The following is a 72,089-nucleotide window of genomic DNA, read 5'->3' as shown; positions in this document are numbered from 1 at the left end:
ACATTTGGAGAAATTTTTATGTTGTCATTAATGTAAAACCTATTGGTAAGATAGAATGTCAAACCTAATAGAGAGAAATTTATTAAAATTGTAGAGTGCTATATCATTTTATTGATGAAGAGAATATGAAAAGAAGAGATAGAAAGGTGAGCTAGTGAGTGTTGTTGAGTCTTAATATATTAAGAATCATGGAAATACAATTGGAACTTGATAAGTTAGTCCTTGACAAGATAATATGTTGTTCAATAAAAATATGAAGTAAAGAAGATAGTTAGATGAAGCTTAGAGCTGAAATAATTCAAATGATAAAGAGCTGAAATAATTCAAATGATAAGCTTGACTGAGTAACGTTATTGGTTGGTCAATGAAGGAGCTAAAGAAGATTAAGGAACCTAAGTAAAAACCAAAAACATAGTTCAAGCTGAGTGTTAGTTATTTACGAAAAAGTATATGAAGCTATGTTAGTAGTGACTAAGCATAGTAATGGTTGAGTGATAATGTTGATGTTGAGTGAGATAGTATAGTGTATGTCATGCTACTAGTGATGATCAAACATAAGAATATAGTGATTGCCAAGTGACAATAAAAGTTATAGTTTGAGAAAGAATCAAATTTGAAGCTAACACACTTAGAATTTTGAATTATTCAAAGTGAATGGAAAATAAGGATTGATGAGCTGACATATTTAATGCATGAGGAGATTTCATTACATGATCCAAGGTAAGGGTTTTCTCAGAAGTTTCAAGAAGGAGGAGAACAAAAAGATGTAATGATTTGATGAGTCTAACCTAACCCTAAGATAAAATATGATGTTTAAGTGGAAAAAGATCAAAATTACCTATTTAAGAAGATATAGGAGATGTTTTCTAAGTTTGGTTCATTGTTGATTGGGGATCTTAAGATGAAGCTATGAAGAATAGAACAACAAAAGTGAAGTGTGAAGAGTGATTGCTTTAGGAGGCACAAAGAAAATCAATTATGGAGATGTCAATAGAGGCTAGTTAATAAACCAATATATGAGTGAATGGGAGATATGAATTTGCAAAGTGATTTTTACTTTACAGATCAAACCTACTGTTACATTCTAGCCATTGTATGCATCAAAATCCTTTAATCAAGGTTAATCTAATGATCATTTTGTAAATCCTTTAATCAAGGTGACATCCTAATGGAATGATCCCAAGTCCTCAAACAAGGAAGCTCCTAATAGGGTGATTAAATCCTTTAACAAGGTCACATTTAATTATGTGTTGCATAACCATTAACAGGGTTGGCTCTTAATTGAGCTCATTTGAGAAAAGTGAAAAATAGGTAGTATGTTACTTGGTGGTTTTTCCCAAATCCGATTTCCATGTTAAATCCTAGTGTCAAAAATGTTACTTTCATGTGTGTATGTTATTGTTATGCATGCTATATTTTATAGTAGTTTATTTACTGATAGCCGACACATATAGGAAATAGAGAGTTAAAAAATTGCATGAATTGTTAATTTTCTTATGATATTCTATATAGATTGAGTGGGTATTTGAGATCTATTAAGTTGTTTGAAGTTAGTAAAAGTTCAATTGGTAAATCTAGATCTAAGGATAATTGATTCGCTCCCATTCTTAGTTACTCTAAATCATTATAACAATGGTAGGTGAATTGTATGTCATTCCACCTAGAGTTTTACTGGTCAATGGCATTAATTTATATCATCATTGCAAGGCTGGAGAGATTTGTGATTATGAGCTAAGGGAAGAATATGAGTAATAATGTGATGACGAGAATTTGAAGGATGAATTCAAATACCTAGAGACCAATGGTATCACTCATGCCCTTCACTTCACATAGATTTTTAGAGCAGATTGGATTTTTATTGTGCTAAGCCGAGTATATGACATGAAGATGTGGCTAGATGAATCAATTCAAATTACTTGTGATGTTATTCAAATGGTTATTGGATATTTGATAATAGATAAGGTCAAAATATTCCTTACTTCCTCCAAGGATGAAATAAAGAGGAACACAAAGGCTTAATGGGGTAATCGAGGTTTAAAGGTTTCGACAATTGAAGACCCTAATTCAAAATTCATAGTTTATTTTTGCCATACAAAATCTTCCAATAAAGTAGGTCCAACAACATACCTTTCATATAAATGGACATGGCATATAAAATAGTGAATAAGTGTTACGAGTATGTTCTTTTTGAGTTATAGCTACATCAATTAACTAACAACATGAATATAATTCAGGTTGCTAGGTCTAACACATGTAAGTTCAAATTGTTCCTAGTTTGTATTTTCTTCTATATGCAAAATTATTTTCCCTCAATTGGACTTTTGAATTGGAAGATGAATACCCCTATGATATATCAAATAAATAAGTTTGTTAGAACTCTAGAAAATAATTTTGATAATGTAATGACTGAGTGTTTTGAGAATTTGAAGGAAAGGATGAACTAGAGATAACAAATTCCTCCATATTTAGTGAAAAATATCACGATGACAGTTGTATGGCTTGCACTCATGGAATATGAAAGTTTCTATTACTAGGGTTGTATGGCTTGCACCCATGGGTTATGAAATAAATATTGATTAGACCACTGTGACCATGGAAGCCTTAATAAATGAACCAGTTAATATAAGTGCCCTGAGTTTGGAACATATGAAAAGGACAAGGAAAATATTACTATGGACATTGTAATTCATAAAATTGGAAGGAAAGATAAGAAATAATTAATAAACTAGAAGATGCACTTAGTGTAAGTAAGAATGATCAACCCCTACAGATAATTGAAGGAAAAGGTGAAGATGATGTTAGTATTGAAGACAAGGGAAAAAATATAATTATTACATATCTATAGGTGAAAAAGGGAAGAAGAGAACTTTGGGAAAACCTATTATTCCAAAGAATACTAGTTTAAGGACTTGTGCTACTCAAACAATGAAACTTGTATTGAAGAAAAATACAGTTTGAGTGACTAAGCCTACACAAGCAGAAGTTAAAATATATCAAAAGAGAAAAGAGGCACTTAGCTCATCAAAAAAATCTATCACCAAACCCACTAAAAGGAGAAAAAGGTAACTTCTCAAGGATGATGATGATGATATTGTTGTTGAAGATAGCAAGAGGAAAAATTCAAAAGAGGTAGGTCATTTTTGTGTAGATGTAAATGTTAAACCCATTTATGTAGATTACATGGAAAATTATTTGTGAGAACATGGAGGGTTAGTTTCATTCCAATATTTAAAGTATGAAAAAATGAATGAGGATGATCAAAGGAAGATAGAAGATGATGTAATATATATGGTGGTTAAGTTTAAGAACACTCCAATAGAGATTGGAAACATGGTTCACAAAGATCTATTTAGAAAAATTGAACATAGATGGAAACATGCAATGATTATCGAGAGATAGATGAGGGAAAAATCATTAGCCACAATAATATCCAACATATTTCAGAAATAGATGAAGCAACAAAAAAGAACAATCAAAGATTTGTGACCAAACATAAAGTTTTGAAACTTCTAATTGGTAAGATGCAAGATGTTAATGTCAAGGGACATATAATATGGAGGTAGGTCTTTAAAGTTAATGAACTAGTGAAACTACCACTATTGAAGAAACTAAGCACCAATACAATGTGAAATTATATAACCAAGAATATGATTTTGGTCACAATATTATACTTGAGGAACATGATATGATTACCATTGTTGTTATAAGACATGTTATAATAACTATAGAAGTTACACCTAAAGAGGACCTTGCTAATAATTTGAAGAGAGATGAGGATATTTTGGATGAAACTAAGAAGAAGGATGAAGGTTCAATAGCCACCAAGCTAGAATTTTCTCATATAATAGGGAATATACCAAGAATTGAAGAAATCAAACCATAACCTACCACTGAGAAAAATGAGGAACCACATAAGGAGAAAGGTATATGTATTGGTTTGTGCATACTCTAGTTGAGAGTATAACCAATACGTAATCTATGATTACCAATGTAGAGGAAAATGTAACCAAACATAAAGTGTTGAAACTTCTAATTAGTAAGATGCAATATTTTGATGCCAAAGGACAAATAATATGGAGGTAGGTCTTTAAAGTTAATAAACTAGTGAAACTACCACTATGGAAGAAACCAAGCACCATCACAATGTGAAATTATATAACTAAGAAGATGATTTTGGTCACAATATTATACTTGAGGAACATGATATAATAACTATAGAAGTTGCACCTAATGAGGATTCTGTTGATAATTTGAAGAGAGATGAGGATTTTTTCAATGGAACTAAGAAGGAGGATGAAGGTTCAATAGCCACCAAGCTAGAATTTTCTCATATACTAGGGCATGCACCAAGAATTGAAAAAATCAAACCATAACCTACCACTAAGAAAAATGAAGAACCATATAAGGAGAAAGATATATGTATTGGTTTGTGCATACTCTAGTCAAGAGTATAACCAAAACATATATCTATGATTACTAGTGTAGAGGAAAAGGATACAAATACTAAGCACCAAGATCAAACTACACAAGGGGATTTTGAACCAAAAAAAATACATTAAAATGAAGGATGAAGATGAAATTTATTACAATGCACAAATACAATAAGATTCTATTGATTCTCAAGAAGACAAGTACACTACAATTGAAGAATTGCTAACCCATAGACCTCTAAGTGAGGGAATTATTGGGAAAGACCACTAAATAATTGCTAAGGTGAGAAAAGTGAATATTTATCATTTATATTCCTATGTAGCTAGTTATGTATTCAATTCAATATTGTTATTTCCATTCTCTTCACATCAAATAGAAGAGAAGAGGAAAATAGAGGAACAAAATGTTAATTATTGAGATAATTTGAGGAGAATCCTCAAAAGTCACCCATGTCAATTATCACTATAAAGAATCTTGAGAAAGATGAACATAAACAAGAGAAGAAGGAAGATTAAACCAAGCTATACGCAAGAGACAAATGAATGATTCAAAACTCTACAACTCTAGTGACATTGCAAGTCTCCTCGAGTACTATTCACATTAAAACAAAAGGGATAAAAATGAAGAAAAATAAGAAGTGTAAGAAGTAAGGTCTAACATATTACATTAGATGAAGTAATTTTTGTACCATATTGGGATCCTAATGCCTTGGATGATGAGAAAATGTATACCCATACCAAGCTTTGTGAAAGAAAATAAAATGAGTAAACAAGGTAAACAGAGGAACAAAAGAAGAAAAGGTCCTACATGATGTTAAAGAAATCCTATTTGAAGCAATGCCTAATGTTATAGTAAATGAAACTACCCCTATATTGGATCAACTTGTCTAGATAGTTGATAAAATAAATGACCTAGATATTGACACCTTGTCTAAATTAATGCAAAGAGAAAAAAAGAAGTTTGAGGATAAAGTATTGGAAAAGGTCTCTACTATAATTGCACTTCAACATGTAGCTTTATCTATTGTTTTTACTAAGCTCGAGATAAATATGCAAAAATTTATTTCTTTGTTGTAGAAATTATGCAACATTCCATCATCGACAAGAGGTATTAAAGAAAAGATGCAAAGGGTAAATGAATATTTGTAAACTAGTGTTGCTACACTAACAACTGATCTAAGTATCACTTTTGTAAATTACTCTCAAGTGAGATTCCTAATTGGATTTCAATATGGATTGATAGAAGGAGAAAATAAATTAAGAACAAAAAAATTAAATTAAATTCAAGGGTTATTGATACCTCATATTGAGGTCATGCAACATCACATTAAGGTTGCTAAATAATTAATTGATGCACCAAGTTTTTTAATAGCAGATCACATGACTACTCTAGCCACCCAATTACATATTGAGAATAAATCACTTGAGTTGATATAGAAAAAATGGGCTAAAACCATTACAATCATTCTCAAGCAACATAAGGAGTTTATTGATCACTTTGGACTACATCCAAAGCAAGTTCTTATTTTTGTGGGTGATAAACACTTTTTGACATTAATCTAAAAATAGAAAGATAAGGTATATTGTTATGATCATATGTTTTTTTGCATTATAATTATACAAAGATATAAGGAGATGGTGTTGCAAACAAAAACACTCTTGAAAAATATATTGAAAATGATTCATTACCCAAGGAAGCATATGCATAGGGGAGTTTGTATATAATTTTCAAGTTATCGGAAGCATAGAGTTTTTACCACTAATGTAAAAGGGGGTGAATTTTAGTTCCATAAATAATATGTTGCTAGTTAGTGTCAAAATATGAAAAAGAAGTTGTGTTAATGAAAATTAGTATACATAGTTATCGATTTATGCAATGAATGAGCATACATGAAGAAAAGGTCAAGCATATAGTTGTTAGAAGGCATATTTATTAATGCGTGGTTTTATACTCACTAGGCACAAGTACTTGTTGGAATTCTTTAGAATAAATTAGAGGTGGGGGGAGGGGGTTGTAAATCAGTTATCCAAGGTCAAAATGTATAATTAAAACTTTTCATAGCTTAGTAAACCAATATCCATAGAGCATTTTCATCATGCATGCATCCATTAGATTATGCAATCACTTAAACTTTTAGGTTACTATTAAATCAACTTTGCAGAAATGTAAACATGAAACATAAAAAATTCAATAATACATTTGAAGAAATGATTTAATGTGGAAAGCCAATTTGGAAAAAACCACTGGTAACATGCTACTCATTCTTAATCTTCTGAAGTGATGCTTTGTAAAAGGTCAACCCTGTTAAAGGTTACAATGCACACAGTTAAAATGTGAACCAATTAAAGGATTTCAATCACCCTATTAGGAGTGAGCCTTGTTAAAGGACTTTAGATCATTCATTTGGAATGTCACCCAGTTAAAGGATTTACAAATGTTTGTTAGGTCAATCTTAATCCAAAAGATTTTCCCTAGATTGATACAATGATTAGAGAGTAACAATAAGGCTTGATATGATAGCAACTTACAACTCTATTTGTAGATTATAGATCTCTATTTTAGTCCTTCACTTTACTTGGTTTTTACACTCTTCAGCTCTGATAGCTTGTTCACTTTTCAAGAATCCATATTCTTAAGCCTTCTTGCTTTGCTTGCCAATGTAGTACATTCTCTTCGGTTACTAAATGAAGCAATAACCTAGACTCCTTGTCTTCCTTAGGTTCTCGCACATGAAAACCCTTTCTTCTAAATAGCCATCTCTATAAATAGAGAATTAAGATATTTTTCCATTCATCCTCCATTATCCATTTTAGGGTTATGTCAGATTAGGTAGGATTCAATGAATCTACCCCTAATTTCATTTCATTCCCTTCAAAAAACTTCTCCTTCTATCCTCTTTTAATTCTATTCACCATGAATTTTTTGCCACCAACTCATCAATCTTATCTTCCACATGGTTTAGACAATCCAAGAAATTAAACTTGTCAGCTTAGATTCATCAAATTCTCATTCTTTCTCATAATGCTAACACTCGACATTAATTGGCTTCTGATGCTCAACATAAACTGTGTTTCTCAACATTCATTATCAAAACACTTGGCATGAACTAAAGTTTACTGGTGCTCAACATAAACCAAACTTTACCCAGCTTACACTATTTCACTTGGCTTACATTGAAATTAACTTTTCCTGGCTCCAACTGATTTTTTGCTTGACTTGCACTATCTTTATTCAACACCTATTGTGTAGAATGTTAATATTAGTAGAAAAACTTTGTTTAACTTGTTCTTCTAAACTTAATCAGTGTAACCAACTTTCACAACCTTAAGTAGATTATCAATGCACTATAATATCACTATCTTAACTAATTCTTGTACTCCTTTTCATATCATTACTCAACTTTTACTCTAGATGCTGTTGTTACCTCATTTGATCAATTCCTCTTCATCAATCAAATAAATGATAGTAGTCAAATCATATAAGCAATTGTCTTACCAGCAAGTAGCAGGTTTGACACCAGTGACAAAACAATGATTCAAACACATTTATCATACTTGTATCAATCTATTTTCAACAATCTCCCTCTTTGAAATTGATGGAAAACCAAACTGACCAGACTTAATTAGTAATACGAACAAAATACCAAAAAGAAAATAGTTCCTTGTATTGAAATCTCTACCTCTATTAAAAAATTCGAACTTTTGAATAGTTTGCAAAATTCTATTTTGACCAATAGACAATAAATCAACTCATCCTTATAACTCCCTCTTTCTTATATCTCTTGCAACATTATCTCCCTCTTACTAGGTAGATGTAATCAGTAGGTGTACTTTTTACACTTTCTCTGTCAATAGTCATCTCTTAGTACACTTTCTCCCTCTTTGACAATAATGCCAAAGACTTGTTAGCTTCATATGCAAATATGAATATTTTTAATTTCTCCCTCTATCACCTTTCTTGTGATTGATTTGTAGCTTCAAATATTTGATTACTTTAGGTAGATCCTAAAGTATGATCCACTGCATCAATGTTTAACATATGTCAATCAACTTGTTTGATGTAGGGCACTCCTCATGCTTCTTAGATAGCCTTTGATAGGGGTATCACCCCTAGTTTACCTCTTAAATACTCATGAGCATCCTTAGGTAAAGCTTTTATAAAGATTTTAGATATTTTTCTCTTTTGTGTTAACATATTCCATCTTCACCTCACTAGTAAATTTAGCCCTAAATTTTAACGAGGAGAGGTCAAAATTTCAATGAGAAAAGGTCGAATAGACAACTAAAATTGTCATCGATCTTTTTTCATCACAATAATTTTGCATCAAAATTTCAACTTTAAAAAGGTCGACTTACCGACGAGAGGTTCATTAATTTTCTTAGTCTAGCATGAACTCTTATTTCCTTATTTGCATCCATTGTTGGTCGAAATTTTGACCAATTATGGTAAATTTTTTTTTTTAAAATAAAAAAATAAAAAATAAATATATTGGTAAAAATTATGTGTTTTAGATCTTTGTAATATCCAATGAATTCAATTTTCACCCAATACAATTCTTTATTTTAACTTTTTTTAATACCAAATAAATTCAATTTTCACCTAATGAACTAGGAGTTATGACCGCACAAATTTGGGGTACCAATATTAAATAATTTCCAGCTTTTCTTTTTACTATTGTAACTAATCCTTCCTAATCCTATTGTCCATTTAAACTTCCAAGGAGGCAACATGTGGAAACTCTTTGGATTCTGACAAGAACCATAGTTTAGAAGTTCACTAAGTTTTTCTAGTAATGTACATACAAAATTTGAATCAATGAGCCAAAGTTGAAGACATGCATCTCTTCCACAAGGTTTGTCAATTTTTATCTTAAAACTATATCCTTGTAGTTACATGAGTCTTAAGACAATCCAAATATCAAAATAATAAAAAAGTAATCATAAAACATATGATGCTAACTTGTAAGACATCACATTGTCCAATAGTTGCATAAATTTGATGTGACTCCCTAATAACAAAGGGAAAATGAAATTGAATATACTTACTATAGAAATGTGCATGTATTCTGTCAAATTGATGCTTTAATTCAACTACCCATAGCCTACATCAACTCCATAAACAAAAGATGTGCCATGCTAAAGCAAGCAATCTACGAAGCCACCTGTGGATAGACTAGAGTCTAATGCAACTTTTCCAGAAACATCAATATTTAATTGCTCGAGTGCTCCCTCCAACTTGTATCCTGCTTTTCCAATGGTTTTCTTATTACAAGGGTGTTTGATGTGAAGAGAAAATCCCATGGAATATACAATGAAAATATGTTGTTAGCTACTACTAAAGTCAAGAGTATTAAGGATAATCACCCACATACGTATTTTGGAACTTCAGTAGTGATTTCAATGGAAGCCTTCTCTGAAAAGACATCCCAGCCTTGCTTGCCACTTGCCCATCAACTAAAAACTTGCTTGCAAAAGATAGAATCCCAACATAAATTAGGCAACTTGGACATGAACATGGATTAGATCAAATATGAATTACACATTCAGAAATAGTTAGAGTACAACATAAACCTAAGCTTCAACAGTGATAAGAGATCAAACATTAAAGATACAATCCTAGAATTAATAAATTGCATCCTAATGGCATTTAACATAACTGTGCTTCACATAGGCCTCAAGGTCTTTGATAGCTTCCAAAGAAAGCTACCAAATCTCTTTTGAAAATTCCAAGTATGAGTGCAAAGCACTAGAAAATATAAAGAGTGTAACCTACAACAAATATAGCTCCTTGACAAACAAGTATATAGTAAGAAGTTTACCTTAAACATAAGCATCACTAGAATAAAAAATTAAAAGAAATGCTTAGTGGATGTTGTAAAGTTCCTTAATATTTTACTTGCTGTAAACTTTTACGTGCATTGTTTTTCAAATATTTGATATAAGAGCATTTTATCTTCCCAGTATATTGATCTCTGTCCTTGAATATTATCCACTCTCAGAATCTAACATGTTAGATATTAAGTTTTTACCTCTAAAATGTCAAATCATAGGTAAGGCATGTGAACTGTTTTATAGAATGCCTCAAAGAAATGTCATAAATTGGTCATATAGAGCTTAAACCTAAAACAAGGCAATACAAAGATCAAGCTTTGCATGGTGATAGTAAAATATTGCATAGCTTGATACCTTCCATATAAGCACATGTCTTGGTTGGATCTAGAGAGATAGCCACTGGTTATAGAGGCAGATCCTTCTTGTCGATTGACGCTATTGTGATCATAACCCATTATTGGAAGAATAGGTTGTATACAAGTTGCACTTGTGTTTCCTTCCTGTATATTGATACAACTAGATGAGCTAACTAAAATCATTGAGAGTCATGACCCCCGTAGAGTCATGCCTCTTCGGTGGCATGGCCAACTATCCATCAGTTAAGACAAAGTAATTATAAGTAATGAGCCTGATCTCAATACAAGTAATGAGCCCAATAACAATACAAGTAATGAGCCTGATAACATTAATATGCTAATACAAATACCAATTGCCTTACTACTTTAATATGCAGTTGATCATACTGCCGATAGGAAACGTGTTGCAAACATATATATTATTCCAAACACACATAGAACCAACCATTTCTATTGAAGGCAAATTAGAATTAGATGGCTTTTCCAAGCCATTCTCAGTTTCTTCCTGTGGAGTATGTTTCTAAGAAGTTCTATGAAAAATCCTTAGAGAAGACATTTCGTGCAACATGCTATTTTTCACCCACAAAATCATCCATTTTAGCTAGTAATATAAAGCACTCTTTCAAGATTGGATAATGAAATCTAAATCGTTCTACAGTTCTTGAGCAAAGAAAACACCAAGGAAACAAGATAGATAATACTTCTGAAAGGGTACAACAACCTCTATAATTTTTCAAAACCTAGAATGATGAACTTAAGGGAACCTTTAAAAACTAGAACATCATGCAATATCACACTCATATGCTGTTTTTCAAACCAAAGGTTATAGACAAGAAAAAAAAAAGAATTTTACATCTTGCACAATTTTTTTATGGGAAATAAATTAATCTAATACTCAAGCCAAAGTAAGAAGGAACATTTAGGACATGCGAAGAGGTCTAGTAATGATAAGCTGGTCAAAAGAACCACAATTACAAGACCAATCAAAACTGACAAAAAAGTAATGCCTTGTATGAACCTTAGTAGTGGCTGGAAGTTCACAGATGCTTTTTGGCTAAATGTGAAAACCTGGATGAAAAATACAATTTAATTAAACTCTACTCTATCTGCATATCCACTACAAACAAAGCTTTTCTAAAATAGATGTAGTTGAAGTCTTAATGAGAAAAATATTAGCCTCTTTAGAGTGCCAAAGTTACACTACAAACCTTAAATAGTATTATCAACCCAACCAGGACAATCCATGATAGACCATAAACTTACCAAGAAATTTATTAAAACATTTTAGATAGCATGGATCGTCTAAATGTGATAACGCTCATGTTATAGCAGTACCTAACACAAAATTCTACGCTAAATGAGGGTATGAAAACATAACACATAAGTATTTACCATTGTGTTCACCACAGTTAAAACTACTGTTGGAATCAAGGAGAACAAAAATTAAGCAAGACCATGGAGCCAGGGAGGATTTAAATATAGCTGTAATGAATGTTGTTTGTTGCAAATAATAGCTAAGCATTGTAATAAGGAAAATCAACTTGGTATAAATACAGAAAGGAACAAAGAGTAAAAAGAGTAATGACTGTAAAATGATGCCCAGTTATTTCTGAGTGCTGATATGGATTCTAGACAAAGGAAATGATTGAAAAAAAAAATGCAAATGAAATACCGACAAAACTGCATGCTTATAAACTATAATTTTTTTTTTAAAATACTCAGATAAAGAGGCAAAAATTAGTTAACAAGTACTTACTATAAGAGAAGTATCCTTTCCTGTGGTGTGTAACTTGTAAACAATGCCATACTAAAAGATTAAAAATCATAGGCTTGGTATAGTCTCAAATATTCTTCCCGTCAAGGACGGGATATGTACCTGTAAAAAGCACATTCTTTATATCACACAACGTGCCAATATGAAATGTGTAACAATTATTTTGCGATTGCTATTTTGACTTCACTCATAGATTGTACAATGTTGGGATTCAAGGAATATGGCTGACACTTTTGAAAAGTCATCTTCCTTTAACATGTAGTCCCTCATAGAGTTGCCTCCCTTGGCAACTAAAGTGACACAATTAGATGCTAAAGACGTGGAACTAAATATCAACTATTTTAGACCAGAAAAAAGAGTAGATGGAGAAAGGATATGCAACACAAATATATGTGAAGGATTGGCACATATTAATGAGGCTGAGTGGATCTATTTAAGGAAAAATGCAATTATTCAATACTTGAGGACAAGAGGAAGTAAGCAGATCTAAATATGAAAAATGCGGCATATTAATGAAGAGTTGGTAGCAGGTTTGTGAGAAAGAATTAACGCAGATGTAAAATGATTTGTAAATAAGTTTGAGCAAGTTTATATTCAGGCCTAAAAGAGGGATATGAGTAGATCTAAAGGAAATTTGTAGTAGATCTTCAAACAAGTGATGGACAGATTTAAGGATTTTTACATTAAATTTATGGAGAAATTTAAATGTAGAGTTTTAAGAGAAGTGCAAAGAGACTGCATCAAATATGTATGGTCAGATTTTATGAAGGCAAAGAAAGTGTTTATCATCAATTGAAAAGAAAATATTTTGAGGAGAAGAATACTTATTTGGAAGTTAGTGCTTCTACATGCCAAGCTATCTTACTCATGCATTTCTTTAAATGAACAAAATCCATTGCTACAATATATAAAATTTTAAATCATAAATGTCATGTAATATACTACATATTGTAAGTAGCCACAGTTAATAAAAGACACAGACAAGTCTCTACCTGCTCCTATGCATCGACCATGTCCTTCTTTTTCACTTGGAATTTAATGTAAAGTGGAACAAAGATTAGTCAAGACCTTAAACAATGAAACCCTAAAATCTAATTTAAATTAAAATCTTTGAAATTAGTCTGGTAATGGACTTATGACATCAAACTAGATAGAGCTAAAAATTACCTTTTTATTGGTGGCTACATCTTTAGCATGCTTAACTTAAATGATGTTCCCTCACTAGTTACATGCTACAAAAAAGAGTTACATAATAAGAAACCAAACCACAATGAAATCAAAGAGATTTTCTTTCATCTCCAGAAAAATTTTGTGAATTTGGAACTGAACGGCTTAGCAGATTTCCAATTAATATTTATACCTGCTTGAAAATTCGAGCCACAGGTTCCAATCCTTTAGGTATCCTACAAAATAATCTATACATCCTTGAAAGATCATCCACTTGCACCAAAAGTCAGAAATAGTAGAAGATTGTAAGCAATAAAAATACTAAAAAGCATGGTCGCAACTCCCATACAAGTAGCAATATTAAAACTCATAGACCAAAATAATACCTTGTCATCTCTTAGCAATGCATGGCAACTTGAATGTTCCTTCTCCAATAGTTGACTCTCATACTGAGATAGTAATTCATTTTGTACTTTTTGTAGAAAAGAACACAAAAATGAAACTTTTTTCATCTGATTTTGAATTTTGGCTTCAGAAAACTATTAATGCGAGCCCTAGACATTCCTGAAAGCCCTGGGAAGTACAATATCAAAACTTGAACATCTAAATTCTAAAACAAGCAAGTCAATTTTCATGTCTATTTATTAGCAACATTTTTATGGTTGGCTGAATCCAGTGATTCTCATAGAAATAATGTGCATTTTATAAAGACTTCTATAAAATTCTTGTTCACTACTAGAATGTAGATAATGGGAAACTCTCTCTTTTTCTTGCTTCAAACTTTCCTCAGCCTGCAATACAATATTGATATGCATTAAATTTTAGTTAAAAATCCTTTTCATAATAGAAGGCAAAATTGTCAAATCATGTTTCCTTTCCTAACTCCCCCTTCAGTGCTGACTTTGAGCATATAATCTGGACAAGAATCCTCTAGAATCCACGAGGAAGCCTTTTGAGAATAGTAAGAAGCAATGTCTTCCAACATGGGTACTTCAAAATCTTTTTCATAGAACTCTATGCTACCCATTCCAATCTCTAAAAAGATGCCAAGAATATTTTTCAACAAAGCCCGATCAATTTGTTCTCCTTCACATTCCTTATCAATGTGAGATAACATTTGTGGATAAGAACATATTTAGTAAATAAATAAAATTATTAAAAAGTCTAAAGAACTGTTGACAAATTATCAACATTTTTAGAAATATACTAGATTTATCACTACATCCTTTACATTATTCCTAATTTCTTGGTAGACCTGCAAAAGGGAAATCATTGTTCCAAAATTACTAATGTTATTTAACATATTTCATCTACTCATAAATATCAATCCTACTACCATATATATGATAAATAGGTGAAAAACAATATGAAGATACAGAATAGAGCAACAATAGTGGATATTTATAGTTATACTGACCAATTCATGAAAGCATCAAAACCAATCAACGACAAGATATGTTGAGGAAGCATATTATCTGTATGAATGCCTTAAAAATATTCATAAGAAAATCAATCTAGGGTGAGAAATATTTATTCCACAACATAGCTTTTAAACAAACAAATGTGAACCTCACAAAGCCTAACATTAGAGAGAGACATGAAGAGAAGATAAAAGGTGCTGATAAACAATTTAAATGAGGACTTGAAACATGCCATTAGGCATGTTAACATAACAGAAAATCTCGCAGAAAGTAGAATACATTATCTTAAGAAAATAATAAAATATGCTTGATCCTGGAAGAAAAGAAATAATGACTATGAGCTTCATATTAAAGTCCTCAGCTATTCCAACTATATGCAAAAAAAGGTTCCATGCAAGTTTCTAGTAGGAAATGTCTACAGTTCATCATCCTCATATAGAAATCTCCTTGATACAATTGAAAACATGGTTAGAGATTTAGGTTCTTGTCAACTCACGTGAAGCAAGCAGTTCACCAATCTGGCCTTATTTGTATGGCTAACTAGAGATCTATAACCTTGATACCCATCTCTTTGTAGACTTGCACACAAGCTTCAGAATATTGATGACACAATTCATTTGTCTGTACTATTGGAGCAAAAATACTACTATAGAATCCATAAAAGTTAGGCCAAATTCGTAAATTACAGAATCATGAAATTGTGAACCATTACACACACACAAGAAGAACAGTACCTTGAAGCACTACTAATCAAATCTTCATTAACATGTGGGCAACTTCAAAAAATCAAGTGTGTCGACTCTGAGAGGTCCTGATTTGTTTACCCCAAACTCAAATTAGATAATTGTCATCATAAAAATTAAAATATATGTATCTTTCGAATGAAATTGAAGAAATTCAAACATAGAATACTGACAAAAATTGTACCTGGAGATAGGTTGCCATTCTCTTAATGTTCTCAATGTATTCAGGAAGTGGTACATGAGGACCTGATCCTAAGGGGTGAGGACCCACAGAATCATTTCCATCAAAATATACAATGATTAAAGCAGGCTGTTGAACTGCATCCTGGGTGAGCCAAAGTAATAAATATATTAGACTGAGAATATCCAACATTTGCATATAGAGAAGTTACAACACCAACTTCCATATCAAACACATGAATAAACTATTGAAATGCTAAAAAGTATATGACCTCATCTCTATGGTAATCATATTCTAATTTTGTTGCTTTTTGAACAAGCAAGCCATGACATTGAGATATAATTTACAATTATCTGTAGAAACAAAGCAAGATGAACAGAAAAGATGGAAAAGTATAAACTTCCAAACATAATTTTTTTGCTTAACTAGTGTTTCCTGGATCAAAATCATTGGAAACACCACCTATTAGAAGATATATGACATACAATACATAATTACAATACAAACCAACTAAAGTCACTAAAAGTAGCATGATGAATGGGATACTAAACCTATTCTTGAAGTCCCTCAAGCTTTTAATCTGTCTTTTTTATTGAAATCACATTAAACTCAACAAAGGTTTATTTCCATAGTACTTAGCATTTTTAACAAATGAACATCTAACATGACACCATCTCCACACATAGGAATGCTAAATGTATTGCTAGTCAAGAAAAATTTAGATGCTGTTAATTTAGAATTCAATTATAAAGAGAAAACCACCTTCTGCCAAGGCTTGTTCCACCAACATGTTGAAACTTGTTTGGAGAATCCACTCTCAAGATGCTAACACCAGATCCAATATTTACCTGCCATTAAAATTATAATTAAGAACAAGGTTAATAATCAATGGATAGATTGAGTATAAATACATGATGTGGAATACAAAAAAAATAGTTCTCAAATATTTTCAAGTTTATCTACATCATTATTCCAGCAAGGAAAAATGGTCTACCATAAGATATTTTGGCTTCCATTTAAGAGTGCACTGTTGCCATCTCTTTTAGGATGAGGGCTATCTGAGATAGCTGTATTCCTTGGATTCTCTTCATCATCACACTTTCCAATGGCATCCTCATTTGAATGAAGTTTCATACTATTGTCAACCCCACCATGTTGCCTTCCTTTTTGCCTAAGATGACAATCATTCTCATCATCATCACTGCTATTTTCATGTGACTTCCAAGGACGTTGTATACACCCTACTTTATATGAGCCTGCAACACATTTTGACTATTATATTTCTTGTTAAGAATTATGCCCAAATTTTAGATAATTCCAAGTTTGACCAGGGTAAACTAGGTTAATGGAGAAAATTTGGGAAAGAAAGCAATTCGAAGAATTTATCACAATCATATTTATGTCAGCTTGAATATATGTAAAATTGATAGGTTATTTTAGAGAAATGCTATACTGATTGTAAGTCTTTTCATGACATTGACATGCCATTCAGATCACTAGGATTGTAATTCCTCTAGCCCATTAGAATCCAATCTAATATCATTGTTAGGAAAAAATTTGAATTGTAAAATCAACTTTAGTCTAGCTTTTCTCCTAGATTATCAACATAGTTGGAAGTAAATGCAACACTGTAAACTCTCATACAAGAGCTCAATATGCAAAATTAGTTTAAATTCTTATATTTTCATTAAATCCACTACAATGTATTATTTTAATAAAATGTAATATATTTTTTATTTTTACTGTAGCCTTCAAATCACTCTCTAATCAATGTGACTGATGTATTTTTTCTCGAATGGTGTTATTTAAACTTCTTTGTGCATAGTTGGACTCATGTTATCATTGATATGATAGTGCAAAATTTGGAATATATGTCTTTCTATGGTGATTTCTAAGTCATGTCTTTGTTTTGTAGTCACGCCTTTTGAAGGAAGCATGTAAAATCTCATAGTTTCATGCTTTAGAACTATTACAGATTTGAAGACATCATAATGATAATCATTTCTTCTTTGCATCACTAATTTTTTGGAGTGTAAGGGTCAAATTTGTTTACTGATTTCTAATATTCGACTATGTATATTTTGGCTAGGTATTCCTTTTACCCAGTTTAGGGTAGTTTTAGATTAGGCTCTTCTCTTTTAGTGATCAGTCCTTCCTTTTCTAGTTCTACTCTCTGCTAATTTCTTTTGCCTCTGTGGCATTTTCTGTAAAATCTTATTTTAATATTAATATATATAGGCATTAGCCTTTTGTTTTAAAATTAAAATTGGCACAAACTTGCCTCATCTTACTTTTGTATAGTACAGATCGAATGGAAATCTATCAGCAATAATGGATAAAAAAATATATGCAAAAAAGATCAACAAAAAATTAATTATGGTTTGTTTGCAAATGTATCTTTCTAGCTAGAAATTTATGGCACATTACCATCAAGTCCTCATTGATTGTGAGTTCTACCCATATCTCTACAATCAACATAAGTTCCTTAACTTATTACTGATACTCTATCATTGCGTATTAGATTTCAAGATATTCTTTATAGTTATAATAGACAATTTGTGAAACTAAGGGAACATTAATATTTCAAAGAAAATGAGGTTGTAAGGATTCAATAGCTAGTTCGTGCAAGGAGCATTCCATAATTCAAACCATATCAATGAATAAAGCAAAGAAAATTCAAAGGAAGTGGAAGGTCATACCATGGATATGACTTGCTAGATTTTTTGCACTCATATAACCTAATAAAATAAGTTTTTCATGTTCCCTTTGTCCCCAATAATAACCCCTCAAAGAAACTAGATTTGGATGCCTTATGTTTGCAAACTTCTTTGCTTCCTTGGAAAATTCCTTTTTCTTCTTAGCCAAGCCCTCCTTCAACCACTTCACTCTCAAAACATGTCCATTGTCTAGAGTGGCTTTATAAGAGGTACCATGATTGCTTCTCCCCAAAACCTCAACACATGCATGAGATAGCTCCTCAGCTGTGAATGATAATGTATTATCTAGAAAGAAGAGATCCCCAGCCAACCGATCAAGTGATTGAACATTAAAGATAATAGGTTTCTCCAAGGAAGAAGAAATATCTATGCTACTAGTCTTCACAAATTCAATACCCTTGGCTTTAACATTTGAAGTTTCTTGTACCGCAACCACACTAGTGAGTCCTTTGGGTTTAGCAACTATAAGCCTCTTATCATGAGCTAGCAAATTATTAGCTAAAAATTTCAAGGGAATTGGAGGTGAAGGATCCACATCTTTATGAAATTAATAAGACCCAACATTAGATGGTTGTCCTATGTTTCTATGTTTTGTATTAACTTTCTCGCGAAAGTCAACATATCTACTTAAGTGTTGTGTGGAAGAGTTTTTTCTGTAGTACAGAAACAGAGCAATACCAACAAGTAGGGTAGATCTAGCAGTACATACTCCAATTATTATTTCTTTAATATCTGCTCCAAGACCCTTCTCATGTCTCCCCCTGCCATTGGTTTTAGGTCTGTCACCAGGTAAGCTAGAAACCAAAGGAAAAAACAAATGAACATTGCCTGGAAAAAATGAGGAATAAGGGAACTTTCTCAGTTTTGTGAAACATAACCTAACAAGTCATTATAAGATAGATTCAATGCTTTTAGATTGGCAGATATCTTGTTTGGTATTTTCCCTGTTAACTAGTTGCAACAAAGGTTAATATTCGTCAAAGCATAAAGCTTACTAACTTCACTTGGTATCATACCAAAAAATTGATTTCCTGCCAAATTCAATGACCTGAGACTGTCAATGACACCAATTTCTTGGGGAATGAAACCATTTAGTTGGTTGTATGATAGATCCAATGATTCCAAGGGTGAATATTGATTCACTACCCGTAATGTGGCAGGACTAATTGGTTGAATATCCTGTAGAGGGATTCTCCCTGTAAAGTTATTTCTAGACAAGTGTAAATGTGCCAAGGTTGGTGAAGTAAAAAGGTTTGTCAAAAGAGGCCCATTTATTAGGTTGAAGCCAAGGTCAATAGTTCTAATCCTAGAATATGTCCCTAGCACAAGAGGAAGAGGACCCACTAAAGCATTGTGTGATAAATTCAGATGGATCAATCTTAAAAATGGAGAAGTGTCATTAGGCAAGGACCGTATAAATGAATTCTAACTCAGATCAATCATTTCCAAATCATTCCCCCATGTTAGAGACAAACTCCTAGATAAACTATTATCGCTCAAATCCACAACTGCACAGCTACCAAATTTTTGTGGCAATACACCAGATAGTAGATTTGAGGAAAGATTGTGAATGCTAAGGGATTTTGATGTGACCATGCTCATGGAACCTACAATATTAACAAATCATAATGAATTAGGAAGCTACAGGAAAAATAATTAGCAATATAAGACATCTGAAATCTCCTTTGTCTATCATATTAGTTAACCTAAAAATTAATATAACATATACAGTTCTAAAAAAGTCTAGCCATTGATCACATAAGAACTTTGCAATGTCAATAACAAAGAAAATTGCTTTCCAATGTTTCCATTCACAAATTCCTTTGAGATTGGATTTATATAAAGGCATCAATAATACAAACCACACAATAAGAGAAATCACATCAGAAGCCTAAGTGTCTTATCACTATGATCAATATCAACGAGTAATCAACAATACTCTAACCAAGAACCCAAGTGCTACTGGGTTTAACTCAACTCCCTATAAAAACAAGAAGAATTACACACTTACCTAGATATTGTGAATTTGCACACTATGTATGAAACTGAAACTAAAACTAAAAATACAACTAAATTTGAAATGTAGGTACTCTAAGATGGCATTTAGTGAAATGTTTGAAAAGGCTTTCACTAATTGCTAAATTAAGGATTATGCCTTGATTTATTGGCAGTTCCACTATCAATGCCCTCCAATTATGCATAGGCTATGACCAACACAAACAACAACTATATGTTGTCCTTAATGCATGAATTAGGGTTGGTATTCAGTAATCAAGAGAATCAAACTGTTGATTAGAGAGAATAATTCACGAAGCAATAACCAAAAACTGTACCATTTAGCAAGCATGACTGTCAGATATAGAAACAAAAATGGAAAACAACATGTTTTGAAAATTTAAAACAAATAGAGCTAATTGCTTTTAATCATTTTTACCTGCATGCTTATTTTCAATGAAAATTATACAGTAGTAACACTACTCACATGAATAATAAGACAATATGGAATAAAGAAATGATAGGAAAGTAAAGCTCCTAGTGATGAAGGCTTCTAGTGAAGACATTATGGAATAAAGAAATGAAGGCATGGGTTCATTGGCATTGAACAATTCACCATTTGCATTTTCACTCAAGCTATGCGTTTATATGTAATTTGACTTCAAGAAAATTAAAGAAAAGCATGTAGAGAGGAATATCTTGCACATGAACAGACTCACAAAAGACATGCTGCTAAACTTACAAAGAATACAAGAAGCTACGTGGATGAATAAGAACAATCTCCAAACAAAAAAAGATATAGGATGGTCTCTAACAGTATCAAGGCAACTGCAGTTCTATGGAAGACCAAACCTCTAGTTACCCACATCAAACATCCTAGTCATCTTTGCTTTACAATATAGACTCTATTTGACAAACTTTAATGCTAACTATGGTTTCCATGCTACTTTGCATCAAATTTAGTTATGCAATTCTATGCATAAGTGATATTATTTTCTAAAATTTATTACAACATTACAATCACAAAAACTCCCAAACTTGGCAGAAATACAACATATCCTATTCTTTTCTGCAAACATTACACTACAATACAAATAAGTCTTGATTAATCAAATAAAAAGATTAGGTAACAAATTTTGTAGTTCAAATTGTTTCATTCCCTCAAAATGCTTCCAAATAAATATATTAAAGATGTAGGTTGGTGTATTTAAAACTGTGAAGCAACCCTTAGACTAACTAGGAAAAAATCCTCCATACACTGAGCAATAAATTAATTGGACCTACCGGAAAGGCTATTGTGGCTGAGATCCAGTTCCTTTAAAGCCAAAGTATCCTCTACAAAAAGTGCATCCAGCAAATTACCATTTGTTTTACCTAATGTTGTTAGATCTAATAGAGAAAAAAAAATGTTGATAAGCCTAATGCATTCCTAATAGATGATCTTGGTGGCCATAAACTATAGGGTGGTTGATTCTTACCTCCTTTCTCCTCTCCTGTTGACCCTGCACCAAACTCCTGCCCCCTACAATCGCACGCGCGAAAATAAAATGAACACTACCTTGCCCTTTTTTATTATCTGTGTTAAACATAACAATGAAAGAGGAAATTTCCCTTTTTTATTTTAACATTGTAAGCTCATGTTGGTCAAAATTTTGACCAAAATGGGCATGGATTTAAAAAAAAGATATTTTTCCTTCCATATTTTGACCAATCTAAAAAAATTTAATAGATGGTCAAAAATTTTGGTTGAAAATTGAGGTCAAATGTACTAGTGCCTCTTTATCTTGAACTAATTCTCTCAAGTAATGATACTTGATTGCAATGTTCTTAGTCTTTGCATGTATTATAGGATTATTTTATATATTTATAACACTTGTATTATCACAATAAAGTATCATAGGTTCAGTGATTTCCTCCTTCATACCTTTGAGTAGTTGTTTGATCGATACCATTTTTGTATAGTTTACTGCAACAACGACATATTCAACTTCAATAGTAGATTGAGAAATGCAATTTTGTTTCTTGCTATTCCATGTAACCAACCTTTTTCCTAAGAAAAATGCTCCTCCACTAGTGCTCTTTTTGTCATCAATATTTCTAGCCCAATTAGCATCACTGTAGGCCTTCAATTCAAATTTCTCATTTTTTTAAAGTATATACCATAGTCTTTTGTTCCTTTTAGATATCTCATTATTCTCTTTACTGCCATCAAGTGATTCTCCCTGGGATTAGTAGAGAATCTTTTAACTATCCCTACAGATAATGCAATATCAGGTCTACTATGTACTACATATCATAATTTGCCGATCATAGACCTCTATAATGTTTGATTCTCCTTAGTTGAATCACCATCCAAAAGTTTTCAAATCTCCTTTACATACTTTAATTGAGAGATGTATATACCATATTTCATCTAATGTACTTACAAACCCACAAGGAACTTGATCTCTCCATACATAAAAATCTCAAATTCTTTCTTCATTTCATTTGCAAAAGCATTATAGAAAGTATCTTGACCTCCAAATATGATATCATCACCAAAAATTTCAAATAACAAAATATCTTTTCCTTTCTCTGTCTTCAAGTATAGATTTTTGTTATCACCAGTCCTTTCAAATTCAATCTTCACAAGATAATTATGAAGCCTCTCATATCATCCTCTTGGTGCTTTCTTCAAACCATATAGAGCTTTGTGTAGTCTACATACCATGTTTTTTTTGTTAGCATCAACAAATCCTTCTAATTGTTCTATATAAGCCTCTTCCTCTAATATACCATTCATAAATGCAGACTTAACATCCATTTGATAAACTTTGAAACCTTTGTATGTAGAGCAAGGAAGCAGAGTTCTTACTCCTTCCAACCTTGCAACAGGAGTGAATGCCTCTCCATAATCTATCCCTTCTTCTTGTGCATATCCTTTACAGACTAATATTTCCTTGTTCCTTGTGACTTCACCATTTTCATCTAACTTGTTTCTATATACCCACTTCATACCAATCACATTTTTGTCCTTTGGTCTAGGAACTAGAGTCCATGTCTTATTTTTCTCAATTTGTTCAATCTCTTCTTTCATGGCTTTTCTCTAGTCCACATCTTCTAAAGTATCTTTAACTGTTTTGGGTTCTTTCATGCTCAAAAAACATGTATCATTTCACAACTTGTTCCTTTTCATTGGTATAACATCTTTATCTCCAATGATTTGTGCAATAGGGTGATGTCTCTTGACATACTTAGACAATCTTAGTTCAACTCTGGCTTCTACATTTGGTCTCTTAATTTTTGAATCACTATGTACATCTTTGTTAGGTAGTTCAACATCTTTTTCATGTACACTAATCTCATAATAAAAATGTGCCTCAACTTTATTCTATAACTCGACACTTGAATGTAGCTTGGTTCCTAAATGCAACTCGACATTCATAGTATGTGACTCAATAGTCACTGAAAGTTACTGTTGGTTTGGAACTTTATTTACAACATCTTCATCAGCCAAAATACCTTCATAAAAGTATAGAAATGATTTGTATTCTTTTGGTTCCTTCATAGGTTCAGCCTCATATACTTCTATGTATTCATCAAATTTCACATTTTCACTTTCCACAACTTTGTTAGTGTTAGCATTTCAACACTTGTAAGCTTTACTTCTTGTGGAATAAACAAGGAATATATCTTCTTCAATTTTTGCATCTAGTTTACCATTCCTAAAATCTTTGAGAATATAGCATTTTCTTCCAAATACCTTAAAATATTTTACATTGGGTGAATATCCATACCATAGTTCAAAAGGTGTTGAATGAGTACCTTTCTTGACTTATACACGGTTCAAGGCATAAACAACTGTACTTACAACTTCTCTCTAGTATTTCAAAGTAATATTTTTCTCCATCATCACTGTCCTAGCATAGTCCATTACAAATTTGTTCCTCCTTTCAACAATTCCATATTGTGGATGGGTTCTAGGAGAATATGTTTTTCTTTTGATTCCTCTGTCATTACAAAACATTTCAAACTCATTTGATGTAAATTATCCTCCTCTATCAAATCTCAAATATTTCAGACTTTTACCTATTTCCTTCTCAACTTTTGCTAAGTACCACCTAAACATTTGGAAAGTATCAGATTTCTATTTTAGAAACAAAACTGTCATCATTCTAGAATAATCATCAGCAAGTAGCATAATGTGCTTATCTCCTTTATAGATTTGCACTTCAATTGGTCTACACAAGTTAGTATGAACAATCTCTAATATTCCTTTAGAGGTATGAGTCTTACTCTTAAAACTTGACTTTGTCATTTTGCCTAACTAACATTGTTTGCAAATTATATTTTTAGGCTTCTTCAACTTAGGCAAACCTCTTACTCTTTTCATGTTACTAACTAACTAATTTATTGAAATTAACATGATAGAACCTCTTGTACCATAGCCACACATTATCAAATTCTACAACTAAACATGTATCATCCTCTATATAAATGTAGAATAGATTACCTCTAGCTTGATTACCTTTTTCAATAAATTTTCTATTAGTATCATAAATTGTCTAAGCAATCTTGTTTTCAAAATCAACCTTACATCCTAAATTATTCAGTTGTAACACACGAGCAACAAATTATTGTTAAGTCCTTCAACATAGTAAGCATTGCCACATAAAATATTTTTTGTGAGCTTGATAGAACCTTTTCTTTTTATCAAACATGGTGCATCATTACCAAACCTTACACTATTTCCATCATAACAATTCAAGGTAATGAACTTACTTTTATCTCCAGTCATGTGATGTGAATACCCAATGTCAATGATCCATCTGTCATTCTTGTTCACATAAGACATTAGGTGCAATTTGCTCATATTCATCAAATTCATCCTTCATTGCAACATACACTACTTCATCATCATGATCATTAGATCCATATTTTGTTTCCTCTTTAGCAATGTAGCTAGACTTCTAGCCTTTGTCTTTATAATATTTGTTGTCTTCATCTCTTCTACTTTTTTATTCATCACCACTTCTATAATTCTTCTTCTCTAGACATCTAGCAGCAATCTGACCAACCTCATTGCAATTGAAAAAAATGATAGATAACTCTCCTTTAAACTTGCCTTTATCTTTGTGAGATCTCCTTGCCAGTAGTGCTTCAAGTTGATCTACATCTTCCTCATCTGTATCACTATCACTAGACACATATTTTGTCTTTCTTTTCTTCTTTTCATTAGGTTCCTTCTGTAGACACCTAAAAATCCTTTAAAAAATAAAGTATTTTTATTTTTTGAAAAAATCTTTGATGACATCATCATTTATTAATTAATTAATTAATTTTTATGCCATTAAATCCCTTTATCTTAATTAAAAATATTTAATTAAGGAATCCCTCCCAAAAATGTTTAAATCTTATTTAAACGTTATTTCCTTATTTATTAATTATTTAATTAATAAATTGACCAAAAATCCTAAAATAAATAAAAAATTATTATTTTTTGCCCAAAACTTGGCCAATTTCCTTATGACCAATAACCTCTTCCAAAATTTTCTAATCCTTCTTTAATTTCGATTAAAGGCTAATCCTATCATTTCCTACCCCTAATCCCAACTCAAAATATTTAATTAAGATTAAATATTAATCCTCATGTTTATTAAAAAAGTTTTAATAAATATCTCCTCAACCCAAACCCTTGAAATAAATAAAAACTTATTTATTTCTTAAAAATCTAATTTATCCTCATCCTAGGAAATTCTAGACTATTCTAGAAAGTCTTTATCCTCATCCAAAGTCTAGACTCTTCTAGAAGATGTCTTTAAACCTAATCCTAATCCCCTCCTAACCTTGTCACATTCCCTAAACATGGGTTAAAACATACTAACCCAAGCCAAAGTTAACAAATATCTCCTCCTTCACCTACCCTCATTAAATGCCATCCACTTGCCTATCCCTAAGCTAATCCTAAACCATCCTAATCCATCCTCTAATCATTTGCACAAGCCTAAACAAGCTTAAAACCTTCCTAATCAAGTCCAAGTCAAAATTTCTCTCATCACCCTCAAAATATCTCAACCATAAAACTTTATGAAGTCCACTAGGTCATAAATGACTCTTACAAGCCCTTTTATTGCTCTTACAAGTCATTATGAGAGTCTTTATGAAGATTTTATCCCTTGAGCCTCCTTTGTTGACTCATCCTTTCCCTTTCCTGCATCCTCTCACCATGTGACATGTGTCACTCCTTGATTGGCTATAAGGAAGCACAATCCATGTGCTCTCCTCTCATGCAATCTAAGCCCTCCATAAGCTTTTTCCCATCCTTGCATCTTAGCCCTCAATCCCTCAAGCCTCTTGCCTATAAATTGGATCCTTCCCCTTTTCAAAATAACACAATCCATGAAGTAAAGTCATAATGCCATTTTGAGAAGTCATTTTACATCAAAACCATACACTCACACCCAAATTCCAACTCCATTTGAAGCCCTTTTTGAAGAATAAGCTTGAACATACATCCTATCTATTTAGACAAAGCTACTCAACAAGAGAGCTTCTCATTGAGAGAGCCCATTAATGGCTCATATTCTCAATTGAGAGCTCATCTTAGTCTATCTTGAAGTTTATGAATTTTTTTTAGTTTGTAGAAGCTTTATTTAAATTTGGTTTCTATTAGCATACTAACATTGCTCATATACATTTTGGCACGCCCGGTGGGACCTCGCATGGGTCATCTTCATTAGCTTTTTTAGTCAAGTTTTGTATGTCATTTTCTGATTTTGGCTAATTTTTCTTGTTTTTGTGATTGGTAGGATTGTATAAATTGGTTTTGTAGGTCCACATGAGCATGAAGAAGACAAAGGAACTCATAATCTATCTCATAGTGTTTGCAGATTTTTCAAGCTTATAGGTGGACAAAGAACTTGAAATTCTTCTTCCTCTTCTTGTCTATATTCTTCTTATTCCATCTACTTCTTCTTCTTCTTCTTGTGGGAGATCTTGGCCATTTTTTTTTTAAGGAAGCAAAATCATACACACTTCTTTTTAGTGCTTAAAATGAACCCCCAAATCAAACTTAAATCCATTGAAAAATTAAAAATTTGCAAAAAAGAAAAAATCTTTTAACAAGTGAAACTAAACCAATCTAATCATTTTCATCCTTGCAACATCAAGGTTTTAGATGCATTCATGCAAAATTAGGAACACTTCATTTTTGGGAATTTAAAAAGAACTTCAAGTTTCCATTTCAAAAGGTTCAAAATCAACACTAAGTGCACACTAAAGTTCTTTTTAAAAAAATCTCATGAAAACTAAGAGTCCTAAATAGTTGCCAAAAATTGTCCTAAAAGCTTTGTTATTTGTTCCAAACAAATGTCTTATTGAAAAATCTTGAATGTTTCTTAGGTTTTTCATGCATCAAAACAATCTAGGAATATCATTTTTGGGCTTAAAATATGCAAACTAGAACACAAAATCTTGAATGAAAACCAAAGTCCAAAGAGTCATTTTCACTTTTGAGTCCAAAACAATCTTGAATGATCTAAGGTTAAAACAAATCACTTCAAAGTTCTTAAAACAACACACAAAATCTCAATCTTGAATGCTCAAAAGAAAACACTTGAATGTTTAACCACTTGTCTTTGAATGCATGTTGCTAAAATCACTCTTGAATGCCATGGATTAAAATCAAATTTTCCTTGAATGCATGATTAAAACAACAAATCCAATCTTGAATTCTAAGGATCAATTAACCATTGCAATATCAAACACTTCATTTGGAGCTTCTAAAAATTGAAAAAAACAAATCTCTTTTCCACATGCAATCTAGGTAAAGTTTGATTTTTGGACATTTAAGAAACCTTGTTAAGTTAAAATACAAATTTGCAAAAATCAATTTGAGTAGTTCCTTGGACTCACCTCTTTTCTAATCACCCATCAAATATTAACCATTGGTTGCAATCTCATCGCCATTTATGGGGATGGGTCTACTTGAAAAAGGTGTTAAATGTTCCACAATCTAACTCACTCACTTGGTCTTTGAATGTTTGCTTTAACTTTATCAAAATTTTTAAATGATAAAAACTCTAGATTAAATCGATCACACTTCAAGTTTGGGCACTAAAATTGAAAAACAACTGACGTGGAGAGCCTCCGGGCGCGCGCTTGAAATCGAATCTCACACACTTTTGTTTTGGGCTTAAAACAAACTCACACTCAATCTTGAATGCCTTAAAGAAAATTAATCGATACTTGACGTGGAGGGCCTCTGGGCGCGCGAGTTTGCTTTTGTTGACCCTAATTCTTCTTATTGTTTGCATTCTTCGATCGATTTACTTTTGTTGGTGCTTCAAGTTGGAATTGAACATTGTCTCTTAAACATGAGTGTTTGCAAAGTCTAGATTAGCACACATAAGAGTCAGTTGGTAAAAGAGCAAGCATGTTTTTTAGCCCAAGGTCATCCAAGTATCCTCTCCCCTTGTTGTCTTTCGAGGCCATCTTGGGTGCATAAGATTAGGATCCAAAACCTTGTTTCTTTTTAGGAGGCCTGCTTGGGGATTTCATCACCCCTTGGACGACCTCAACTCCAGTGTTCTGGCAGAGTATAAGAATCGGGAGGTGAATCGAAAGACACCTCTCTTGGGATCAAGATTTTGTCACTCGGGCTAAGCCTCAAGGAACTTTATACCCTTGAGAAGTGAAAGAGGAGAAGTGGGTTACCGCTCCTCTCGGCTGTGTGACATCTTTTTGGTCTCATCTACGGATTTGGGCCTCACGTACCTTGGGTATATCGATGACTCCTTAGCTAAACCAACTGTTAGCCTTGTAGACAACCATCTAGGACGTTAATGTGTTTGAGGTGACTGATCGAAACATTTGTAGAACATACACACTCCTTGGCGCAAGTATCACTTTTTGAGAATCAAAAACTTCTATCTGGTTGTTTCTATCTATTGCTTGATCTTTTATTTGTTGAATGAATGTTTGCCAAACTTGGTCAATCCTAGCTTAGGGCATACTTAGCGTAGTCACTGCCTATTCCAAAAGTTGAACGAGTTGAAGCAAAACAACCAAGATCTCTCAAAGCCAAGCAGATTCAGAAATTGATGTCAGAGCAACCCAAACCCAAACAGAAGTTCCACAAAGTTAAACTCAAACCATCTCTAGCATACCAAGAACTTTCAGCCAAGAGAAAAGAAATAACACCAAGCCCACGAATTGCCAAACTCCACAAAGCAAAGGACAAAGCTACCGATGAAGCACTTCAAGAGGCTTGGTTAGAGCGCACCATCAAATTTAGCCAACATCCAGGAGTTAATCCTGCCTATGCCTTACCAACTAGGCATGATTTCTATGATTAGACACCCTTGTTTCTCCACATATTCTTGGATAAGCTTCACTTTAGAGTCATCTTTGTAGAAAAGCCAGCCATCTTAGGTTATCCCCTTAAGTATTATTAGCTCATCCATCTCATTTAGAATCAAACCATCTAGCCAGCAATCAAAACCTCACATCCAAGCCTTCAAAGTTGTTGTCACTTTTTCCAAAAGTTTGCCACTCCTAAAATCTTCCAAATCCATCAATCTCACCAAGGTTATCCCTTTGACAGAGCTTTTTCTAGGGTAATCTAGCTTTGTCACTTGTTATCCCTCATCACCTTGAGCTAAAGGTTGGGATCCATAAGTGGTCAATCTTGTGTTCTTCCTAAAGGATCATCAGTCTATCCTTAAGTTGACACAATCACCACCAAGCTTGCACATAGGAAAGCAGACCTTTCGTGCTTTGGCAACATATCTTTGAAGTTAGAATCTCCAACCCAATCCTCCTTAGGTTTTGTCATATAGCTTTGCCTTAACCTAGGAAATCATTTGCATAGAGAAGCCTTCCCCCTTTTGCATCCATCAGCATTATTGCATCTCATCCCTAGGAGCATTTTTCATGCCACCCGTCACTCGCTTAGCCAAGAAGAAAGAAACAATGGAGCCCTATCATTTGGATCGAACAGCCTCACCCCCCTTGAGCACTCAGCCATCCTTTAGCCCAGAGAAAGCTATGCCATCATGTACTGACATTGAAGCTTTCATGAACCAACCAGGAAATGCAGTATTGGTAAATGCCATTATAGACAAGAACAAAGAGACAATCATGGCTAATTTTTGAAGGGAAAATATAGGAACCTTTGACTTTGGAAGACCCCCTCCATTATCAGATCCATCTCACCCATTGTTTGGGTAGCTACCACCACCCATAGGCTCTTATGATCCAAATTATCCTCAATATATGCAAAAAGAAGAGCCTCCAGCCAATCCATATGATCCAACAGACCCAAACATACCATCATCCACCCAAGTTGAAATCTCCATGCCGCAAGCCAACCCAGCCACCACCACTCCATCCTTGGTTCACACCTCTCCACTCCAAACCCCCTTTACCCAAAATAGGTCACCGTTCACCCCCTTCACTATTGCTGCTACTGCTCCCCAACCCAGCCTTCCAAATCCACCCATCTCCCAAATCAGTGCTAGCAACTTTGGCCAACCTCAGCAATATACAATAGGGATGCCACCCATGGGGCTAAGTAATCAACCTTTCATCACCCCCAACTTGTTCACTGCAGCCCAAAGCACAATCCCATCATTTCCATTAGGTCTTGGGAGCTCAATACCATTAGCCACAAATCTACAAGCCACTACCCTCACTCCACAAAGCTATCAAATCCCACAAGCTACTACCAATTTTCTACCAAGCTCCCAAGTGACCCCAGCCCCTGCCACCACTCTACCAAGCTTCCAAATCCAACCACAAAGCTATCAAACCCCATCAGTTCCATTCCCAAGCTTTCAATTCCCACCACCTCCACCACCAACTAATCCATTACCTCCAATTACCAACTACTTTTCAATGCCACTTCTAGGAGGTAATCCACCACCCCAGCCAACCACCAATTATTTGCAGATACCATCCCAAATGGGGGCACAACCCACATATATTGGTCAAACCCCACAAGCCCCCCGATCCTTTCCCCAAGCCTCTCAACCATCTTATACCTTACCTCCACAAAGCAATCCATTTATCCCACAGCCACCTTATGTTCCTCAATCCCAACCTCAAATCCCATATCAACAGCAAGCCTCGCAGCACATGCAGCAATATGCGCCACCTCCCCCTTAGCAACCTGTCATCCACCATGCAGCTGCCCAAACAATGTACAATCCCTATCAGAAAATCCCTCATAGCCATCCATATTCAGTGGCCCCATCCAGCACATACCTACCTCAAGGCACTCCTACATTGGGGGCACCCCAGCCATCACCTATCAATTCAGAATGGGAGCAAATGAAGATAGCTCTGAAAGCCATCCAAGAAGGGAATGATCCGAAGACATTCAAGTTTGAGAATGTGTGTCCTTACCCATTTGACAGAGCCATTACCATGACACCATTTCCCAAACACTTTGAGGTACCCAAATTTGACAAATTCAGAGGAAAAGGAGACCCTGTCACACATATCAAAGAATTTTACATGCACTGCCAGGACGTGGCATACAATGATGTCTTCCTCTTGTGCCTTTTTCCCAAAAGCTTGGCTGGACCAGCTCTTGAATGGTTTTATAGAATCCCCTATGGCACAATTAAAAACTTTGCTGAATTATCTGAGGCATTCATAGCCCAATATGCCTATCTTGTTGAAACAGAGCTATCAATAGTTGACCTTGTCCACACTAAGCAAAAAGGTGGAGAAAGTCTTGCTGAATACCTGCAAAGATGGCAAACCCTTACCACTCGCATATCTTGCACCTTGCCAAAATGCCATGTGGTGAAAATGTTTATTGATAATGCCCATCCTAGCTTGGCTCACCACATGACCATGAATTGTTTGCCAACCTACAAAGATATCAAAGAGAAAGGAACGATCCTTGAGCAAGGACTCATTAAAGATGGCATGGTCAAGATTTACAAGGAAGCCAACCAAAATCAATCACATTCCAATGAAAAGTCTAGGTATTGGAACAAAAACAAGCACGTTGCAACAGATGGCGTCACTGACACCAGACATGTGAATATTGTTGGTCCTTCTCACAACCAGTCCAACCCACCATATCAACCAAACAATCAACAAGCTATCAACTACCAACAACAGAATAACCAAAGCTATCAAAACCACAATCCAAGACCCAACTTCCAAGGGTCTAGCAATCAAGCTAATGCCATCAATGTAGCTGCAGGACAAAAGCCTAGATTCCAACCTACACCTAGAAACTATACACCCCTTGGTGAGCCATTGGATGTCATTTTTGAGAAATTAGTCAAAGAAAACCTCATCAAATTTCCTCCTACCCAACAAATTGACCCAAGCCAATCCAAAGCTGCATGGTACAAAGATAATGAGTACTACAAATTTCATAGGGTAAAAGGTCACACTACCCTCAGATGCATGAAACTGAAAGACTATGTGTAGGACCTCATTGATCGGAAGGAAATCACTGTTGGTGCCCAAACCTCTCCCAATGCAGGCTTACAGATCTATCAAAATGCTTTTCCTCCACACCACAACCAAAATCTTGGAAAAGCACCTATCCAAACCAACAACAACAACACCAACAACCATCAGCCAAACCAACAGCATGGGAAGAACAATGACCACACTTCATCCTATATAGACTATGGTAGCCTTATAGGTTGTATATTCGAGAAAGAGCCTTCCGTAAATGTTATCAATATCCAAGGACCAAACAATGAGTGTGCAGTCACCACTCGAAGAGCGTGATTTAACATCGCAGGCCCACCTGTTACACCAACACCATCAGCTCCATCAAAAAGCCAGTACAATATCTTGGAACACCTTGGGAACATGCCAGCCCAAATCTCCATTTTAGACCTTCTTCACACTAGTCCTGTGTACAAGAACATCCTTGACAGTGCTCTCATAGAATCTTGTATCCCTTTTGATATCAATGCTACTGATTTTCGTAATATTGTTGGACACCTCTCATCCTCATGTGCCCTATCATTCAAACCCACCGACATACCCGTGGTCGAGCCAGATCACACCCTTCCGCTTCACATAGCCATCATGGTATCCAACTTTGCTGTAAAAAGAGTAATGATAGATAATGGATCAGCCTTGAATATTTGCACCCTAAAATTCATAAAACAAGCTGGGTATACTGAGGCAGATATCATTAGTGAGGTTATCACCATCAAAGCTTATGACAACTTGGAAAGAACCACAGAAGGAACTATTTTGCTGCCAATCAAGGTTGGGCCAGTCATCCAAGAGACACTTTGCCATGTTATTGATCTAAACCTACCATTTAACATCCTCCTCGGTCACCCATGGATTCATGCCATGAAAGCCGTTCCATCCACTTACCATCAGTGCATCAAATTTCCGCATCAAGGCACTGAGGTAACCATCCATGCCGATCCAAAACCCTTTGCTTACTGCAATGCGGTTGAAGCTTCATATACAAACCATTGCCCTGGAATTGATATCGGCACATCCATCGCCAGCTCATCCCACACTTATAATGACCCAGAAACCATCCTCGCCTCTACCCTGTCTACCGTGAAGATCAATAACAAAGGTTATGGAGAGTATAGTCTGTCAGATGCATTTGCTGTCGGGGCACTCCCACTTGATCCACATGCCCATGGACGACCGACATATCACAAAGCTAAGGAGGTTCCACCTCCTCGATACAAACAGTTTGGCCCAACAACCTTTGTATCCTCAAAAATCCCTCTTCATGAGGAGCTCACTCCAGATATCAACAAATGGTTACATAAGGATGCACCTCAAAGAAATCAAGCACGCCTTGATCACTTCAGCCAAAAGTATCCCCAAGAACATAAGCTCATCATTGACAAATGGAACTATCAAGGTGGTGGTCTAGGACCAGAAGAAAGAGGCATGCAGTGCCCCATCGATGCACACAACTGGGAATCGAAGTCAGGTCTTGGCTTTGGCATACCCACAACTGGGGGCACCAATGAGAACGGTCACGCTTTTTTTTAACATTCACTGCAACCTTTTCAAAATCGAAGACATTCCTGAGGAAGTTGAAAAGAGAGCCTACGACGATATCCTAGACCAAATCCCCCTCGGAGACTCTATTCTCCAAGAACTATCCATCCACCTCATTGACCTACCACTCGCCCATCCACAACTCATAGATTGGGACCAACCAGGTGTCATACACATCGATAAGTTCACATCAGAGGAGGCACTTCTAAGATTCATGGGAGCTGAAACTCCTCACAAGAAAACAAAGCCAGATTCTACCTATATCTACAAGCTAGATCCCAAGGGGTATTTTGGAGAAAATCCCCAACCTAGTTCCGATACACCCAAAACTGGAACTAAGGTGAATCTGAGACTAGCTAAGGCAACGAAGAGAACCCCTCAGCAAGAAAATCCAGAGCAACAAGAAGAACATGAGGATTTAGCATTGCCTCCTCAAGATAATTGACCAGAGGTGTCTTCTATTCTAATTGAGGATACTCGAGAAGTCAACATTGGTTCTTCAGAGATCCCCAGACTTGTTCACATTGCTGCATCCCTATCACAAGACCAAGCTGACCTCCTCTTTGAGGTCTTAAGAGAGAACATTGGCCGATTTGCATGGTCATATCAAGACATGCCAGGACTTGATTCAAAGCTTGTAGTTCATCATCTTGCAGTTGATTCAAAGATCAAGCCTGTCAGACAAAAGCTTAGAAAAATGCACCCCAAGGTGGCATTATTGGTCAAAGCTGAATTAGAAAGAATGTTAGCTGTTAAGGTTATCTGACCTATTGACTACTTAGAGTGGATCTCCAACATGGTCCCTGTCACTAAACCTTCCGGTGACATCAGAATCTGCACTGATTTTAGAGATCTTAACAAAGCTTGTCCAAAAGATGATTTTCCCTTGCCCAACATAGATATGATTGTAGATCTTACAGCTGAACATGAAATTCTGTCCCTCATGGATGGATTTTTTGGGTATAATCAAATCAAGATTGTAGAAGAGGATCAGCATAAGACATCATTCACTACCCCTTGGGGAACCTTTTGCTACAACATGAGGCCTTTTGGCCTAAAGAATGCTGGGGCTACCTATCAAAGAGCTATGACAGCCATTTTTCATGATCTCATCCATAGCATTTTGGAGGATTATGTGGATGATATCTTGGTCAAGTCTCATACCTTCATGGATCATCTTGCTGACCTGGAGAAAGTCTTTGATAGGTTAGCCAAATATCATCTCATGCTGAATCCCAAGAAATGTGTCTTTGGGGTCACATCTGGCAAGCTTCTAGGCTTCATAGTTTCTAAACAAGGTATAGAGATCGACCCCAAGAAGGTCAAGGCTATCTTAGACATGCCTGCTCCCCAGACACTGTGACAGCTTCGCTCTCTTCAAGGAAAGCTCCAATCTATTCGGCGCTTCATCTCCCAGCTTGCAGATAAGTGTACACCATTTTCACATTTACTGAAGAAGGATGAGAACTTCAAGTGGGATCCTTTATGTCAGTGCAGCTTTGACCATCTCAAGCAGTATCTTATCAATCCCCCTATCTTGGTTCCACCAGTTCCTGGTCATCCCCTGATTTTGTACATATCAGCAACACCTACTACTCTAGGGGCACTTCTAGCACAGCTTGATGACTACAATAGAGAAAGAGCCATCTACTACATCAGTAGAACCCTAGTTGGTTATGAACTCAATTACACTCCTATGGAAAAAGCTTGTTTGGCAGTTGTTTTCTCAACTCAAAAGCTTCGCCATTACATGCTAAGTCATACCATCCAACTAGTCTCCAAGATTGACCCTCTCAAGTATATGCTCTCTAGAACAGCACTTACAGGCTGTTTGGCCAAATGGGTTATGCTCCTTAGTGAATTTGACATCCAGTATGTGGATAGAAAGGCAATCAAAGGGCAAGCTATATCAGATCACCTAGCTGATGCACCTCTAATAGATGCTTATCCATTGATCACAGAATTTCCAGATGAGCATATCTATCTAATTGAAGAACAACCCCCATGGAAACTTTATTTTGATGGCTCATACACATCTCATGGATCAGGGGCAGGAATATTGTTGGTCACACCTCAAGGAGATTACATTCCAAAAGCCTTCAAGCTACAATTCCCTAGCACCAACAATATAGCTAAATATGAGGCCCTCATAGCAGGATTAAAGATAGCTGCAGAATGGAACATTGTTGAGCTACAAATCTTTGGCGATTCTCAGCTCATCATCAAGCAAGCCCTAAATGAATATCAAACCAAAGATGAAAAGATATTACCCTACAAAGAGCTAGTTGATCAGCTAACCCAACATTTTACAAAGCTTCAGTTTAGACAAGTGCCTCGAATATAGAACAAAGCAGCAGATGCTATGGCTACTATCGGCTCACTCTTGGAAATTCCCCAAGCAGCTACACAGTCTGAGTTTTTAGTGGAGCAGCTCCTCACACCTGCCTATGCGAATGAGGATTCAAACCGTGTTTGTATCTTGGTTGGTCCCCAATCCCCTTGGTACCATGAGATTCACGCTTACCTTAACGATGGTATCATATCCCCTCACCTCACACGTACCCAACGCCAGAACCTCATCCAAAAATCATCCCGCTATGTTATCATAGCCAATACCCTATATTGTTGAGGTTATCATGATACTCTCTCTTGATGTTTAGACCAAAACGAGGCCGCGATGGTGTTAAAGGAAGTACACTCTGGACTTTGCGGTGCCCACACGAGTGGTATTGTCCTAGCGTAACAAATCCTTAGAGCAGGCTACTATTGGCCTACCATTGAAGAAAACTCCTGTGACTTTTTCAGAAAGTGTCTCCCATGTCAGCAGCATGCAAATCTTGTGCACGCTCCAGCACAGGATCTACAGCCTATTGCACCACCTTGGCCTTTCACTTGTTGGGGCCTTGATCTAGTTGGAACTATCACACCCCTCTCATCTGATGGACATAAATGGATAATAACAGCTACAGACTATTTCACTAAATGGGTGGAAGTAGTCCCCCTAGTCTCAGCTACAGGAGTTCAGGTCTCCAAGTTCATCTTGTACCACATTGTTTGCCGCTTCAGCATCCCATCCACCATCTTCACCGACCACGGAGGTAACTTCGAAAATCTCAACATGGAAGAATTATGCACTTCCCTCCACATCCATCACCGCTTTTCTAGCCCATATTTCCCATAAGGTAACGGCCAGGCAGAGGCAACTAACAAAACCCTCCTCAAAATTCTAAAGAAAGTTGTCAATGATTCCGGCCGTGATTGGCACCTACAAATAAATCCAGCCCTATGGGCCTATCGAACTTCCTTCCGTACATCCACAGGCACAACTCCATACTCCCTAGTCTATGGTGTCAAAGCGGTACTACCTATAGAGGTTGAACTTCCCTCCTTGCGCATATCTTTGCAAGGGCAAATATCAGATGAAGAATACAGAGTAGCTCGGCTCACCCAGCTAGATCTCTTAGACGAGAAGCGACAACAAGCCTATGGTCATCTCACAGTCTATCAAACTCATCTCAAAAGGAATTTCAACAAGAAGGTGCTTCCACGACACTTTCAGCCAGGTGACATGGTCCTCAAAGAAAACATGAAAGTCCAAGTAGATCGAGAAAAGAAAGGCAAGTTTGAACCTACATGGCTTGGTCCTTATGTTATCACTACTTCCTTTAGCTTCGGAGCTTATCAGCTATCTACACCAGAAGGAGAACTCTTGAATGATCCTACTAACATCATTCATCTCAAGAAGTTCTATGCTTGAAGATCCTTGGTATACCCAGCTTTTGAAAAATACAAAAGAAAAAATAGTAAAGAGAAATAAGCGTCCAATGGTGAAAACTTGGCAATTCAAGCACCTTGGATAGGTACCTTGGTGAAAACCTTGTAATTCAGGTGCCTTGTGTACTAAAGACTAATCCATTATCTATCACTATCCTATCCCTCATCCATTCACCCACCATCCCATAAGACACACTTGCTTGTTCCCTTGGTGTTCCAACCAAATATCCAAAATCTGATGAAGCTTGTAAATACCTCCTGTACAGCTTGTAAATCTTGTACCAAAGCTTGTATTATACCTTGTAAATCTTGTACCATACCTTGTCTATCCAAATCTTGTCCAAGGTTTGTACCATATTCCAGCCTATAAATAATCTTGTATCCTAGCTTGTATACTATCACGTGCACACACAAAACCCCATTTTCACTTAATCTTTTCACAAACCATCTACCTATCCACCTATCACCTATTATAGACATCCCATCCTTCACAAACATTTCCATCTCACAAAAACCAAAACATGAACAAATTTGTACATTTGTAACATATCTTGGTCCATCAGCTTGTACATCCTCTTTAGCTTAGTACCATTGTATCTATCCAGCGTTCGTGTCAGTTCGTCCTTGATCAGCATCTTGCACCCATCACACATCTTGGTTAGCTATTCCAACGCATCCTTTAGCTAGATTTCCTTTCACCAAAGTGTTATCTTTCTTAGTTCAGCTTGCTAGACGCATCACTCATCCAAATCCACTAGCTTCGGTGCTCTCCAATAGGTCCTTGCAGGATATAGCTTTCCTTATGTCTGATCTTGGTCCGTTAGTACCTTTTCCTACCCATCTCGTTGGCAAACGGCTCTCTTTTGGATTTTCACTTTCATTTGATTTGGGATCTTCCCTTTTGGGTCTTGAAGTATCTTTTCCAAGCAATCTCCTTGTTCCCTCCTCAAGGTTGCCACGATCTTCCATATCATGGTATGCTGCGAATGGGGCAATTAGAGCGTAAGGTCTTGATCAGGTCTTTCATTTGTTTTTCTTTTCTGCTTGTGGGTTCTTCAGTGTCGTTTCCATGCTGCTTCCTCTAGGATTCATGTGTGATGCTGGGCAATCCTTGTGTGTTTGTTTTAAGTTAGTTTGTCAGTCCTTTGGACGATTGGTGAAAAGGCCTTGATGTTCTTAGTAACCTTGGAAATTAACCAATAGTCCTATAGCAAATCTAGTGCTCAACTACATGGTGGTACTTCTCTTTGAAGTATCCCCCCGCTCAAAAAGCTTCAATGGTTTTCCTTCATCTCCATTATCCCCCATCCATATCTAGCATCCGTCTCTCCTACCCCAGCTTATGCATCAGTATCTCTTTGAATCACTCCTCACCTTTAGCTTTAGGGATCCACAATCCTAGTCTTAGGGATCCACCAATCCAAATCAATCCACCAAGCCTCATCTTTCGAGATCCACAATCCTAGTCCTAGGGATCTCCGAAACCCATCTTCCACCAATCTGACTCTTTGAAATCCTATTGCATTAGCTTTATAATCCCCTCATCCATCTCCCTATCTTGGATTCCTTTTTATAGCGCTCCACTCCTTCATCCTCCACCTTCCCTAAAGTCTTAAGCTTGCTTCCTCTTGTGCATCTGATTCTCCTTTATCATTCTCCCATAGTGAGAGTTTGAGCTAATTCAACCCCTTCTCTTTGCCAATCTGAGTCTCCTTGCTCATCCCAGATTCTTGTATTTTTTCAAGAAGCCACCGAGCCTTGCTTTCTCTCCCTGTTGCCTTCTTGAGGGAGCATCTCACAGTCCATTCTCTCCTCTTCTGCTCTAGCCTTGGGCATCTTATTTTCTTATCTTTGATGCCATGCCACTTGCGGCATCACATCAAAGAGGGGAAAAATGTAGACACCTAAAAATCCTTTAAAAAATAAAGTATTTTTATTTTTTGAAAAAATCCTTGATGACATCATCATTTATTAATTAATTATTTAATTTTTATGCCATTAAATCCCTTTATCTTAATTAAAAATATTTAATTAAGGAATCCCTCCCAAAAATGTTTAAATCTTATTTAAACATTATTTTTTTATTTATTAATTATTTAGTTAATAAATTGACCAAAAATCCTAAAATAAATAAAAAAATTATTATTTTTTGCCCAAAACTTGGCCAATTTCCTTATGACCAATAACCTCTTCCAAAATCTTCTAATCCTTCTTTAATTTTGATTAAAGGCTAATCCTATCATTTCCTACCCCTAATCCCAACTCAAAATATTTAATTAAGATTAAATATTAATCCTCATGTTTATTAAAAAAGTTTTAATAAATATCTCCTCAACCCAAACCCTTGAAATAAATAAAAACTTATTTATTTCTTAAAAATCTAATTTCCTCATCCTAGGAAATTCTAGACTATTCTAGAAAGTCTTTATCCTCATCCTAGGAAATTCTAGACTATTCTAGAAAGTCTTTATCCTCATCCAAAGTCTAGACTCTTCTAGAAGATGCCTTTAAACCTAATCCTAATCCCCTCCTAACCTTGTCACATTCCCTAAACATGGGTTAAAACTTACTAACCCAAGCCAAAGTTAACAAATATCTCCTCCTTCACCTACCCTCATTAAATGCCATCCACTTGCCTATCCCTAAGCTAATCCTAAACCATCCTAATCCATCCTCTAATCATTTGCACAAGCCTAAACAAGCTTAAAACCTTCCTAATCAAGTCCAAGTCGAAATTGCTCTCATCACCCTCAAAATATCTCAACCATAAAACTTTATGAAGTCCACTAGGTCATAAATGACTCTTACAAGCCCTTTTATTGCTCTTACAAGTCATTATGAGAGTCTTTATGAAGATTTTATCCCTTGAGCCTCCTTTGTTGACTCATCCTTCCTCTTTCCTCCATCCTCTCACCATGTGACATGTGTCACTCTTTGATTGGCTATAAGGAAGCACAATCCATGTGCTCTCCTCTCATGCAATCTGAGCCCTCCATAAGCTTTTTCCCATCCTTGCATCTTAGCCCTCAATCCCTCAAGCCTCTTGCCTATAAATTGGATCCTTCCCCTTTGCAAAATAACACAATCCATGAAGTAAAGTCATAATGCCATTTTGAGAAGCCATTTTACATCAAAACCATACACTCACACCCAAATTCCAACTCCATTTGAAGCCCTTTTTGAAGAATAAGCTTGAGCATACATCCTATCTATTTAGACAAAGCTACTCAACAAGAGAGCTTCTCATTGAGAGAGCCCATTAATGGCTCATATTCTCAATTGAGAGCTCATCTTAGTCTATCTTGAAGTTTATGAATTTTGTTTAGTTTGTAGAAGCTTTATTTAAATTTGGTTTCTATTAGCATACTAACATTGCTCATATACACCTTCAATGACAACTTATTTTTGAAAGAAGTTTTAACATCAATAGGTTTGTAATTATCAAAATTAGATAGCTCAAAAGTAGTGAGCCTACCTACTAGACCTTCAAGAGTTAGATCATTCCCTGACATACATCTCCGTTCTTGTATTCTAGAAACTCTAATACCATAAATAGGTACTAATGCTCTCAAGACTTTACTTATTATAGTATCATCATCTATTTTACTAGCAACTCCTCTTATTGTATTAACAACATCTTTTATCCTAGAGCAATATTGAGCAATATTCTCACCTTCTTGCATTCTCATATCATCGGACTTACTTATGAAACTTTTAGCTTTGGCTCTTAGAACATTCTTGTCACCTCCATAGATAGTGTATAAAGAATCCCACATTTTCTTTACACTGTCACAACATTTTATGTCATCAAATTTGACATAGCTTAGGGCAGAGGAAATCTCTAACATTGCCTGGTTGTGTTCTTTCTTCTTTTTTAGATCTTTAGCAGTTAGGGCTCCAACAGGATCATCATGCTTAATAGTAATGGTAAATTGTGCATGATCTCCAAGACCTCCTAGGTGACTTTTCCATGTAGGAAAGTTATGTCTATTAAGCTTGGTACTTCTCTTTTTGACAGCTTGATCTTTTTGCTTCTAGTACCTTCAAACTAGTCCTCTTAAGTAGATGGCTCTGATACCAATTGTCAAAATTTTTAGAATAACTAAGAGGGGGTGAATAAATTATCCAAGGTCCATATGTATAATTAAAACTTTTCATAGCTTAGTAAACCCATATCCATAGAAAATTTTCATCATGCATCCATCCATTAGATTATTCAATCACTTAAACTTGTAGGTTACTATCAAATCAACTTTGTAGAAATGTAAACATGAAACATAACAGATTCAATAGCACATTTGACATAGTGATTTAATGTGGAAACCCAATTTGGGAAAAACCACTGATAACATGCTACTCATTCTCAGTCTTCTGAAGTGATGTCCTATGAAAGGCCAACCCTGTTAAAGGTTACAATGCACACTATTTAATGTAACCCAGTTAAAGGATTTCAATCACCCTGTTAGGAGTGAGACTTGTTAGAGGACTTTAGATCATTCACTTGGAATGTTACCCAATTAAAGGATTTAAAAATGACTATTAGGTCAACCTTAATTTGAAGGATTTACCCTAGACTAATAATTAGAGAGTAACAATAATTCTTGATATGATAACAACTTACAACTCCACTTGTAGATTATAGATCTTTGTTTCAGTCCTTCATTATGCTTGGTTTTCACACCTTTCATCTCTGATAGCTTGTTCACCCTTCAAGCATCCATATTCTTAAGCCTTCTCACTCTTCTTGCAAATGCAGTATCTTCTCTTAGGTCAATGAATGAAGCAATGCCCTAGACTCGTTGTCTTCCTTAGGTTCTCACACATGAAAACCCTTGCTTCTAACTAACCATCTCTATAAATAGAGAATTAGGATATTTTTTCATCCTCCATCATCCATTTTAGGGTTAGGTTAGATTAGGTAGGATTCAATGAATCTACCCCTCATTTCATTTCATTCCCTTCTAGAAACTTTTCCTTCAATCCTCTTTGAATTCACCTCAAAAAGGTTGACCAAGAATTTTGTGCCACCAGCTCATCAATCTTATCTTCCACATGGTTCAGACAAACCAATAAATTAAACTTGTTAGCTTAGATTCATCAAATTCTCAATCTTTCTCATAATACTAACACTCGACATTAATTGGCTTTTGATGCTAGGCACAAACTGCATTGCTCAACATCCATCGTCAAAACACTCAACATGAACTAAAGTTTACTAGTGCTCAACATCAACTAAACTTTACTCAGCTTACACTATTTCACTTGAATTACACTAAAATTGACTTTTCTCGGCTTTGACTGATTTTTTATTTGGCTTGCACTATCTTTACTGGGCACCTATTGTGCAGAATATTAAGCTTGGTAGACAGACTTTGTTTAACTTGTTCTTTTAGACTTAATCAGTGTAACCAACCTTTGCAACCTTAAGTAGATTATTAATGCACTATACTATCATTGTCTTAATTGATTCTTGTACTCATTTTCATATCATAAATTTCCTCTAGGTATTGTTGTTACCTCATTTGATCAAATCCTATTCATCAATCAAATAAATGATAGTACTCAAATCATATAAGCAATTGTCTTACCAAAAAGTAGCAGGTTTGATGTCAATGACAAAATAATGAGTGAAACACATTTATCATACTTGTATCAATCTGTTTTCAATAGTACTTACCAAGTCAAATAGAGATCACCAAGTATAACAATTATACCCAAGCTAGAACTTCACTGAATGGAAACAAAATGAATATAGTACTTACTGATTAAGATAGAAGCTACATAGTAGTTTGATTTGGCACAAAGATTGATGTTAAATGGTGGAATTTGATTTGGCAAGGTGGAATTTGGATTCACATGTTCCAAAGAAAATGTCTAAAACTATTTCTTGAAGAATGTGACTTGACTACTTTATGATTACAAGACATAGAGGACCAATAAAAAGAGTGAAGAGAAATATGTAGAATGCATATTCTAGATCATTGATTTTGATCTAAGATATAGTCTAGAGGGTTCCTAAACCCTAATTAGGTTAAATATAATGAAGGAAAAAGAAAAATATTAAAGGACTTATATGGCACAATTTATAGCTATTGTTAGGTACTATAGAGAAGGGTATTGAAACAAGAAATAATTTTTATGATGGAGGAAAAGGTTGAGCATATCAAAGGTTAGAAATTTCAAGCTATAAAAAAGGAGTTGAATAATAGTCACATGATATGACAAATAGTTTTTATATAGAAGTGAGATCTGATTAAGTAAAGTATGTTGTTGTTACACATATCAATTGATGCTACTTTCTTATCATAGTAGTAGTTTTAAATCCTTGTAAAAGGTAGACTTAAAAGTTTGTTATGTAAAATCTCTTAATTGAGTACACACTTAGTTGAGTCTTGTGAAATCCTTGTGAAAGGTAGATCTTAATAGATCTTATTTTATACCCTTAACATAGCAAGTCACTAAAAATGACAAAATATTGTATCCATAACAAGGAATCCTCTTACTATAGTAGTGATGGATTTGTGGGTGTCATCCCTACCATAATTTTCCCTTTGACCAATGGTTTTTGATATAACAAATGATTTCATTATGTGTAATGAATATCTATTTGAATGTTTATGTTTAAAGATGATGATATTAGATTAGTTACTTTTATATTCAAGCATTGCGGTAGAAGTTATGTGGTTATTGAGTTACTGAAGGGACATAAAATTGTTTCAATTGTTAAGATTTACAATTTTTTGAGGATACTAATTCAACCCCCTTCCCCCTCTCAACATCCTATCTATCTAAATGTTCCAACAAATGCACTACATCTTATTAAGCAAAAGGGACCTATCTCGCTAGATGAGGAAACTAACATTCAATGTGTCTACTTTTTGGGTGGCTTGAACTATAACTTGTTGAGTATTGGACAACTTGTTGATAAGGGATAACTTTCACAATTTACTAGACTTTCACAATTTACTAGAAGAAATGTATAATCAAAGGCAAGAATGATAAATTGATTGGACTAGATATGAGAACTGAAGGCAATGTTTTTTAATTCAATCCTACTATGAAGACATGTTTGGTAACTAATATGGATGATAGTTGGTTGTGTCATAAGATAATTTTTCATATAAATTTTGATAATATTGAGATGACCAACACAATAAATATTGTAAGAGATCTACATATGATTGTGAAACTCTCTAACATGATTTGTAAGGAATATATGATTGCTAAACATAAGAAGAAATCTTTTCCAAGAAAAACATTCACTTCATCAACAAAATCAAATATTATGCACATAAATATATGTGGTCCTACAATAACAAGTACATTCTATGGTAAAATGGAATTTATTCTTTTCATCAATGATTTCACAAGAATGATGTGCATAAAATATCTTAGAGAGAAATCTAAAGCTTTTGAGATATTCAAGACTAGATTAGATAATGATTTAGGTTCGAATGTTTAACATAAGACAGAGGAAGATAATTTGCATTAAATTAGTTCAATATCTTTTGTGTTGGATACAACACATTAGAATGGGGTGGAAGAATGGAGTAACAAACCAAGATTGAAGTAGATAGAGCCGTGAGCTTGAAATAAATGCATTGCATAGATATTGGAGATAAGTATTTAACACTGTAGTATACATAATGAATAAATATCATATCAGTCAAGGAACTAGTAGGAAACCTTATGAAGTCTAGTTTAAACATACACCTACAATGAAATACTTTAGAATATTTAGAAGCAAATGTTACATCAAGAGAGAAGATAATATAGGAAATGTTTATCCTAGAAGTGATGAATGCATATTTCTTGGATATCCAATGAAAAGAAATACATATAGATGTTACAATCAAACATTGAGAATTATAGTTAAAAGAACAAATATGAAATTGATGAGAAATTTAGAATAAAATATTGGATAGTTGATTATGATTTTGATAATGAAGTAAGAACTAGTCAAAGACCTAACATTCAAAATGCAAAACAAGAATTATTCTATGAAATTGATAATGAGTTGTAGATTAAGGAACTAAGAAATGAACTTGAACTTTAAATCAAAGTAGAGAAAAGTATATGTAAACATATAACACCAAGGTATGTTGTAAGGAATCACCTTGAGAAACAAATTATTGGAATCACTAATGAAGGAGTTTTAACAAGAAATTAGACAAAAGATGAACTTTGTTTGATATCACAAGTTGAACCTAAGACCATTAATAAAGCATGTAAGGAGGAATAAAAGAAGAACTTGATTAGATTGAGAAGAATAAGACATGAGAATTTGTCCCTAGATCTAAAGAAAAGAATGTTATTGGTACTATGTGGGTATTCAAGAACAAAATGAATGAACAAGGAAAAGTAGTAAGGACCAAAGCAAGATTGGTATGTAGCGGATACTTACAGTAGGAATGAGTTGATTTTGAAGAAAATTTCAACCCTGTTACAAGGCTTCAAGAAGAAAGAATGTGTTTGGAATATCCAAAAATAATAATTTCAAGGTATACTAGATAGATGTCAAGTCGACATTTTTGAATGCAGATGTTTAAGAAGTATACATTGAAAAAATTAATGACTTTCCATTGACTCAAGATAAAGATATAGTTTATAGACTAAAAAAGACATTGTACAGATTAAAGTAAGAACCTAGAGCTTGGTATGAAATATTGGATAGACATTTTTAGAGTTTTGGATTCAAGACATGAAATGTAGATAATAATTAGTACTTAGAGAGAATTCAGATGGACTATTGATTATAGAATTATTTGAGATGACATTATCTTCGATGGAAATGATGAGGCTAGTAAGAAAATTATAGAGAAAATGAAGAATGAATTTGAGATGAGTATGATGTTGAAAATGATTGAAAAGATCATGAATGAAGGATAATGGAACTGGTAAAGAATGTTTTCAATAATTGTTTTGTCATTGATGTCAAACTTGCTACTTGTAGGAATGACAATTGCTTTAGTGATCCAAATACTATTAATTGGTTGATTGACAAGGAGGTGGCAATCAATAAGATGTAACTAGAGTACCTAGAGAAAGGTTGAAGTTATGATGATGTAATGAAGTATAAGGATCAGCTAAGCCATTGATAAAATAATGTATTGATGACATACTCTAAGAGGATGGACACACTGAGATACATCAAAGATGTAAGGATTAACTAAGTTCATTAGAAAGAGCTGAGCAAGCTAGTTAGAGCCAAACACATTCTTAGTTGAAGCCAAGAAAGTTCAAATTTAGTATAAGCTGAGTGATTACTCAGATGCCAAGTAACACAAAATCCTTCAGGTGCTGAGTAGCAGAAAAAGATAATGGATGCTGAGTAAGTTTTCAAGTGCCGAGCAAAGCCAAAATGCTTCAGGTGCCGAGCGCTAGTAAATAACATTAAGAAGTTGAGTAACACAGAAGGTGTTGAGCATCAGTAAACCAATAATGCCAAGTTATTGCATTATTTGTTAAGACAAGATTCGCCAAATCAGCAGCGATAAGGTTGTTACATCAAATGTTGTGAAGTAGTTGGAAGTTATGAATGATGAGTAGATGTCACATAATTCTATGTAATCCATGCAAACCAATCCAAGGTGAATGCTAATGGATTTATCATGAAGTGTCTAGAAGAAACAATTTGGAGGGAAAAACAATACTATTTTCTCAAGAGAAAATTAAGATTTGAGTGGGAAATAAAGAACATAACTTTTTTATAAGGAGTTACAGGTTAGAGATCAAATGTGCGTGCAAGAGAGGGAATTGGTCATAAGTGTGATCATGCGAAGAAGTCAAGAGGAGTAAGAATATAGCATCAAGACTCTGAGTTGATCAAGTGACCAGAGATTGCATTGGCATAATGAGTGGAAGAACTCAAGGAGACAGATCTTGAAGGGTGAACAAGTTGTCAACACTGCAAGGAAGAGAAGCCAAGAAAAGAAAGGAATTGAAGAGTGATCTAAAATCTACACAGTTAGGGTTGCAATCTGTATCAGGTCAAAATCCTTCTAATACTTTCTTACCATTGTATTAGGTATTGAAACCCTACATTGCTAGGTTAGCTTAACAGCTAGGTGGATAAGCCTCAGGAAAAGAATATAAGATCCCCATGAGAAGGATAAAGAGATCCTTAGGAGAAGGATAAGAAATCCTTAGGAGGAGGATAGGAGATCCTTAGAGAGGGATGAAAGATTCTTTTGAGAAGGTGATTGCAAGTCCCATAAGACTTGGGTGAGCCTAACAACTCTATGTAAATCCTTTAACAAGATGACATTCCAAGTTGAATGTTCTTAAATCCTTTAACAAGGTCACATTTAACAATGTGATGTAGCCTTTAATAGGGTAGGCCTTTAATAGGGCAGACCATCAGAAGTGGTTGAAATCAATTGCGCAATTATTTTGTGGGTATCATCCCCACTCCAGTTTTACCTTCTTATTCTTGGAGGGTTTCTGGGTTATCAAATCCTTAGTGTTATGGTGTTATGCATGTTTACTTTTCATGGTTGTTTAATGTTTAATCGCATGCATGATAATTTCAGTTATGTGCCATTAAGGATTTGTAGAAAAAGTTTTATTGGACATCATTGGACCTTGGATAACTGATTCGCCCCCCCGTCTTAGTTATTCTAAAGAATTCTAACATATGATTGGAGAGATGAAATATTATTTGGAATTGCAGATAACTTAGAATAAGGACAACTTTTCATACCACAAACACATTATATTAGGTATTTACTAGTAAGGTTAATTTAGATTAGAAATTTGAAAACTAATTGGAACACCTATGGTAACATGGTGCATATTTTCAAGCAAGGATGAATCTCCTAGTGTTGTAAAAATCTAATACTTATATTTTGGGTTTAATTTTTAAAGAGTGGTTCCATAATCCCAGTTCCCAATTTTTGGCCAACTTTGACATTGAAACAAATATTTTTTAAAAAAACTTCACTTTTGAATGCATATTACTAAAAAACCATCAAGAATTTGAAGATGATGTAAACTAGTGATTTTTAGAATTTTCTTTCTAAATTCTTACAATATTTTTTATTATTTTAAAAAAATTTAATTGAAGTCCAATTTTCCTTCTCCTTTGAGAAGTGATCTATATGCAAAATGATCACTTTTAAAGAGTGATGACTCATTTTATCAATGTATTTAAAAAAAAATATGACAAAAAAAAAATTATTTCAAGGATAGAATGTTAACATTGATATCTAGCAGCTCTAGCTAGTTTCATTTAACATTGTTAAAAATTGTAGATTTTATTCAGTGGCAAAGTGACATTAATGATGATTTAGACATAAGTTAATTTTGACTAATATAATTTAATTTGATTAAATAAAAATGAAATTCTTCTTGATTTGCTAGAAAGGTAACACACATAACTTTGTAATGCATATTTTGCAAAAAAAAATTCTCTTATTTTCTATTTTTCTCGAAGCTTCAAATAAAGAATTGTAAAATGGTAAAAAAAAATTCTATATTTAATAAAAAAAAAATTAAACATCATGATAAACATAATATATACTAAAAGTATAGTCATTGGAAACCTTGTTAAGAGTAAAACAATATTCTATATTTAATTTTAGAATATGGATCTATTATGGTCTTATTTGAGCCCTCTAAAGGGAAAAATTTAATAGAAAATTAAGGGATTTTGTTAAAATAATCAATGTAACTTTGTACAAAGGGGGCTTTGAATGAAGCCCTTGGGAAGGCTTTGCATGAAGCCCCGTGGGGGAAAATTATGTGATCTCATGTTTATCCATGTTGGCTTTGAATGAAGCCCCTTGGGCCACTTTCTAGAAATTACTTGTCCTATTGAATCATTACCAAGGAGGCTTCAAACAAAACCCCTATCAGCCAATATTGGGCCCAAGGTGCTTTGTACAAAACCCCTGCCACCCAATATGGGGCCCAAGGGGGATTTGTGTGAAGCATTGTTGGCTAATAATATTTTGTTTTTAATTTTAATTTTTGATATAAATAAAATTTTGTTTTTAGTTTCAAAATCAATTGGAAATCTCTTTTAAGTTTGCTTCTTTTGAAGAAACAGGAAGAAGACTTGTAAATAATAAGAGTTTTTATGTTTTGAAGATAATTTACAATATTTTGATAGTTTTGTGAAGATCACAGATTGGATGAAAGAAAGAAAGAAAAAGTAAATTTGCAAGAAATAGATCACCTAGTGCAGAATAGAGAAATCGTAAAAAATATTAGGAAATTATTGTCAAAGGAAATAAATCATGTACATGTAAATTCATATGTATCAACCATATTAGTGAAACATATGAAATATATGAAATGTTAGTCTCATACATATGTATGTGTGTGTGTCTATATTCACACACACACACACACACACACACACACACACACACACACACACACACACACACACACACACATATTCAATAAAAACTAATATGTAAAGTATTAGTAATGTAAGATCATAAAGGCTCATAATAGGTCCTATTAGGTCTTATTCGTAACCTAAGGTCTTAAGGGGTCATATTAGGTCCTATTAGTAATATAAGGTACTAATAAGTAAGTGTTAATGAGTCCAATAACATCTTAAGAGGTCTTTTTAGTTGTTAATAGGTCACACATTAGTTAATAGATGTTAATAGGTCATATTAGGGGTTAACAGGTCCTTTTAAGTTTTATAAATTAAAATAAATTTACAAATGTGCATCAAAATAAATTAAATGTACATGCATAGAAAAAATAAAATTAAATACATACATCTAAAAATGAGCATTAAATTTTACATCTAAACATCTAAAACATTTAAATTGATGTATATAAATTAAATATCTATGTGAGGAGAGAGAGTGAGGAGAGAGATATGAGAGATAAAGTGAGGAGAGAGAGTGAATGGAAAGAGAGGAGAGACAAAGTGAAGAGAGAGGAGAGACAAAGTTAAGACATAGTGAAGAGAGAAAGAGGAGAGAGAAAGTAAAGAGAGAGAGAGAGAGGAGAAAGGTTGAGGGGAGGAAGGAGGGAAAAATTATTATCAAAACACATTTAAAGCTTGTTAAAGAGTTATTCTAAAACTTGTGAGATGAAATGGTGATGACAAAACATAAAATCAAAATCAAGTAGAAACTCATCCCGAGAACTTCACTAAGATTAGACAATTGTAGGTACCACCAAAAATTCTTTGTACCACTTCCTTACGAGTCCAAATAGATCACATTAAAGTCATTTCTACCATTGTAATTATTCAATCTCCTTGAAACAAATAGAGCCTTGATTACATATATTCTAGTTAATTAGTTATTATTATACATCTTAAAGTTAAAGAATAATATGCAATCATATGAATAGTGATAGTTAAAATGATACATATAAAAATTTTAAATTATAAAAAAATACATTGAAGCATAATGTTATATTATAAATGATGTCAATTATTTTATAAAATTTTATATAATTTAAATTATTAAATATATTTATAAATAATTCTTATATTATATTATTTTTATGAAATAAAAATTATTGGCAAAATATTATAAAATTTTACAAATTCATTTTATATTAAATATATTAAATGTTATGTACATTATTATTTATTTAATTGTAAGAAACTATGACAATTTTGGAGACATAATTAGGTGAAAATTGGATAAAAAATGGAAGATAGATTAGAAAGTGGTAAATTATGATGGTCTTATTACCAATCATGAAATTCCAACATTAATTACTTTTCATTGAGAAGACTTCAATCATTTTAAATACTCTTAAATATAGGTAACAATTATAAGTTAATAAAAGAAGGTTTTTACATTTAATAAATTGAAGGCTGTCATGAAAGACTTCCAATTAAATTCTATGAGGAATATCGGTGTTCCATTAGAAACCCTATCTTACAAGGTCTTTACACTTGATTTGGTAAAGGATAGACTAAAAGCTTTAAGTACTTAATTTAAATTTGCCAAGCCCATGACATCTCATATTGAATAATTTAAAAAATATAATAAAATATATATTAAATTGAACATACTTAAAATAGAATACTAAAACAAAATGAACATATTTAAAAAATTTACATACTTGAAATAAAATAATAAACCAAAACTAACATGTATTAAAAAAAATAAGATTCAAATTTTAAATACATTAAATTAAAAAATAGTTATTTTTGAATTAAATAAAAGCTAAAAATTCACATTTTTATAAGTCAACTAATTTTTTTATAATCAATAATTAAACTAAATAAAATATTGTCTTCTAAGAACTCTTAAATTTGTAGTTGTACCATACTTCATATCATTCTACTATGCATCTATTCTTTTATTCTATATATTCTATTTTATTTTACTCACATCTATTTTCTTTACAAATTTATTTAGAAACAATGGTCTGAATAAAGCTTCCCAAAAATTAAATGTAAACTACATTTAAATGATTATAATATTTATACATTATTAAAGGAAAATAAAAGCTTAACATATTTTAGAGATCAATTTATAATTAGATAATTAGAAAATCTTATATCTTCTAAAAGAAGAAATTATAAAAAAATTACATAAAATATTTTTTATTAGAATTTAATATTTAATTTAAATGAGTATAATAAAATATAAAACAAAACACCTTGAAGCAACCCTTAAAGAATGGACAAAATTTAAATGAATAAACTAATTTACCTTATGAGGTAATATTCTATAATGCACAAACAAGTGCCACATAGTGGCTTGTATTTTCTGTAGATTATAATAATTTTAATTGATTAGAATAATAAAGTAAAATTGATAAGATTAAATATAATTTTATTAATAATTGATTAATATTTGATATATATTTTGGATGAAACTTTTAAGTTAAAAATCAAAATTTCAATTAACAGAAATTTAAAAATTGTAATTTAAAAAAATAAATTATTACATAAATGCAATGATACTATTATAACTTAATTGTATTTTTAGTACACTAATATTTTATTTTACTCTAGATACTAAACATTTATAAAAGAAATAATATTAAGATGTAGAAATTTTGAAATGTTATATTTTAATATATACATTAGTTAATAGTGATCTTTCACAAAATAAAGTATTAAAAATTTAAAATCAAAAGGAAAAATAGTTAGATATAAGAAATTAATCACTAGATATGTAGAAGTGATTAAATAGTATCAGCCTATGACAAATATAATAAGAACCATACAATATCATTATAACTAACCTATAATAACTTTTGTTATAGAAAAGTATAAATGGAATATCAATGACCATTACACATATCTAAATTGTGTTTTTCTCTTAGAATTCTTTATGCAAGAAGAGCTTTATTTTTCTAATATTGGATACATTTATCATGACTTTGAGGGAAAAGCTTGTAAAGGACAAGACTTATGCATGTGATTTTACATTATATTTTTTCATTGTAACTTAGCAAGAATGCCTTTAAAATTTTTAATTGTTTAAAAAGAATCATATAATTTTATTTTTTCTGAAGCTAATTTTATAATTCAAACACTAAGAAATTCCATTCATAAGAAAATGCCATCCAGTTTCTCTAAACATAAAACAATATGAAGGTAAGCTCTCCTAATTCAAATTCTAAGCATTTTTTTCTGGTATTAATATAAGAATTTATTATTTAAAAAAACTTCATTAAAAAAACACCAAAACATTCTATTATGTGGTAAATGTCTCATGAAATGCAATCATAGATTTGGGCAACACCAACCACAATGACTATGAATGCAACAATGAGCACAAAAATGTGGGTGCACACTTGTTTGAAGAGCCTTCTCCCATTTTCTTGCTACAGTAATAACATAATGCATTAATTATTATTACGTATTAAGATCGAACAGGTTCAAATCTAAAACCTTTCAATAAAAAGCTCACAATATATCATAAAATAATTTAATAACCAAAATAATTTAATTTTCAAATATTAATTAAGAAAAAATTTGCCATATAACCTTAAAACACTAATACCATGGATAAAAAATGAAATTATGTAACATAATAACAAAAACCTTGAAATGTTGATGGAGGATTAGATGCATGAGCAAGCATAATGGTGAGTATAATTAGGACACAGAGGAGGCACACCGAAAAGCCTGCTGCAAGATGTGGGTAAGCCATCTTAGAGTAGATTGAGTTAATTGCCTGCCTTTGCATTGTATTTATAGAGAAAATAGGGTAGTGGTTTTAATTGGAAACATCCTATGCAAAATCATCAACTTAGATTGGATACTGATTTAAGCATAGAATATCAGTTATGCAATCAATTTTTTTCATAAATAGTAATTTTTATGGTTTAGAAATTTCTATATTTTTGAGTCAATTATATTTAATAAATATTGAATATATATAACATAGATTTTTTATTATTTTATTTTTAATCTGATTCTAATATAAAATTGATAAATGACATGTTGACATATTTTTGAAGATATATAATCTAGAAAAATCTATATAGGGAAAGGTATTTCACCTATAATAAGTTTGCTCATTATTTATTTTTTCTTAACTCAATTATACTCTCTAAGTCACATTAATAATGATGATCGCATGCAAAACAAATTTTAGTCCTTCAAGCACCATTGCTTTAAAAAAAATTCCTTGAGAACTAGAAAAATAAATTTGATTGCAACTGTGAATGATATCTAATTTGCATTACCAATTACAAGTAATGTTTGATACATATATCAAACCTCTCAATTTAAATTTGTTAAAAATGATTATAATAATATTTAGGGTAAATAGAATGTTTTAAATTAGAACTTAACTAATAAATCTTAAATCAGAGATTTTGAAAGCTACATCATTAATTATATATTAAAATATTTGAAATTTGCTTTAAGTCACGAATAAGATTGAGTTTAAAGTTGTTTATATAACTAAAAGCTATAAAAAGTTACATATAGATTTAGAAAGAAATTATCTAAATGATTTTTAGAAAGATTTTGTGTGTGTGTGTGTGTTGTATTCCTATTAAGATTTCTATTTTAAATATATTGTTTAGAAAAAATATATAGCTTTATATGATATTATTTACAAGAATTCAGAAAGGGCATTTAATATACACATGCAAAAGAATATAAATATTTTAATATATTTGTAGAATTATATAATATTCAAGAAAATATAGATAGATTTATAAAGATATTATGTATAAGAATTTAGAATAATTTATATCTATTTAAATTTTACTTTTCGAATTTGCATGTTTTAAGTGATTAAAAATGGTGTTTATTTATATATCTAGATTAATTTATATTTTTTTTCAAATTTACAAAAACTCAAATAAAATTTATTAAGCTTCTTCTAAATAAATGTTAAAATAGCATAGATATTTATTATTAGTAAATTACTTCTCTCCAATAGCAATATTATAAAATTAAAGAAAATAAGTAATACATGACTCTAAATATTATATAAGTCATTATATAGTATAATTTTTAAAATAATCAAAAAAATTTTTGACATTGAATAAATTCATCATTTCATCCGATTAATTATTTTCATATACAAATATAGATAGATAGGTTATTACTATTCAAATTTTAAAAAATAATTTGTATATTCAAATTTAAAAATATATAAAGAATGTAATTGTTTAGAGTCTAGGTAGAAGGAGTTGTTAAGAATGATAAATAATAGATAAATACTTCAAAATAAATAATTTTTTAATGTCAAAATATAATTAGGGTTATAATTTAATTGAAGATTAACCGTGAATAAATTAAAGGTGAATGTTGAAAAAAATAAATTCCTTGATTCAAATTAAGTTAGATTAAGATATAATTAGATTAGGGTTAAATTAAAGGTTCAATTAGGATCAAAGTTCAATATAATTAAATTAGGGTTACTTAGATATTAGAATTTAATATAATAAAATTAGAGTTCAATTAAGATTAGAGTTTAAAGGTTACAATTAGAGTTCAATATAAGTAAGGTAGATTTTAATTAAGGTAATAATAATTATTAGAGTTTAGTTGTTATGAGGGCCAAGGTCCAATTAGATTTGTAGGAGATATCATTGGTTAGAGTTTAATAATGGTTAGATTTTTAATTACTTAATCTTATAATAAAGTTGAGTTAGGATACAATTCAAGTTTGATTACAAAGGACTCTATTTAAAATTCATATACATATAATCATTATTCAAAATTTCAACAATTTTTTTTATACCTAAAATATGTAAAGAGGATCATTGTGGAATCTACATATAAGAAGGTGTTGAAAATAATAAATAGATAAAAGTATCAAAATAAATAAACATATGAATTGGGAAAGGGTTGGGGTTTTATCAATGTTCAATAAGGTTAGTAGCATGATTTATTAGGAGTTAACATTAATTTTAGTGTTCAAGTTTAGAAATTATACAATTAGAATTATGATTGAGTTAATCTATTGATTATGGGTAGAGTTTGCCTATTATAAGAATTAGGGGTTGATTATATTTGTAGAAGATATATTTGGTGAGAATTAAACTATGATTAAGGTTTGAATTAGTTAAGAATCAAATAAGATACAACTAGAATAGGGGATCAATTAGATTTAGATTTTTTTATTGATTAGGGTTAGAGTTTTATTACATCATAGGAAAATATTTAAATTATGTCCATAGTGTTAGGATTTAGGATTAAATTATAACAACAAGTTATGTTAGGCTAATATGAGAGTTAAATAAGTTAGTTGTAAAAATAAGTTAGGATTAAATATTTAACATTAATGTTCAATTTGGTTAGGTTTCTAAGGGTTAATATTAAAGTTTGACTAAATTTAGAATGAGGGTTCTATGTAGGGGAAGAAGTATTCACCACCATCATAAACCAAATGACTTCTATTGAAAAAATAAGTTTTATTTAGTATAATGTTAATGATACAACAAGGAGAATTATATTTGTAATTAAATTAATTAATATTTTTATAAATGATCATTAATCAATTTTTTAAGAATACTATTTTGATATTTAAATTTCAAACATATAAAGAGTATCAATTTATAGAATCCAGATATAAGTAGTTGATGAAAATGATAAATAAATAAGTACTCTAAAATAAATAAAATATTTGATTTAGAAAAAAGTGACAGCTAATTGATTAGTTTTTAAATAAGCTTAGAGTTAGGGTTTACTTTGAGGTTAGTGTTGAGAAATTAGGTAATGATTTGTTTATAGATAAGATTAGAGTTCCATTACAATCAAATTAAGGTTAGATTGGAATCATCATTATGGCTAGAATTTAGTTATTCTAAGGGTTAGGGTTTGAATATATTTATAGGAGATATGTATAGTTAGAATTGGATCATGGTTAGGGTTAAAAATAGTCAAGCTTCAATTAAAGTTGGAGTTAGTGGATGGACCCACAATAGTGGGTCACACTTTTTTAGACATGGATTATGATTTAAAAATAAATAAAAATTCACTTTTAGATGCAAATTGTCGTTTAACGGTAACAAATTTGAAGGTGAAGTAAATAAGAGTAATCTAGGATATTCTATGTAGATTCTAAATATATTTCTTGTTTTATTTTTTCAGTTGATTTGATTCAATAATTTTTTCTCCCACAAAAATTGGTATGTTGTCAAAAACCTGATGTTGAAAGAGTGACTCTATTTTTTACAAGCATAAATTTTTTCTATAATATGTTGATCCCTAAGTCATGTTGTCTATTAGTGTCAAACACTTAGTCATTCACAAGGCATGACTATTCAGTCATCACTATGACCAAGGCATCTTATAGAGGTTGAGCTAAGGAATGAAGACTTGTACATATTCCAAGTCATATATCGTGTAATGCTGCACTAAGCATAACCAAGAAAATTTGAAACAAAGAACAACCACAAAGAACGTAACAATTTTTTATTATTAAATTCAACTTATTACAAGCACAAGTACAATGATTGAGCCACACTCAATCTGAAAACCTCAAAATACAAGAATATATCATCCAAATATATATCCATAATGATGCGAATACATATTGAGTTCAGTACAATAATGAAGTACAACATCATTCTTAAACACCTATGTCAAACATAGGGACCCTAAATGTTGTTTCAAAAAGTAACTTCAACAGTCATCCTTAGCTACTTGCTAAACAACTTGAAGCACCTGGAAAAACACACAAAAATGCAACACAACACAAAAGGGGGCTCAGTACACACTGAGTTGAAAAGCGTAATCCAACTGCATACACGTTAGAACAAACATATACATAACCATAATGCAGATATCTGATTCACTTTAACATAGCGTAGTTCCATAATTAATATGCAAGAAGTAAACATTTACTTAACAATGCAAAATTAAACTCACACCAAGAATAACCCGTAAATGAATCATATATATATTGAGGTGTCATCATTATGGCACTAAGATTCTGCATCCATGTATGGTATGCTCATAGTCAACACATAACAATATTCTCTATTATACTTGTCAATGACAAAATAGAGATATGCCTTGTTCTCCGTACTTAACCATATAGGTTTAAGTCATAGGTAAGGCCAATTATCTTTTTAAATGTAATTAACCCACCCAATTCACTTTAAAGTTATCGCTAAATTAATTAACTAAATAGGATATACCAAATTCAGCCACCCTGATATATGTTCATCACAACTATTCTTAAAATACACATCAAACAGATTTACAAAAAAATGTTCATGCAACAGATATAAAATCAGTATACAACATGAAACTACATCCTTTAATCCATTTGTAACACATCTTATTCTGCCAAGTTCAAAGGTAGATATAGATAATTATAACAATAGAAATAAAACCTATAATATCAAGATCACGCAAATACAATTGAACTATTGTCTCATCTCAACGATACTTACTGAATCTTCATACTATACAATCAATTTCCTACTGACCTAACCATCTACACTTAATTTTGAAATGACCAAGATAACAAATCAAAATGCACATGATATTCTTGCTTTAAATGACATATCATCAAACATATATCATAATCTGCCTCAACACTTGAAACTACTTCCATTTCCAATTATGAACTGAAATACATCTTTGTAATAAAAGATTTCTAATTCATAAAATTTTAATTTCGTACATCATATGAATGTTCATTGGAATGCTTCATAACATAATCAAACTAATTTAATCATGTCTAGCAGACTTCTCCATGTTCAATCTTAGTAAAAATTTTATACAAAAGAACATTAATAATGATACTGTATATTCAACATTATTTCCAATATCCAATTACAAGTTCTACTTATGGACAACTCATAAGCTAACACCAATTTTTGAATTACACAAACTGTTTGACAATATGCTACTGCCCATAACTAGAATCATAATTACATACGAGACTGTGAAACTGAAATCAAATCATTATGTTATTTACACAGGAATTGTAAAACTTCTAGCATGCCAATAACTGTAGTTAACTAAAATGGAAGTCCACTATGTTTTTAAAGATGCATACCCACTGTTCAACATAATTTTCATTTTGGGCATCGAGTAACATCAGTTATGTAATTTTTTTACTATCACAAAATACGTTATACAATTGTGAATGAAACCAGATCATAAGCATAACTCAATAAAACAACAGTTATTATAACTTGATACCTTTCTACATCTTTTCATAACTTAATGAGAAATTATACTGTCGCTATGATATCACTACTATTTTCGAGTTCCCTCTTATCTATTTGCCAAAATTCGCTGCCCAGTTCCAAATTTCATAATAACATACGATAACTTAAACCCAACAACATACAAAATTCCAAATTGTAATCGAGTCTTGATGCCAGTTCCCACAGAGTATCGATTGTTTGATATCCTATCAATCGTATAATAACATTATATTAAAAATTACTAATACAACATTCTATATGTTTCATGCTAACTATTTGATCAAATGCCTACCCTCAATTTCTTATAAATGTTCGACAACTTGTCTACGTTTTAAGTTTCCTACATCTCAAATAACATATCAGACTTTTAATACCAGTGTTTTTAAACACAACAATCACTGTGGGTCAGTCTAAACAACGTACCCGAATATATTTACATAAGACAAGCTCAAGTTTCATTTCTCAAAACTTACTCCAAACTCGAGTTAAATTCCTTCTAAATTTATTAATGTCGACTGAGCATGACGAATTTGTAACCCCAAACAAAACTTACTAAGTATTCTACAAATTCATTAAGCCTCGAATGCATGCAAACTGTTTTACAAAATACAATATAACAATATGCACCAAAACTTAAGACACACAGAGCTCGACTCGATGGAAGCTGAAAACATCACAATATTACCCATTTCCATAACATATAACAAAAACGCTACAACTAGCGATGTTACCATGGAAATCTCACCATACCCACATCCAATTTTGGAAACATACATAATTCAACACATTTATTGCTGACCCTGCATACTCCAACCCTTAGGTGTCGATATGCGAAACCTTTAACAAATCACCTTTTAACAATATAATTTACAATTTCAAAATGAAACACACACGATAGAAAGAGAATAGGGTTTAAGAAAGGCCCCCTACCTAAAATATAACAGAGGGTGAATGCTCAGCACAAAAAACTTCAGCAACCTGTTGTCACAGCCACACTTCCCAATATGCCAAAATCGATAAACTTGAGAGCAACTTTGACAATAGAGAATAACCAAATGACAAGATGTATGAATTAAAAACAAGCTCAGCCTCATAAGATAGGGCTTCTTCCTAACCATGATGCCTATTTTCCAGCAAAACCTCACGGGTGTTTTACTTCACAGAGCAAACTGCCCAAAACTCGGCCAAAACCCAGCAAGAAAAAAAAACCAAAATGAAATGGCTGACCAAGTGAAGAATGCCACATTAATGCCTTCATAAAATGCATTAAAAGAACTGAAACCATACACAGAGTCGAGTACATTTGATAGTTCCAAAACCACTGCCATATATTTGGCTTCCTAAACCATAACATATTACCTTTTAATAGCATTCAAAACCCACTAGGGTTTTAGGGAAATAAAATCTCCATAACAAATATAACATATGAGTAAAATAATAACCTCAATGTTATAGCAGTCGCGGTATAATTAAACATTGCAAGCTCCAATACAATTACTTCACATTTTAAATTTATGTGAATATGTGTGAATATTTCATACTTATGTTCATATAAATTTATGTGGGAAATTTCAAAATATTCACATTAATATATAAATATATATGTGTGTGTGTGTGTGTGTGTGTGTGTGTGTGTGTGTGTGTGTGTGTGTGTGTGTGAATTAATATTCACACATATGTTTATATATTAGGTCGAATACATATAAGTGTGAACTGAATTTCTTGTAAATAATAAAAACACCAATATAAATGAGAAATTCCCTATAATACCAGAATGTATTTGCCATACATACACTAGATGTGTTTAATTTCCAACAATAAACTAAAAGATTAATATCTATGTAAACACACACACAGATCCAAATATACACATGTGAGTTTTACTAACATCCTAGTTAACATCATGCTCACAATCTAAATATATCTGTTGAAATCCCGAGTACAATTAAATTGAAATTCAAAAGCAGTATCCATAATAAATGTATCTCCCAAATCCAAAACTAAACTATCTGATCATAAACAAAATAGTGTTTAGAGTTTAAAATATCCCAACAACAGAACTAGTGACTAAAACAACAAACTAAAGTAAATAAGGAGTAGGGTCAGGCATGACATATTGAGCAATAGTTACTATGGAGCGAGCCAATGTGTTGGAAATACAATAGGGAAAGTAAAATTAGGGTGGGTGGGGGGGGGTGTTGAATTAATCCTTTAAAACATTAACCATAAAATCATTCACCACACATCCATCTCACAATTTGCATGTAAATTGAAATAGCTAGCTAAACATATTCATCCATAGCATGAAATCAAATAACATTCAACACATGTATGACACAAGATATTTGATTATCCAGAAACCCTCCAATGAGAAGGTAAAACTGGGGTGGGGATGAGACCCATAGATCTTCACTACTATAGTAATAAAGTGTATCCAATGAAGGCTACAATGTTTGATCATAAACAATGATCTACCCTATGAAAGGTCTGCCCTATTAAAGGTTTACAAGATTGTTAGATCTTACCTTGTTAAAGGATTTCAAAGCCTTGTTAGAAGTGTGTCTAATTAATGGACTCTAAACTTACAATGAAAGTAAGCACCCTATTAGGAGATTTAATTAATTTATCTTCTAGAATGTCTTAGCAATAATCCTGTGATTAGCACTCTATTGCTAGATGGCATATCACCTTTGTACTGATGTGCACTTGATCCTCTCTGATTATATGCATCACTTATGTCCTCTAACTCCTTTCATCTATTCTCCTCTAATTGATTCTGCAATGTATTTCAATTCACAACTCCTTAGCCACCATGAATGCTTTGTTTGTGCATGCAAACCTCTCTCTTTCTCACATTCCACTCTAAAATCTTTTAGAGTTTTTCCTCCTTATGAAGACTTAGGTGACTTAGGGTTAAGTATGAATCAATGATTATGATTCATCCAGTTTTTTGCATAAAACATCCCTTCAAGTAATTGGTTACATGTACTGCATAGGAATCCTCAATTTAGATTCGTCCTTATCATCTAGAATCACAAAAAAATCCTTAAGTCAGCTCAAAAATGTTTTATGTAGAGTTTTGTGCCATTACAAAAAATTATGTCCAACATTGTTTACTTGGCACTTGAAGTGTATGATGCTCATTATTCACTGTATCTTCAAGTAACTTAGCCTTTGACTGACTCAACATCCATTGATCACTTGACATCTAAATGACTTGGCATATACTATCTTCTCGACACTTGAGTGACTTGGCATTTACTAGTTACTCAACACATATTATATATCTGACAACTTACACTTGACATACACTACGTGCTCAACATGAACTAAGAAAATGACTTAAGTGTATTGTCACTCATATGCCAAAACCAATATGAGATTAACAAGCTCCCCCTTTGACATCAATGGCAAAAAAACTTGATCATGCATGAATAACCTTAGCCCTTGAGCATAACTCAGATAATCTTCATTTTAGTACATACAAAATTTCAAAACTTCAAAATTTTGCAAAATACTTATGACTAAATAGTCATACCTCAAAATTCTAGAACTCCCCTGAGTTGATTATTCTATTCTAAAACTAAAATCGAATACTCCTACTAAGTAGATCTATTATGTTGAACTCTATTTCTATAGTTTCTATAGTCTCACTCTATGTTTGGTCTCCCCAAAAACTTATTCTCAAGTCTTTGGTTCAGTCTCCCCCTTTCTTCATTCTCTCCCCCTTTCTTCATTCTCCAATCTTATTCTCCCCCTTTTGACACTTATGTCATGGGTGGTATATGAATTGTGTATTTATCCAAGAATGGTTTATGGATCTCCATTATAATTTTCATTACTGCATCATAGTTGTCATATGCTACCTCTAGAGATTTGACCTGAATGTCCAACTCAACAAAAAGGGTGACTAATTCATCATGAGTAGAAAGATGATGATCTATCTTTGTTAATGTCTCTACATAGGCTAGTTTCTTATGTAACACCTCCATGTGAGGGGTTAACATGGATTGGATGCTAATTAGTGTAGCCCTAATATTTGCATCATGAGCTTGTAAAGATGCTAACTAACCTTGTGCTGATAAAAATTTTCTAAAATGAGACTAACCTTGACTAAGAGATTGTTGTAGAATGTTACCTATTTTCTTCAAATCTCCCTCCAGATGGTCAATATGTCTCTGCACTTCTTGTGTGAATAGGGGAACATCACATAGCTTGGTTTAAAGAGAGAAAAAGTTCTCCAACATTTTCTTCACACCATTAATTTTTGTTGCTAACTCAACCTAGGGTAGTTCAATAACACTTGATATTTGTTCATTCAATTTTGTTTGTAATTTCTTCTTAGACCACTCCAATAATTTAACATTAGTATCTAGGTCTTCATCATTGATCTTCTCCATAGTATTGATAAACTACTCAATGATTGGCTTGACTTCATCAAGTGCAGGGAGGTTAAATGCTTCAAGAAATATGTTCTTGATGTCACGAATTGCTTGTTTCTGCCTATGCTCCCTTCTAAGTAGTTCTTGGTGTTTCTTCCTTTCCAGAGCATCCTGCAATATACTCATTTGATCTCTTGTGATTGATATAAGATCAAACTTTGGTAATTCAATCACCTCATCTAAATTGATATCACCATAGGATGTCACCTCATCAACCTTATGTGTACTAGGACTAGGCCTTGATGCTTGTAATGGGGTAGCTTTTGTACTTAGCCTATGAAGTGCTTAACTAGGAGTAGGAGTAGTAGTATCTGGTAAGGTAACAAGTGTCTAAATAAAAATTACCTCTTGTAGTTTCGTAGTCAATACTAAATCTTTTGTCATATCCTTCTCCTTTTTTGTAGTTTCTACTCCACCTTGTGCTTGTGGTGTAGGTGCAAGACTGGCTTCTTGACCTGTTTGGACTGGTGTCCTTATTGTAATTGATGCTACTAAAATATTTTGTGCCTTGGTGCTGATATGTGAGGACATTGTGTCCTTCCTTTGATATAGTACAATAAATATTTTAGGTTGCATCTCTGTAGATTGAGGGGGCCAATAGATAATGCTTGTGTTTTCTCCCTTGTAGATGCCAATTCTGCCTTCTCAATCTCAACTATGCTCACCAAAATAGGATGACTGCATAGTTGTGCCTTGGTGGTGGAATTGGTGAATATTTTTTGCATATCCTCCTCTATTAGGGGATTGATCATCTAAACATTGATGTGAGAGACATCCTTAATCTTTACGGTATCTACTTGTGGAACATCACTTAACATTTGTACTTCTAGTCTTGTTGTTTCTCTTCCTTATTTTTTGTCTATGTAGTGCCTTCCCCATGTGCTTCCCTTAAGATTCATCATTTATTACTTCAATTATCTCTTGTTCTACTTTATCTTCACTTACTTCCATGGGTGCCTATTCAATAGCCTTTTGTGTTGTTAGCCCATAGATCACCTTCCATATTTGTGTGATTTGCTGAACAACAACTCCAATTTTGTTCTATAAAATATTAAAGGCTTGGTACTTTGGAGAAAATCTTCCCTTATACTTGTTAATAGCCTTTGTCATCTCAAATCTATCCAAGTTTGGCATCACTCTTGCAAGTGTAGTCTCTCTAATGTTTCTTTCTATTGTGAGACTATATTTCCACCTTTGCTCAACTCTATCATATAGGGTCTTGGGTAAAGAGTTGGAAATCTCAATTGGAGTCATCTTAAAAGTTGTCATCATGGCATATATAGACTCTTCTACTTTATCCATTTCTAACTTCCCAATTTTATCAAACTTAGCATGTGTAAATCCACTTAAATGAGCATTATTCTTGATATTTTCACTCAAGTTGTCCAAATCAAAAGAGGGACTATGACTTGCTTCTTTGAATTGGTTGTTGCCATCTGACTCAGTCCTCTCCTCATTTGATTTAGCTAGGGAAATATATTTCCTTCTTTGTTTTTTCTCAAGTTCATCTACTTTTGTAGCTATGCTAGCTCTTTTGCCTTTAGGCTTCTAAACTTCCTAAGTCTTCTTGGTAGTAGCTCTTGTGCTAGCCCTGGTAATAGGAACTATAGGCTATTGTTGTGAAGGTTTCATAACTTTTTTAGGTTTTCTAGCTGTTGGCTTTTTTTTTTCCCTCTTCTTCTCTTTTATGGCAATGGGTGCTTCATTGGCTTCTTCTCCCTCGACACCTTCATCATTTTTTTATTCTTCTTCTCCTTAGTCTTTGCCTTGAACCTATGTAAGAGCTAGTGGTGCTTGGGTAGGTGTATCTTCATCATCTTCATTATCCTCTTCTTCTTCATCTCCTTCTGCCTCTTCACCAAATTTTTCTTTGATTTTCTTCACAATCTTGTTCTTCTTCCTCAACACAAATTTTGTCTCTAAATACATTGTTACCTTTGAATTTGCTACATCATAATTTCCAAATGTAGTAGCATCCTTTATCTACTTCCTCTTCCAATAAAGAAGTGATGGCTATAGATGCCTCATCAACATTAATCTCATAAGATAATGGTTCGAGCCATCTCACCCTTGGAACATTAGCTTAAATACATATGTAAAATAAACATCAACTAGAAAAAAAAATCATTAAAATGCTTCTCTACTAGTGACACTAGAATCCTTTGTCTTTGTTTCATTGACTTCTTAAATTATTCAAAATAACTAGTCATCGCGGACTCAAAATTATCTCCAAGTTGCTCTATAAATTCACCAATTTGCACTGCAACTGACCTATTACTCTTCCAAGATACTTTCCTAAATGTGGGAAAACTATTCTATACATAGAAAAATATGCAAACAAGAATTGAACTAAATTTACATTGTGCAACTTTTGTCTTTCTTATGGCTCCCAAGTTTTTAGATAACTGTTGGAGTTGTAGCTCGGCAAGGTCATAAGAATGGTCTTTCTTTACTATCTTGTAACCCAAATCCACAGTCATACATGGTACACTGTTTAACTTGCTGGATTGAAATAATGGGCCATCACTCTCACTACAAATGTAATTAGGGGATTAGTAAGTGTATCTATGATCATCCCTCTCTTGTTCCATAGTGCCCCTATATTCTTCTCAATTGTCTCCTTTATATCACTCCTCATAGTATTTGGTCTATCTAGGGTTGGATACCCTATTACTCTATAAATAATACTCTTTGTGATTTTGATAGGGCCATTCTCCAACCATACAGAATTGTCATGTATTCTAATAAGCACAATCTTAGTTCATTTTATTTTGAATATGTTTGGAAAATCTAGGGACAAGGTTAACCCTTTTCTCTCTACAACCTTGTACTCCTCCTTCAATACTCTATTTTCACAAAATTTTCAATATAACTCTCTCATTTCCATGTCTCCAATGCTTCCAACCTTACAAGTGTAGAAATACCTTACATCTTGTATCATTAAAACTTGTGGTGGTATCATAGATAATGCACTAGATGGGTCTCCTTTATATGCAATGTCAGGAATTTCTTGGAAATATGGTTGTTTGATCTAATTACTTATCAATTAAACATTCAAAACTTCCTTTCCTTCCTTAACCATAGCAACAAAAGAGCGAGACACAATAACAACTAACTAGGGTTTGCATAAATTCAAATAGTGTAGCTTTGCACACGATAAATACCTTGAAAAATATGATGTCTAGTGTCAAGTAGTAGTTGAATTCAGTTTGCAAACACTTGAATTTATTTCTCCAATTCACCTTCAGCTCTTTGTGCTCTCTTTAATATTAGATAATAGCAAATGAGTCAAAAATAAATCATATAGCCCTTGAAACTTTGCAATAAATGCTCAGTGCTTACATAGTAGTAAGCTCAACTCCAATAGCAATTTTGACTCACTCAACTTCCATGTAATTCCTACTACACTTAGAAACCATAGCAAGATCAACCAACATTATCACCTTCTATAGCTTGACAACGAATAAATTTTTAATTGACAACAATAGTGAAACTTTTCATGCTTGGTAATAACATGAAAACTTATAGATTTCTTCTAAGTTCTAACCAATACTTTGCATCTTACTTTATACATATGTGATCTTTTTAGAATTGAAACCTTGGAACTGATGTATAATTGAACTTTGAAATATCAATCCCACACATATCTCTTTATTGCCTAATTGGGGTTGGTGTGATCACCTAATCCATTGGATGAGGTAATCCTATCTAAACATGATGTACTGCAATCTTCCTTTTTCTTCCATGTATTGTTCATTTGCACTATGAATTCTTCAACATTAACCTTTCCTTTGCCTTTATTGAATTCATTTCTAGGTTCTCTTAACCTTGTTGGACAATTTCTGCTAATGTGACCATTCTTCAAACAACTAAAACTTGCATTTTTACTCAACCATCTACTATAGTCACTTTTAAAATGTGTTCTAATGCAATTTTTAGAAACATGTCTATATTATTGACAATAGTGACAAATATACCTTGTATTTTAATCCCAATTGTAAGATTTGTTAGTATGGTTTACCTTGGCTTTCTTGTTTGATGACCAGTTAGGCTTTGATTTGCACTCATATGCTCTATGTCCATACTTCTTATAGTTTTAGCAGTAACATTCAAATCTTTGTGTGGTTGATGTCTTGGTCTTGCACTCATGTGCTTGATGTCCTTGATTGTTGCACTTGTGATAGTTACGCATGAATTTCTTCTTATGGTTCTAATTTGCATTGTTGCTCCTGCAAACATTTGTTGTATGACCTATCTTACTAGAATTATGACAAGTGGGTTTGTAATTCTTTCCTTTGTTTCTTCTTTGTTCATCACTTTTAGATGATTATCATTATTCAGTATTAGTATAAATCTAAGATATCTCATCAATTGCTCAAAATACTCAATGACTTCACTAGGTCCATTGAAACTTTCAAAAAAATTGTTTTCTCTTTTCAAATCATTTTTCAATTGTTCATTCTACAACTTTAATGTTGTGATCTCAATATCCTTTCCATTCAATTCATTATTGGAAATCATCATTTGATTCAATATTTCCAATTGCATGTGATCAATCCCATTCACCTTTAATGTTTTCTCTTCAAATTTGTTCATCAATATCCTTTTGTCATCTTCAATCATGACTTTTTCCTCTTCAGATTTCTTTTTCTACTCGGTCACCTCACATAGAGATATTGATTGGATTTCTTCTTCTATCTTAATATTCCTGACCTCTTCAGTTAGGGCACCATTCTTTTCCATTTGATCTAGAACTGCTGCATCAAATCCACTTGAGTTTCTATCTACAAAACTAACTTAGTAGTGTCAATCTCTTGGTAATGTATGTCATTCTCTTTAATATATATCTCTTTCCTTCTCTTTAATGAGCACTTCAACTCATCTCTCACTTCATTCAACTAATGTAGCACAAGTTGGATTTCAATCACCTGATTATCAATAACCTTCTCAACTTGTAGATTTCTATCTTCAAGATCTTTCCTCAAAGCTGTAAAGCTTTTATTTCCATAGAACCAATGCTCTAATACCAATTGTAGGAAACACAATACGGAAAGTAAAATTTGAGAGGGGGGGTGAATCAATCCTTTTGTTGGCACTCAAAAGTGTGTTCCCATTTTGAGCCTCTTTTTCAATTTTTGAGTCAAATCAAACCCTATGAATACCTATAAATGCGCATGTACCTAGTTGTACCTTTGAGGCCCCTAAGGTGTTTAATGTTTCTAGCACCTTCCATTTAGCCTACTTGAGCATTCCATGAAGCCAAATCACCATTCTAAGCCATTCTGGGAAGTCTCGTTTTGAGCAAATTTCAAATCTGCATTTTACCCTATGTCAAACAGTGATAGGAGGTTGTGTTTGTGATTGAATATCTCGTACCCAGAAATGTGTCATGACTTGCCACTTTGGAAATATCTAGTGTCCATACCCAAGAACCCATGTTTTAGATTTTAGGTCATTTCAAGTTCATTTGATTAGGTTTTGAACCCCTCAAAGTTGGTCAGTTACTGTTTTCATGCTTTTTCAATTTGCACATAATTCTGGGAAGCCCTATTTGACGTGTTATAATTTTGACCTAGTTGACCAAAATAATGAAATTCTTTTTTTGTTGCATTGTGGACGTCAGAGAATTGTTATGTTTCAAGTTTCAACTCATGAAGAATCTATTTGATCAATTTTAAAATGCAATTCCAAACATAATTTCTATCTTTTTACTAGTGTCAGCATTTGCAGTTTTGTTGGAGCCTCTGTTTGTGATATCATAACTTGATATCTGTGATTGGTAAGGTCAAACAGATTATACCACTGTGTTTTCCTTTGAAAATATTTTAAGTGTGCCAATTTTTAAATTATGAAAAACTCATTTGCACACTTTTCCAGGTCAATTCCATTTGCAAAAATCAATTTTCTGTCATTGTTTCTAGTCTGTAATTTTGAGTAGCTCACTTTGACCGCTCACCATTCACACCTAGTTATTTTTCATGAGCCCAAATTACAGATTCATATTGTCCTCATGACGGAGAATCAATGCCCCAGTTTTCGTGTCTCCAAGTGTCCGTCTACCCAGTTTTCAAAGCCAAATCCGAACCCAATTTATTATTATTTTGACTTGTTTACTTGCAAGCAATTTTGAAAGAGTCACTTTGATGGTCAATATCTTTTGACCTCAAATTTTTCATGAGACGAGGTTTAATAGGGTGGAAGTATGCAAAACAAAGATTTCGTGTGCCAATTCTCAGAGCCCAGTCAAATGTTTAGATCAGTTTTTAAGGCCAGTCAAAAGACCCTCTGGCATTAAATTGACAGTTTGCAAAAGAGAGTTAAAATGAGTTTTATTTGATTATTCAATGGTCGAATTTGTCTTTGATCAATATGACGGGTTTGATGGATCAGTTTGATATATCATTTGTTTGAAAATGAATTTTTTTTAGCCGGACCCACCTTGGGGCCCGGCTAAATTCTGTCTGATTGATAAGGCATGCTGGAGTTTGCAAAGTCACTAAAATGAGTTGTCATAATTTTATTTTATTAAAATGTTGTAATGCAGAGGCATGTCTAATAGTGATTGTAGTGACTTCATTGAGGAAGATGTGTAAGACCAAGAAAGGAGGTTTTCAAAGTAAAAGGAGAGACATTGGTTAGATTAAAAAATTGAAACATCAAAAAGTTCGAGCCTTTTGGAAGAGGAATTTTTTTTAAAAAAAGATGGGCATGACTTAGATGATGGGAATACGACTTAGATGATGGGAATACAACTAGAAGTTCAAGCAATTTAGGTAATAACTAAAAAGAGAGATAATATTGGTTGAGGAACACCCATCAGAGAAGGCATTGACTTCAGCAAATGTATGCTACATGGAGAGTCAGGACAAACAAATTTCTCCACCTTTTTCAAACTTGGAAACAATACATGGAAGCATATCTTAGAAATTGGACAATGGCATTATTATTTCACTGTCAAAGAGGTCTACCACTGAAGTATCCAACAAGAGTGGGAATTGGTCCCGTTGTATTGGAAGTTGCTGCAATCACGGTGACAAATGTTCTCATAGGGCTAAGAGGGATATATTGATATATATATTGAATCGATGTTGAATGATATATTCAAAAATACATTAAATGAAGAATCACAATATTCTAATTTCAAGAATCTTTTGGATGATTATATGAAATCACAGCTTGGTGAAGGAGGTGACTGTGATATAGATTTAGAAGACAGAGGATTGGATAAGATTACTAGTGAAGCATCAAAAGATCCATAAATTGTGAAGGCTTGGTTAGAGGAGGTGTGAGTTGAGAAAGAAAAATTGGCAAAGCATTTGGTTTTGAAGAGAGTGGAAATGATGCTATTGCAAGCTCTCCTGGGATTGCCGAGGTACAGAAACCCCTATGTTCTGTTGCATTGGCAGGTGATGGAATAGAAAGGCAAATTCCTTAGGATGACAATGATACATCTAAAACTGTTTATCACTCTTCTACTAATGAACTGATAAACAAGAAGTGTCAACGTTGTACTGAGGAGTTTACTGATATGCATACCCTCAGTCAACATTGCATCACCAATCATAAGAAGGTAGGCGAAAGGTATTTAAGAGAATATGTTAGTGAAACCAGATCGAATTAAATTATATGAGAAAGCTCCCAGTAGCAGGCGGCTTGGGAAATAGATTGAACTGTAACACA

At 33.1% G+C, this 72,089-nt stretch overlaps 1 pseudogene; it reads right to left on the bottom strand.

Annotated features, from left to right (window-relative positions):
- Positions 1 to 16,894: 16,894 nt before the first annotated feature.
- Positions 16,895 to 64,940, bottom strand: LOC149551512 (uncharacterized; annotated as a pseudogene).
- Between the last annotated feature and the right edge of the window lie 7,149 nt (positions 64,941 to 72,089).

The sequence above is a fragment of the Cupressus sempervirens genome, chromosome 6 (assembly GCF_028749045.1).
Source record: "Cupressus sempervirens isolate cs-2001-9-10 chromosome 6, ASM2874904v1, whole genome shotgun sequence".
NCBI classification, from domain to species: domain Eukaryota; kingdom Viridiplantae; phylum Streptophyta; class Pinopsida; order Cupressales; family Cupressaceae; genus Cupressus; species Cupressus sempervirens.
This window is presented reverse-complemented; position numbering and strand designations above follow the sequence as displayed.